We start from the raw sequence: 68,062 nt of genomic DNA on the forward strand, positions 1-68,062 counted from the left end.
CAGGTGCAGTGGGGCTGTGGAGGACTTGCGCAAGGCACTGCGGGGCTGCCCCAAGATTGCTGCCAGGACTACTTTGTCTTTTCAGGCAGCTAGGCCGCTGATGGGGTGACACTGGGGCCACCCCTCACATTAGCCTTAGGGTTAGGGTTAGGGTTAGGGTTAGGGTTAGGAGAGTGGGAAAGGCTGGAGGCGCAGGTGCAGTGGGGCTGTGGAGGACTTGCGCAAGGCATTGCGGGGCTGCCCCAAGATTGCTGCCAGGACTACTTTGTCTTTTCAGGCAGCTAGGCCGCTGATGGGGTGACACTGGGGCCACCCCTCACATTAGCCTTAGCCTTAGGGTTAGGGTTAGGGTTAGGGTTAGGGTTAGGGTTAGGGTTAGGAGAGTGGGAAAGGCTGGAGGCGCAGGTGCAGTGGGGCTGTGGAGGACTTGCGCAAGGCACTGCGGGGCTGCCCCAAGATTGCTGCCAGGACTACTTTGTCTTTTCAGGCAGCTAGGCCGCTGATGGGGTGACACTGAGGCCACCCCTCACATTAGCCTTAGCCTTAGGGTTAGGGTTAGGGTTAGGGTTAGGAGAGTGGGAAAGGCTGGAGGCCCAGGTGCAGTGGGGCTGTGGAGGACTTGCGCAAGGCACTGCGGGGCTGCCCCAAGATTGCTGCCAGGACTACTTTGTCTTTTCAGGCAGCTAGGCCGCTGATGGGGTGACACTGAGGCCACCCCTCACGTTAGCCTTAGGGTTAGGGTTAGGCTTAGAGTTAGGGTTAGTGTTAGGGTTAGGGTTAGGGTTAGGAGAGTGGGAAAGGCTGGAGGCCCAGGTGCAGTGGGGCTGTGGAGGACTTGCGCAAGGCACTGCGGGGCTGCCCCAAGATTGCTGCCAGGACTACTTTGTCTTTTCAGGCAGCTAGGCCGCTGATGGGGTGACACTGAGGCCACCCCTCACATTAGCCTTAGCCTTAGCCTTAGGGTTAGGGTTAGGGTTAGGGTTAGGAGAGTGGGAAAGGCTGGAGGCGCAGGTGCAGTGGGGCTGTGGAGGACTTGCGCAAGGCACTGCGGGGCTGCCCCAAGATTGCTGCCAGGACTACTTTGTCTTTTCAGGCAGCTAGGCTGCTGATGGGGTGACACTGAGGCCACCCCTCCCATTAGCCTTAGCCTTAGGGTTAGGGTTAGGGTTAGGGTTAGGGTTAGGAGAGTGGGAAAGGCTGGAGGCCCAGGTGCAGTGGGGCTGTGGAGGACTTGCGCAAGGCACTGCGGGGCTGCCCCAAGATTGCTGCCAGGACTACTTTGTCTTTTCAGGCAGCTAGGCCGCTGATGGGGTGACACTGAGGCCACCCCTCCCATTAGCCTTAGGGTTAGCCTTAGCCTTAGCCTTAGGGTTAGGGTTAGGGTTAGGAGAGTGGGAAAGGCTGGAGGCGCAGGTGCAGTGGGGCTGTGGAGGACTTGCGCAAGGCACTGCGGGGCTGCCCCAAGATTGCTGCCAGGACTACTTTGTCTTTTCAGGCAGCTAGGCCGCTGATGGGGTGACACTGAGGCCACCCCTCACATTAGCCTTAGCCTTAGCCTTAGCCTTAGCCTTAGGGTTAGGGTTAGGGTTAGGAGAGTGGGAAAGGCTGGAGGCGCAGGTGCAGTGGGGCTGTGGAGGACTTGCGCAAGGCACTGCGGGGCTGCCCCAAGATTGCTGCCAGGACTACTTTGTCTTTTCAGGCAGCTAGGCCGCTGATGGGGTGACACTGGGGCCACCCCTCCCATTAGCCTTAGCCTTAGGGTTAGGGTTAGGGTTAGGGTTAGGGTTAGGGTTAGGAGAGTGGGAAAGGCTGGAGGCGCAGGTGCAGTGGGGCTGTGGAGGACTTGCGCAAGGCATTGCGGGGCTGCCCCAAGATTGCTGCCAGGACTACTTTGTCTTTTCAGGCAGCTAGGCCGCTGATGGGGTGACACTGGGGCCACCCCTCACATTAGCCTTAGGGTTAGGGTTAGGGTTAGGGTTAGGGTTAGGGTTAGGGTTAGGGTTAGGGTTAGGAGAGTGGGAAAGGCTGGAGGCCCAGGTGCAGTGGGGCTGTGGAGGACTTGCGCAAGGCACTGCGGGGCTGCCCCAAGATTGCTGCCAGGACTACTTTGTCTTTTCAGGCAGCTAGGCCGCTGATGGGGTGACACTGAGGCCACCCCTCACATTAGCCTTAGCCTTAGCCTTAGGGTTAGGGTTAGGATTAGGGTTAGGGTTAGGAGAGTGGGAAAGGCTGGAGGCGCAGGTGCAGTGGGGCTGTGGAGGACTTGCGCAAGGCACTGCGGGGCTGCCCCAAGATTGCTGCCAGGGCTACTTTGTCTTTTCAGGCAGCTAGGCCGCTGATGGGGTGACACTGGGGCCACCCCTCACATTAGCCTTAGCCTTAGGGTTAGGGTTAGGGTTAGGGTTAGGGTTAGGAGAGTGGGAAAGGCTGGAGGCCCAGGTGCAGTGGGGCTGTGGAGGACTTGTGCAAGGCACTGCGGGGCTGCCCCAAGATTGCTGCCAGGACTACTTTGTCTTTTCAGGCAGCTAGGCCGCTGATGGGGTGACACTGGGGCCACCCCTCACATTAGCCTTAGCCTTAGCCTTAGGGTTAGGGTTAGGGTTAGGGGAGTGGGAAAGGCTGGAGGCGCAGGTGCAGTGGGGCTGTGGAGGACTTGCGCAAGGCACTGCGGGGCTGCCCCAAGATTGCTGCCAGGACTACTTTGTCTTTTCAGGCAGCTAGGCCGCTGATGGGGTGACACTGGGGCCACCCCTCACATTAGCCTTAGCCTTAGCCTTAGGGTTAGGGTTAGGGTTAGGGTTAGGGTTAGGAGAGTGGGAAAGGCTGGAGGCGCAGGTGCAGTGGGGCTGTGGAGGACTTGCGCAAGGCACTGCGGGGCTGCCCCAAGATTGCTGCCAGGACTACTTTGTCTTTTCAGGCAGCTAGGCCGCTGATGGGGTGACACTGAGGCCACCCCTCACATTAGCCTTAGCCTTAGGGTTAGGGTTAGGGTTAGGGTTAGGAGAGTGGGAAAGGCTGGAGGCGCAGGTGCAGTGGGGCTGTGGAGGACTTGCGCAAGACACTGCGGGGCTGCCCCAAGATTGCTGCCAGGACTACTTTGTCTTTTCAGGCAGCTAGGCCGCTGATGGGGTGACACTGGGGCCACCCCTCACATTAGCCTTAGCCTTAGCCTTAGGGTTAGGGTTAGGGTTAGGGTTAGGAGAGTGGGAAAGGCTGGAGGCGCAGGTGCAGTGGGGCTGTGGAGGACTTGCGCAAGGCACTGCGGGGCTGCCCCAAGATTGCTGCCAGGACTACTTTGTCTTTTCAGGCAGCTAGGCCGCTGATGGGGTGACACTGAGGCCACCCCTCCCATTAGCCTTAGCCTTAGCCTTAGGGTTAGGGTTAGGGTTAGGGTTAGGGTTAGGGTTAGGGTTAGGGTTAGGAGAGTGGGAAAGGCTGGAGGCCCAGGTGCAGTGGGGCTGTGGAGGACTTGCGCAAGGCACTGCGGGGCTGCCCCAAGATTGCTGCCAGGACTACTTTGTCTTTTCAGGCAGCTAGGCCGCTGATGGGGTGACACTGAGGCCACCCCTCACATTAGCCTTAGCCTTAGGGTTAGGGTTAGGGTTAGGGTTAGGGTTAGGAGAGTGGGAAAGGCTGGAGGCGCAGGTGCAGTGGGGCTGTGGAGGACTTGCGCAAGGCACTGCGGGGCTGCCCCAAGATTGCTGCCAGGACTACTTTGTCTTTTCAGGCAGCTAGGCCGCTGATGGGGTGACACTGGGGCCACCCCTCCCATTAGCCTTAGCCTTAGGGTTAGGGTTAGGGTTAGGGTTAGGGTTAGGGTTAGGAGAGTGGGAAAGGCTGGAGGCGCAGGTGCAGTGGGGCTGTGGAGGACTTGCGCAAGGCATTGCGGGGCTGCCCCAAGATTGCTGCCAGGACTACTTTGTCTTTTCAGGCAGCTAGGCCGCTGATGGGTTGACACTGGGGCCACCCCTCACATTAGCCTTAGGGTTAGGGTTAGGGTTAGGGTTAGGGTTAGGGTTAGGGTTAGGGTTAGGGTTAGGAGAGTGGGAAAGGCTGGAGGCCCAGGTGCAGTGGGGCTGTGGAGGACTTGCGCAAGGCACTGCGGGGCTGCCCCAAGATTGCTGCCAGGACTACTTTGTCTTTTCAGGCAGCTAGGCCGCTGATGGGGTGACACTGAGGCCACCCCTCACATTAGCCTTAGCCTTAGCCTTAGGGTTAGGGTTAGGATTAGGGTTAGGGTTAGGAGAGTGGGAAAGGCTGGAGGCGCAGGTGCAGTGGGGCTGTGGAGGACTTGCGCAAGGCACTGCGGGGCTGCCCCAAGATTGCTGCCAGGGCTACTTTGTCTTTTCAGGCAGCTAGGCCGCTGATGGGGTGACACTGGGGCCACCCCTCACGTTAGCCTTAGCCTTAGGGTTAGGGTTAGGGTTAGGGTTAGGGTTAGGAGAGTGGGAAAGGCTGGAGGCCCAGGTGCAGTGGGGCTGTGGAGGACTTGTGCAAGGCACTGCGGGGCTGCCCCAAGATTGCTGCCAGGACTACTTTGTCTTTTCAGGCAGCTAGGCCGCTGATGGGGTGACACTGGGGCCACCCCTCACATTAGCCTTAGCCTTAGCCTTAGGGTTAGGGTTAGGGTTAGGGGAGTGGGAAAGGCTGGAGGCGCAGGTGCAGTGGGGCTGTGGAGGACTTGCGCAAGGCACTGCGGGGCTGCCCCAAGATTGCTGCCAGGACTACTTTGTCTTTTCAGGCAGCTAGGCCGCTGATGGGGTGACACTGGGGCCACCCCTCACATTAGCCTTAGCCTTAGCCTTAGGGTTAGGGTTAGGGTTAGGGTTAGGGTTAGGAGAGTGGGAAAGGCTGGAGGCGCAGGTGCAGTGGGGCTGTGGAGGACTTGCGCAAGGCACTGCGGGGCTGCCCCAAGATTGCTGCCAGGACTACTTTGTCTTTTCAGGCAGCTAGGCCGCTGATGGGGTGACACTGAGGCCACCCCTCACATTAGCCTTAGCCTTAGGGTTAGGGTTAGGGTTAGGGTTAGGAGAGTGGGAAAGGCTGGAGGCGCAGGTGCAGTGGGGCTGTGGAGGACTTGCGCAAGACACTGCGGGGCTGCCCCAAGATTGCTGCCAGGACTACTTTGTCTTTTCAGGCAGCTAGGCCGCTGATGGGGTGACACTGGGGCCACCCCTCACATTAGCCTTAGCCTTAGCCTTAGGGTTAGGGTTAGGGTTAGGGTTAGGAGAGTGGGAAAGGCTGGAGGCGCAGGTGCAGTGGGGCTGTGGAGGACTTGCGCAAGGCACTGCGGGGCTGCCCCAAGATTGCTGCCAGGACTACTTTGTCTTTTCAGGCAGCTAGGCCGCTGATGGGGTGACACTGAGGCCACCCCTCCCATTAGCCTTAGCCTTAGCCTTAGGGTTAGGGTTAGGGTTAGGGTTAGGGTTAGGGTTAGGGTTAGGGTTAGGAGAGTGGGAAAGGCTGGAGGCCCAGGTGCAGTGGGGCTGTGGAGGACTTGCGCAAGGCACTGCGGGGCTGCCCCAAGATTGCTGCCAGGACTACTTTGTCTTTTCAGGCAGCTAGGCCGCTGATGGGGTGACACTGAGGCCACCCCTCACATTAGCCTTAGCCTTAGGGTTAGGGTTAGGGTTAGGGTTAGGGTTAGGAGAGTGGGAAAGGCTGGAGGCGCAGGTGCAGTGGGGCTGTGGAGGACTTGCGCAAGGCACTGCGGGGCTGCCCCAAGATTGCTGCCAGGACTACTTTGTCTTTTCAGGCAGCTAGGCCGCTGATGGGGTGACACTGAGGCCACCCCTCACATTAGCCTTAGCCTTAGCCTTAGCCTAAGCCTTAGGGTTAGGGTTAGGGTTAGGAGAGTGGGAAAGGCTGGAGGCGCAGGTGCAGTGGGGCTGTGGAGGACTTGCGCAAGGCACTGCGGGGCTGCCCCAAGATTGCTGCCAGGACTACTTTGTCTTTTCAGGCAGCTAGGCCGCTGATGGGGTGACACTGAGGCCACCCCTCCCATTAGCCTTAGCCTTAGCCTTAGCCTTAGCCTTAGGGTTAGGGTTAGGGTTAGGGTTAGGAGAGTGGGAAAGGCTGGAGGCGCAGGTGCAGTGGGGCTGTGGAGGACTTGCGCAAGGCACTGCGGGGCTGCCCCAAGATTGCTGCCAGGACTACTTTGTCTTTTCAGGCAGCTAGGCCGCTGATGGGGTGACACTGGGGCCACCCCTCACATTAGCCTTAGGGTTAGGGTTAGGGTTAGGGTTAGGGTTAGGGTTAGGAGAGTGGGAAAGGCTGGAGGCGCAGGTGCAGTGGGGCTGTGGAGGACTTGCGCAAGGCATTGCGGGGCTGCCCCAAGATTGCTGCCAGGACTACTTTGTCTTTTCAGGCAGCTAGGCCGCTGATGGGGTGACACTGGGGCCACCCCTCACATTAGCCTTAGCCTTAGGGTTAGGGTTAGGGTTAGGGTTAGGGTTAGGGTTAGGAGAGTGGGAAAGGCTGGAGGCGCAGGTGCAGTGGGGCTGTGGAGGACTTGCGCAAGGCACTGCGGGGCTGCCCCAAGATTGCTGCCAGGACTACTTTGTCTTTTCAGGCAGCTAGGCCGCTGATGGGGTGACACTGGGGCCACCCCTCACATTAGCCTTAGGGTTAGGGTTAGGGTTAGGGTTAGGGTTAGGAGAGTGGGAAAGGCTGGAGGCCCAGGTGCAGTGGGGCTGTGGAGGACTTGCGCAAGGCACTGCGGGGCTGCCCCAAGATTGCTGCCAGGACTACTTTGTCTTTTCAGGCAGCTAGGCCGCTGATGGGGTGACACTGAGGCCACCCCTCACATTAGCCTTAGGGTTAGGGTTAGGGTTAGGGTTAGGGTTAGGAGAGTGGGAAAGGCTGGAGGCCCAAGTGCAGTGGGGCTGTGGAGGACTTGCGCAAGGCACTGCGGGGCTGCCCCAAGATTGCTGCCAGGACTACTTTGTCTTTTCAGGCAGCTAGGCCGCTGATGGGGTGACACTGGGGCCACCCCTCACATTAGCCTTAGGGTTAGGGTTAGGGTTAGGGTTAGGGTTAGGGTTAGGGTTAGGAGAGTGGGAAAGGCTGGAGGCCCAGGTGCAGTGGGGCTGTGGAGGACTTGCGCAAGGCACTGCGGGGCTGCCCCAAGATTGCTGCCAGGACTACTTTGTCTTTTCAGGCAGCTAGGCCGCTGATGGGGTGACACTGGGGCCACCCCTCACATTAGCCTTAGGGTTAGGGTTAGGCTTAGAATTAGGGTTAGGGTTAGGGTTAGGGTTAGGGTTAGGAGAGTGGGAAAGGCTGGAGGCCCAGGTGCAGTGGGGCTGTGGAGGACTTGCGCAAGGCACTGCGGGGCTGCCCCAAGATTGCTGCCAGGACTACTTTGTCTTTTCAGGCAGCTAGGCCGCTGATGGGGTGACACTGAGGCCACCCCTCACATTAGCCTTAGCCTTAGCCTTAGGGTTAGGGTTAGGGTTAGGGTTAGGAGAGTGGGAAAGGCTGGAGGCCCAGGTGCAGTGGGGCTGTGGAGGACTTGCGCAAGGCACTGCGGGGCTGCCCCAAGATTGCTGCCAGGACTACTTTGTCTTTTCAGGCAGCTAGGCCGCTGATGGGGTGACACTGAGGCCACCCCTCACATTAGCCTTAGCCTTAGCCTTAGGGTTAGGGTTAGGGTTAGGGTTAGGGTTAGGGTTAGGAGAGTGGGAAAAGCTGGAGGCCCAGGTGCAGTGGGGCTGTGGAGGACTTGCGCAAGGCACTGCGGGGCTGCCCCAAGATTGCTGCCAGGACTACTTTGTCTTTTCAGGCAGCTAGGCCGCTGATGGGGTGACACTGAGGCCACCCCTCCCATTAGCCTTAGCCTTAGCCTTAGGGTTAGGGTTAGGGTTAGGGTTAGGGTTAGGGTTAGGAGAGTGGGAAAGGCTGGAGGCCCAGGTGCAGTGGGGCTGTGGAGGACTTGCGCAAGGCACTGCGGGGCTGCCCCAAGATTGCTGCCAGGACTACTTTGTCTTTTCAGGCAGCTAGGCCGCTGATGGGGTGACACTGAGGCCACCCCTCCCATTAGCCTTAGCCTTAGCCTTAGCCTAAGCCTTAGGGTTAGGGTTAGGGTTAGGGTTAGGAGAGTGGGAAAGGCTGGAGGCGCAGGTGCAGTGGGGCTGTGGAGGACTTGCGCAAGGCACTGCGGGGCTGCCCCAAGATTGCTGCCAGGACTACTTTGTCTTTTCAGGCAGCTAGGCCGCTGATGGGGTGACACTGAGGCCACCCCTCCCATTAGCCTTAGCCTTAGCCTTAGGGTTAGGGTTAGGGTTAGGGTTAGGGTTAGGAGAGTGGGAAAGGCTGGAGGCGCAGGTGCAGTGGGGCTGTGGAGGACTTGCTCAAGGCACTGCGGGGCTGCCCCAAGATTGCTGCCAGGACTACTTTGTCTTTTCAGGCAGCTAGGCCGCTGATGGGGTGACACTGGGGCCACCCCTCACATTAGCCTTAGGGTTAGGGTTAGGGTTAGGGTTAGGGTTAGGGTTAGGAGAGTGGGAAAGGCTGGAGGCGCAGGTGCAGTGGGGCTGTGGAGGACTTGCGCAAGGCATTGCGGGGCTGCCCCAAGATTGCTGCCAGGACTACTTTGTCTTTTCAGGCAGCTAGGCCGCTGATGGGGTGACACTGGGGCCACCCCTCACATTAGCCTTAGCCTTAGGGTTAGGGTTAGGGTTAGGGTTAGGGTTAGGGTTAGGAGAGTGGGAAAGGCTGGAGGCGCAGGTGCAGTGGGGCTGTGGAGGACTTGCGCAAGGCACTGCGGGGCTGCCCCAAGATTGCTGCCAGGACTACTTTGTCTTTTCAGGCAGCTAGGCCGCTGATGGGGTGACACTGAGGCCACCCCTCACATTAGCCTTAGCCTTAGCCTTAGGGTTAGGGTTAGGGTTAGGAGAGTGGGAAAGGCTGGAGGCCCAGGTGCAGTGGGGCTGTGGAGGACTTGCGCAAGGCACTGCGGGGCTGCCCCAAGATTGCTGCCAGGACTACTTTGTCTTTTCAGGCAGCTAGGCCGCTGATGGGGTGACACTGAGGCCACCCCTCACATTAGCCTTAGGGTTAGGGTTAGGGTTAGGGTTAGGGTTAGGAGAGTGGGAAAGGCTGGAGGCCCAAGTGCAGTGGGGCTGTGGAGGACTTGCGCAAGGCACTGCGGGGCTGCCCCAAGATTGCTGCCAGGACTACTTTGTCTTTTCAGGCAGCTAGGCCGCTGATGGGGTGACACTGGGGCCACCCCTCACATTAGCCTTAGGGTTAGGGTTAGGGTTAGGGTTAGGGTTAGGGTTAGGAGAGTGGGAAAGGCTGGAGGCCCAGGTGCAGTGGGGCTGTGGAGGACTTGCGCAAGGCACTGCGGGGCTGCCCCAAGATTGCTGCCAGGACTACTTTGTCTTTTCAGGCAGCTAGGCCGCTGATGGGGTGACACTGGGGCCACCCCTCACATTAGCCTTAGGGTTAGGGTTAGGCTTAGAATTAGGGTTAGGGTTAGGGTTAGGGTTAGGGTTAGGAGAGTGGGAAAGGCTGGAGGCCCAGGTGCAGTGGGGCTGTGGAGGACTTGCGCAAGGCACTGCGGGGCTGCCCCAAGATTGCTGCCAGGACTACTTTGTCTTTTCAGGCAGCTAGGCCGCTGATGGGGTGACACTGAGGCCACCCCTCACATTAGCCTTAGCCTTAGCCTTAGGGTTAGGGTTAGGGTTAGGGTTAGGAGAGTGGGAAAGGCTGGAGGCGCAGGTGCAGTGGGGCTGTGGAGGACTTGCGCAAGGCACTGCGGGGCTGCCCCAAGATTGCTGCCAGGACTACTTTGTCTTTTCAGGCAGCTAGGCCGCTGATGGGGTGACACTGAGGCCACCCCTCACATTAGCCTTAGCCTTAGCCTTAGGGTTAGGGTTAGGGTTAGGGTTAGGGTTAGGAGAGTGGGAAAAGCTGGAGGCGCAGGTGCAGTGGGGCTGTGGAGGACTTGCGCAAGGCACTGCGGGGCTGCCCCAAGATTGCTGCCAGGACTACTTTGTCTTTTCAGGCAGCTAGGCCGCTGATGGGGTGACACTGAGGCCACCCCTCACATTAGCCTTAGCCTTAGGGTTAGGGTTAGGGTTAGGGTTAGGGTTAGGAGAGTGGGAAAGGCTGGAGGCGCAGGTGCAGTGGGGCTGTGGAGGACTTGCGCAAGGCACTGCGGGGCTGCCCCAAGATTGCTGCCAGGACTACTTTGTCTTTTCAGGCAGCTAGGCCGCTGATGGGGTGACACTGAGGCCACCCCTCCCATTAGCCTTAGCCTTAGCCTTAGCCTAAACCTTAGGGTTAGGGTTAGGGTTAGGGTTAGGAGAGTGGGAAAGGCTGGAGGCGCAGGTGCAGTGGGGCTGTGGAGGACTTGCGCAAGGCACTGCGGGGCTGCCCCAAGATTGCTGCCAGGACTACTTTGTCTTTTCAGGCAGCTAGGCCGCTGATGGGGTGACACTGAGGCCACCCCTCCCATTAGCCTTAGCCTTAGCCTTAGGGTTAGGGTTAGGGTTAGGGTTAGGGTTAGGAGAGTGGGAAAGGCTGGAGGCGCAGGTGCAGTGGGGCTGTGGAGGACTTGCTCAAGGCACTGCGGGGCTGCCCCAAGATTGCTGCCAGGACTACTTTGTCTTTTCAGGCAGCTAGGCCGCTGATGGGGTGACACTGGGGCCACCCCTCACATTAGCCTTAGGGTTAGGGTTAGGGTTAGGGTTAGGGTTAGGGTTAGGAGAGTGGGAAAGGCTGGAGGCGCAGGTGCAGTGGGGCTGTGGAGGACTTGCGCAAGGCATTGCGGGGCTGCCCCAAGATTGCTGCCAGGACTACTTTGTCTTTTCAGGCAGCTAGGCCGCTGATGGGGTGACACTGGGGCCACCCCTCACATTAGCCTTAGCCTTAGGGTTAGGGTTAGGGTTAGGGTTAGGGTTAGGGTTAGGAGAGTGGGAAAGGCTGGAGGCGCAGGTGCAGTGGGGCTGTGGAGGACTTGCGCAAGGCACTGCGGGGCTGCCCCAAGATTGCTGCCAGGACTACTTTGTCTTTTCAGGCAGCTAGGCCGCTGATGGGGTGACACTGAGGCCACCCCTCACATTAGCCTTAGCCTTAGGGTTAGGGTTAGGGTTAGGGTTAGGAGAGTGGGAAAGGCTGGAGGCCCAGGTGCAGTGGGGCTGTGGAGGACTTGCGCAAGGCACTGCGGGGCTGCCCCAAGATTGCTGCCAGGACTACTTTGTCTTTTCAGGCAGCTAGGCCGCTGATGGGGTGACACTGAGGCCACCCCTCACATTAGCCTTAGGGTTAGGGTTAGGGTTAGGGTTAGGGTTAGGAGAGTGGGAAAGGCTGGAGGCCCAAGTGCAGTGGGGCTGTGGAGGACTTGCGCAAGGCACTGCGGGGCTGCCCCAAGATTGCTGCCAGGACTACTTTGTCTTTTCAGGCAGCTAGGCCGCTGATGGGGTGACACTGGGGCCACCCCTCACATTAGCCTTAGGGTTAGGGTTAGGGTTAGGGTTAGGGTTAGGGTTAGGAGAGTGGGAAAGGCTGGAGGCCCAGGTGCAGTGGGGCTGTGGAGGACTTGCGCAAGGCACTGCGGGGCTGCCCCAAGATTGCTGCCAGGACTACTTTGTCTTTTCAGGCAGCTAGGCCGCTGATGGGGTGACACTGGGGCCACCCCTCACATTAGCCTTAGGGTTAGGGTTAGGCTTAGAATTAGGGTTAGGGTTAGGGTTAGGGTTAGGGTTAGGAGAGTGGGAAAGGCTGGAGGCCCAGGTGCAGTGGGGCTGTGGAGGACTTGCGCAAGGCACTGCGGGGCTGCCCCAAGATTGCTGCCAGGACTACTTTGTCTTTTCAGGCAGCTAGGCCGCTGATGGGGTGACACTGAGGCCACCCCTCACATTAGCCTTAGCCTTAGCCTTAGGGTTAGGGTTAGGGTTAGGGTTAGGAGAGTGGGAAAGGCTGGAGGCGCAGGTGCAGTGGGGCTGTGGAGGACTTGCGCAAGGCACTGCGGGGCTGCCCCAAGATTGCTGCCAGGACTACTTTGTCTTTTCAGGCAGCTAGGCCGCTGATGGGGTGACACTGAGGCCACCCCTCACATTAGCCTTAGCCTTAGCCTTAGGGTTAGGGTTAGGGTTAGGGTTAGGGTTAGGAGAGTGGGAAAAGCTGGAGGCGCAGGTGCAGTGGGGCTGTGGAGGACTTGCGCAAGGCACTGCGGGGCTGCCCCAAGATTGCTGCCAGGACTACTTTGTCTTTTCAGGCAGCTAGGCCGCTGATGGGGTGACACTGAGGCCACCCCTCACATTAGCCTTAGCCTTAGGGTTAGGGTTAGGGTTAGGGTTAGGGTTAGGAGAGTGGGAAAGGCTGGAGGCGCAGGTGCAGTGGGGCTGTGGAGGACTTGCGCAAGGCACTGCGGGGCTGCCCCAAGATTGCTGCCAGGACTACTTTGTCTTTTCAGGCAGCTAGGCCGCTGATGGGGTGACACTGGGGCCACCCCTCACATTAGCCTTAGCCTTAGCCTTAGGGTTAGGGTTAGGATTAGGGTTAGGAGAGTGGGAAAGGCTGGAGGCGCAGGTGCAGTGGGGCTGTGGAGGACTTGCGCAAGGCATTGCGGGGCTGCCCCAAGATTGCTGCCAGGACTACTTTGTCTTTTCAGGCAGCTAGGCCGCTGATGGGGTGACACTGGGGCCACCCCTCACATTAGCCTTAGCCTTAGCCTTAGGGTTAGGGTTAGGGTTAGGGTTAGGGTTAGGGTTAGGAGAGTGGGAAAGGCTGGAGGCCCAGGTGCAGTGGGGCTGTGGAGGACTTGCGCAAGGCACTGCGGGGCTGCCCCAAGATTGCTGCCAGGACTACTTTGTCTTTTCAGGCAGCTAGGCCGCTGATGGGGTGACACTGAGGCCACCCCTCACATTAGCCTTAGCCTTAGCCTTAGGGTTAGGGTTAGGATTAGGGTTAGGGTTAGGAGAGTGGGAAAGGCTGGAGGCCCAGGTGCAGTGGGGCTGTGGAGGACTTGCGCAAGGCACTGCGGGGCTGCCCCAAGATTGCTGCCAGGACTACTTTGTCTTTTCAGGCAGCTAGGCCGCTGATGGGGTGACACTGGGGCCACCCCTCACATTAGCCTTAGCCTTAGCCTTAGGGTTAGGGTTAGGGTTAGGGTTAGGGTTAGGAGAGTGGGAAAGGCTGGAGGCCCAGGTGCAGTGGGGCTGTGGAGGACTTGTGCAAGGCACTGCGGGGCTGCCCCAAGATTGCTGCCAGGACTACTTTGTCTTTTCAGGCAGCTAGGCCGCTGATGGGGTGACACTGGGGCCACCCCTCACATTAGCCTTAGCCTTAGCCTTAGGGTTAGGGTTAGGGTTAGGAGAGTGGGAAAGGCTGGAGGCCCAGGTGCAGTGGGGCTGTGGAGGACTTGCGCAAGGCACTGCGGGGCTGCCCCAAGATTGCTGCCAGGACTACTTTGTCTTTTCAGGCAGCTAGGCCGCTGATGGGGTGACACTGGGGCCACCCCTCACATTAGCCTTAGCCTTAGCCTTAGGGTTAGGGTTAGGGTTAGGAGAGTGGGAAAGGCTGGAGGCCCAGGTGCAGTGGGGCTGTGGAGGACTTGCGCAAGGCACTGCGGGGCTGCCCCAAGATTGCTGCCAGGACTACTTTGTCTTTTCAGGCAGCTAGGCCGCTGATGGGGTGACACTGGGGCCACCCCTCCCATTAGCCTTAGGGTTAGGGTTAGGGTTAGGGTTAGGAGAGTGGGAAAGGCTGGAGGCGCAGGTGCAGTGGGGCTGTGGAGGACTTGCGCAAGGCACTGCGGGGCTGCCCCAAGATTGCTGCCAGGACTACTTTGTCTTTTCAGGCAGCTAGGCCGCTGATGGGGTGACACTGAGGCCACCCCTCCCATTAGCCTTAGCCTTAGCCTTAGGGTTAGGGTTAGGGTTAGGGTTAGGGTTAGGGTTAGGGTTAGGGTTAGGAGAGTGGGAAAGGCTGGAGGCCCAGGTGCAGTGGGGCTGTGGAGGACTTGCGCAAGGCACTGCGGGGCTGCCTCAAGATTGCTGCCAGGACTACTTTGTCTTTTCAGGCAGCTAGGCCGCTGATGGGGTGACACTGAGGCCACCCCTCCCATTAGCCTTAGCCTTAGCCTTAGGGTTAGGGTTAGGGTTAGGGTTAGGGTTAGGGTTAGGGTTAGGAGAGTGGGAAAGGCTGGAGGCCCAGGTGCAGTGGGGCTGTGGAGGACTTGCGCAAGGCACTGCGGGGCTGCCCCAAGATTGCTGCCAGGACTACTTTGTCTTTTCAGGCAGCTAGGCCACTGATGGGGTGACACTGGGGCCACCCCTCCCATTAGCCTTAACCTTAGGGTTAGGGTTAGGGTTAGGGTTAGGAGAGTGGGAAAGGCTGGAGGCGCAGGTGCAGTGGGGCTGTGGAGGACTTGCGCAAGGCACTGCGGGGCTGCCCCAAGATTGCTGCCAGGACTACTTTGTCTTTTCAGGCAGCTAGGCCGCTGATGGGGTGACACTGGGGCCACCCCTCACATTAGCCTTAGGGTTAGCCTTAGCCTTAGGGTTAGGGTTAGGAGAGTGGGAAAGGCTGGAGGCCCAGGTGCAGTGGGGCTGTGGAGGACTTGCGCAAGGCACTGCGGGGCTGCCCCAAGATTGCTGCCAGGACTACTTTGTCTTTTCAGGCAGCTAGGCCGCTGATGGGGTGACACTGGGGCCACCCCTCACATTAGCCTTAGCCTTAGCCTTAGGGTTAGGGTTAGGGTTAGGGTTAGGGTTAGGGTTAGGAGAGTGGGAAAGGCTGGAGGCGCAGGTGCAGTGGGGCTGTGGAGGACTTGCGCAAGGCACTGCGGGGCTGCCCCAAGATTGCTGCCAGGACTACTTTGTCTTTTCAGGCAGCTAGGCCGCTGATGGGGTGACACTGGGGCCACCCCTCCCATTAGCCTTAGCCTTAGCCTTAGGGTTAGGGTTAGGGTTAGGAGAGTGGGAAAGGCTGGAGGCGCAGGTGCAGTGGGGCTGTGGAGGACTTGCGCAAGGCACTGCGGGGCTGCCCCAAGATTGCTGCCAGGACTACTTTGTCTTTTCAGGCAGCTAGGCCGCTGATGGGGTGACACTGAGGCCACCCCTCACATTAGCCTTAGCCTTAGCCTTAGGGTTAGGGTTAGGGTTAGGGTTAGGGTTAGGGTTAGGAGAGTGGGAAAGGCTGGAGGCGCAGGTGCAGTGGGGCTGTGGAGGACTTGCGCAAGGCACTGCGGGGCTGCCCCAAGATTGCTGCCAGGACTACTTTGTCTTTTCAGGCAGCTAGGCCGCTGATGGGGTGACACTGGGGCCACCCCTCACATTAGCCTTAGCCTTAGGGTTAGGGTTAGGGTTAGGGTTAGGAGAGTGGGAAAGGCTGGAGGCCCAGGTGCAGTGGGGCTGTGGAGGACTTGCGCAAGGCACTGCGGGGCTGCCCCAAGATTGCTGCCAGGACTACTTTGTCTTTTCAGGCAGCTAGGCCGCTGATGGGGTGACACTGGGGCCACCCCTCACATTAGCCTTAGCCTTAGCCTTAGGGTTAGGGTTAGGAGAGTGGGAAAGGCTGGAGGCGCAGGTGCAGTGGGGCTGTGGAGGACTTGCGCAAGGCACTGCGGGGCTGCCCCAAGATTGCTGCCAGGACTACTTTGTCTTTTCAGGCAGCTAGGCCGCTGATGGGGTGACACTGGGGCCACCCCTCACATTAGCCTTAGCCTTAGGGTTAGGGTTAGGGTTAGGAGAGTGGGAAAGGCTGGAGGCGCAGGTGCAGTGGGGCTGTGGAGGACTTGCGCAAGGCACTGCGGGGCTGCCCCAAGATTGCTGCCAGGACTACTTTGTCTTTTCAGGCAGCTAGGCCGCTGATGGGGTGACACTGGGGCCACCCCTCACATTAGCCTTAGCCTTAGGGTTAGGGTTAGGGTTAGGGTTAGGGTTAGGAGAGTGGGAAAGGCTGGAGGCGCAGGTGCAGTGGGGCTGTGGAGGACTTGCGCAAGGCACTGCGGGGCTGCCCCAAGATTGCTGCCAGGACTACTTTGTCTTTTCAGGCAGCTAGGCCGCTGATGGGGTGACACTGAGGCCACCCCTCACATTAGCCTTAGCCTTAGGGTTAGGGTTAGGGTTAGGGTTAGGGTTAGGGTTAGGAGAGTGGGAAAGGCTGGAGGCGCAGGTGCAGTGGGGCTGTGGAGGACTTGCGCAAGGCACTGCGGGGCTGCCCCAAGATTGCTGCCAGGACTACTTTGTCTTTTCAGGCAGCTAGGCCGCTGATGGGGTGACACTGGGGCCACCCCTCACGTTAGCCTTAGCCTTAGGGTTAGGGTTAGGGTTAGGGTTAGGAGAGTGGGAAAGGCTGGAGGCCCAGGTGCAGTGGGGCTGTGGAGGACTTGCGCAAGGCACTGCGGGGCTGCCCCAAGATTGCTGCCAGGACTACTTTGTCTTTTCAGGCAGCTAGGCCGCTGATGGGGTGACACTGGGGCCACCCCTCACATTAGCCTTAGCCTTAGCCTTAGGGTTAGGGTTAGGGTTAGGAGAGTGGGAAAGGCTGGAGGCCCAGGTGCAGTGGGGCTGTGGAGGACTTGCGCAAGGCACTGCGGGGCTGCCCCAAGATTGCTGCCAGGACTACTTTGTCTTTTCAGGCAGCTAGGCCGCTGATGGGGTGACACTGGGGCCACCCCTCACATTAGCCTTAGCCTTAGGGTTAGGGTTAGGGTTAGGGTTAGGGTTAGGAGAGTGGGAAAGGCTGGAGGCGCAGGTGCAGTGGGGCTGTGGAGGACTTGCGCAAGGCACTGCGGGGCTGCCCCAAGATTGCTGCCAGGACTACTTTGTCTTTTCAGGCAGCTAGGCCGCTGATGGGGTGACACTGGGGCCACCCCTCACATTAGCCTTAGCCTTAGGGTTAGGGTTAGGGTTAGGGTTAGGGTTAGGGTTAGGGTTAGGAGAGTGGGAAAGGCTGGAGGCGCAGGTGCAGTGGGGCTGTGGAGGACTTGCGCAAGGCACTGCGGGGCTGCCCCAAGATTGCTGCCAGGACTACTTTGTCTTTCCAGGCAGCTAGGCCGCTGATGGGGTGACACTGGGGCCACCCCTCACATATAGCCTTAGCCTTAGGGTTAGGGTTAGGGTTAGGGTTAGGGTTAGGGTTAGGGTTAGGAGAGTGGGAAAGGCTGGAGGCCCAGGTGCAGTGGGGCTGTGGAGGACTTGCGCAAGGCACTGCGGGGCTGCCCCAAGATTGCTGCCAGGACTACTTTGTCTTTTCAGGCAGCTAGGCCGCTGATGGGGTGACACTGGGGCCACCCCTCACATTAGCCTTAGCCTTAGCCTTAGGGTTAGGGTTAGGGTTAGGGTTAGGGTTAGGAGAGTGGGAAAGGCTGGAGGCGCAGGTGCAGTGGGGCTGTGGAGGACTTGCGCAAGGCACTGCGGGGCTGCCCCAAGATTGCTGCCAGGACTACTTTGTCTTTTCAGGCAGCTAGGCCGCTGATGGGGTGACACTGGGGCCACCCCTTCCATTAGCCTTAGCCTTAGCCTTAGCCTTAGGGTTAGGGTTAGGGTTAGGAGAGTGGGAAAGGCTGGAGGCCCAGGTGCAGTGGGGCTGTGGAGGACTTGCGCAAGGCACTGCGGGGCTGCCCCAAGATTGCTGCCAGGACTACTTTGTCTTTTCAGGCAGCTAGGCCGCTGATGGGGTGACACTGAGGCCACCCCTCACATTAGCCTTAGCCTTAGCCTTAGGGTTAGGGTTAGGAGAGTGGGAAAGGCTGGAGGCCCAGGTGCAGTGGGGCTGTGGAGGACTTGCGCAAGGCACTGCGGGGCTGCCCCAAGATTGCTGCCAGGACTACTTTGTCTTTTCAGGCAGCTAGGCCGCTGATGGGGTGACACTGAGACCACCCCTCACATTAGCCTTAGCCTTAGCCTTAGGGTTAGGGTTAGGGTTAGGGTTAGGGTTAGGAGAGTGGGAAAGGCTGGAGGCCCAGGTGCAGTGGGGCTGTGGAGGACTTGCGCAAGGCACTGCGGGGCTGCCCCAAGATTGCTGCCAGGACTACTTTGTCTTTTCAGGCAGCTAGGCCGCTGATGGGGTGACACTGAGGCCACCCCTCACATTAGCCTTAGCCTTAGCCTTAGGGTTAGGGTTAGGGTTAGGAGAGTGGGAAAGGCTGGAGGCGCAGGTGCAGTGGGGCTGTGGAGGACTTGCGCAAGGCACTGCGGGGCTGCCCCAAGATTGCTGCCAGGACTACTTTGTCTTTTCAGGCAGCTAGGCCGCTGATGGGGTGACACTGGGGCCACCCCTCCCATTAGCCTTAGGGTTATCCTTAGCCTTAGGGTTAGGGTTAGGAGAGTGGGAAAGGCTGGCGGCCCAGGTGCAGTGGGGCTGTGGAGGACTTGCGCAAGGCACTGCGGGGCTGCCCCAAGATTGCTGCCAGGACTACTTTGTCTTTTCAGGCAGCTAGGCCGCTGATGGGGTGACACTGGGGCCACCCCTCACATTAGCCTTAGCCTTAGCCTTAGGGTTAGGGTTAGGGTTAGGAGAGTGGGAAAGGCTGGAGGCCCAGGTGCAGTGGGGCTGTGGAGGACTTGCGCAAGGCACTGCGGGGCTGCCCCAAGATTGCTGCCAGGACTACTTTGTCTTTTCAGGCAGCTAGGCCGCTGATGGGGTGACACTGAGGCCACCCCTCACATTAGCCTTAGCCTTAGGGTTAGGGTTAGGGTTAGGGTTAGGGTTAGGGTTAGGAGAGTGGGAAAGGCTGGAGGCCCAGGTGCAGTGGGGCTGTGGAGGACTTGCGCAAGGCACTGCGGGGCTGCCCCAAGATTGCTGCCAGGACTACTTTGTCTTTTCAGGCAGCTAGGCCGCTGATGGGGTGACACTGGGGCCACCCCTCCCATTAGCCTTAGGGTTAGGGTTAGGGTTAGGGTTAGGGTTAGGAGAGTGGGAAAGGCTGGAGGCGCAGGTGCAGTGGGGCTGTGGAGGACTTGCGCAAGGCACTGCGGGGCTGCCCCAAGATTGCTGCCAGGACTACTTTGTCTTTTCAGGCAGCTAGGCCGCTGATGGGGTGACACTGGGGCCACCCCTCACATTAGCCTTAGCCTTAGCCTTAGGGTTAGGGTTAGGGTTAGGGTTAGGGTTAGGAGAGTGGGAAAGGCTGGAGGCGCAGGTGCAGTGGGGCTGTGGAGGACTTGCGCAAGGCACTGCGGGGCTGCCCCAAGATTGCTGCCAGGACTACTTTGTCTTTTCAGGCAGCTAGGCCGCTGATGGGGTGACACTGGGGCCACCCCTTCCATTAGCCTTAGCCTTAGCCTTAGCCTTAGGGTTAGGGTTAGGGTTAGGAGAGTGGGAAAGGCTGGAGGCCCAGGTGCAGTGGGGCTGTGGAGGACTTGCGCAAGGCACTGCGGGGCTGCCCCAAGATTGCTGCCAGGACTACTTTGTCTTTTCAGGCAGCTAGGCCGCTGATGGGGTGACACTGAGGCCACCCCTCACATTAGCCTTAGCCTTAGCCTTAGGGTTAGGGTTAGGAGAGTGGGAAAGGCTGGAGGCCCAGGTGCAGTGGGGCTGTGGAGGACTTGCGCAAGGCACTGCGGGGCTGCCCCAAGATTGCTGCCAGGACTACTTTGTCTTTTCAGGCAGCTAGGCCGCTGATGGGGTGACACTGAGACCACCCCTCACATTAGCCTTAGCCTTAGCCTTAGGGTTAGGGTTAGGGTTAGGGTTAGGGTTAGGAGAGTGGGAAAGGCTGGAGGCCCAGGTGCAGTGGGGCTGTGGAGGACTTGCGCAAGGCACTGCGGGGCTGCCCCAAGATTGCTGCCAGGACTACTTTGTCTTTTCAGGCAGCTAGGCCGCTGATGGGGTGACACTGAGGCCACCCCTCACATTAGCCTTAGCCTTAGCCTTAGGGTTAGGGTTAGGGTTAGGAGAGTGGGAAAGGCTGGAGGCGCAGGTGCAGTGGGGCTGTGGAGGACTTGCGCAAGGCACTGCGGGGCTGCCCCAAGATTGCTGCCAGGACTACTTTGTCTTTTCAGGCAGCTAGGCCGCTGATGGGGTGACACTGGGGCCACCCCTCCCATTAGCCTTAGGGTTATCCTTAGCCTTAGGGTTAGGGTTAGGAGAGTGGGAAAGGCTGGCGGCCCAGGTGCAGTGGGGCTGTGGAGGACTTGCGCAAGGCACTGCGGGGCTGCCCCAAGATTGCTGCCAGGACTACTTTGTCTTTTCAGGCAGCTAGGCCGCTGATGGGGTGACACTGGGGCCACCCCTCACATTAGCCTTAGCCTTAGCCTTAGGGTTAGGGTTAGGGTTAGGAGAGTGGGAAAGGCTGGAGGCCCAGGTGCAGTGGGGCTGTGGAGGACTTGCGCAAGGCACTGCGGGGCTGCCCCAAGATTGCTGCCAGGACTACTTTGTCTTTTCAGGCAGCTAGGCCGCTGATGGGGTGACACTGAGGCCACCCCTCACATTAGCCTTAGCCTTAGCCTTAGGGTTAGGGTTAGGGTTAGGGTTAGGGTTAGGAGAGTGGGAAAGGCTGGAGGCCCAGGTGCAGTGGGGCTGTGGAGGACTTGCGCAAGGCACTGCGGGGCTGCCCCAAGATTGCTGCCAGGACTACTTTGTCTTTTCAGGCAGCTAGGCCGCTGATGGGGTGACACTGGGGCCACCCCTCACATTAGCCTTAGGGTTAGGGTTAGGGTTAGGGTTAGGGTTAGGAGAGTGGGAAAGGCTGGAGGCCCAGGTGCAGTGGGGCTGTGGAGGACTTGCGCAAGGCACTGCGGGGCTGCCCCAAGATTGCTGCCAGGACTACTTTGTCTTTTCAGGCAGCTAGGCCGCTGATGGGGTGACACTGGGGCCACCCCTCACATTAGCCTTAGGGTTAGCCTTAGCCTTAGGGTTAGGGTTAGGAGAGTGGGAAAGGCTGGAGGCGCAGGTGCAGTGGGGCTGTGGAGGACTTGCGCAAGGCACTGCGGGGCTGCCCCAAGATTGCTGCCAGGACTACTTTGTCTTTTCAGGCAGCTAGGCCGCTGATGGGGTGACACTGGGGCCACCCCTCACGTTAGCCTTAGGGTTAGGGTTAGGGTTAGGAGAGTGGGAAAGGCTGGAGGCCCAGGTGCAGTGGGGCTGTGGAGGACTTGCGCAAGGCACTGCGGGGCTGCCCCAAGATTGCTGCCAGGACTACTTTGTCTTTTCAGGCAGCTAGGCCGCTGATGGGGTGACACTGAGGCCACCCCTCACATTAGCCTTAGCCTTAGGGTTAGGGTTAGGGTTAGGGTTAGGGTTAGGAGAGTGGGAAAGGCTGGAGGCGCAGGTGCAGTGGGGCTGTGGAGGACTTGCGCAAGGCACTGCGGGGCTGCCCCAAGATTGCTGCCAGGACTACTTTGTCTTTTCAGGCAGCTAGGCCGCTGATGGGGTGACACTGGGGCCACCCCTCACATTAGCCTTAGCCTTAGGGTTAGGGTTAGGGTTAGGGTTAGGAGAGTGGGAAAGGCTGGAGGCCCAGGTGCAGTGGGGCTGTGGAGGACTTGCGCAAGGCACTGCGGGGCTGCCCCAAGATTGCTGCCAGGACTACTTTGTCTTTTCAGGCAGCTAGGCCGCTGATGGGGTGACACTGGGGCCACCCCTCCCATTAGCCTTAGGGTTAGGGTTAGGGTTAGGGTTAGGGTTAGGAGAGTGGGAAAGGCTGGAGGCCCAGGTGCAGTGGGGCTGTGGAGGACTTGCGCAAGGCACTGCGGGGCTGCCCCAAGATTGCTGCCAGGACTACTTTGTCTTTTCAGGCAGCTAGGCCGCTGATGGGGTGACACTGGGGCCACCCCTCACATTAGCCTTAGCCTTAGCCTTAGCCTTAGGGTTAGGGTTAGGAGAGTGGGAAAGGCTGGAGGCGCAGGTGCAGTGGGGCTGTGGAGGACTTGCGCAAGGCACTGCGGGGCTGCCCCAAGATTGCTGCCAGGACTACTTTGTCTTTTCAGGCAGCTAGGCCGCTGATGGGGTGACACTGGGGCCACCCCTCACATTAGCCTTAGCCTTAGCCTTAGGGTTAGGGTTAGGATTAGGGTTAGGAGAGTGGGAAAGGCTGGAGGCGCAGGTGCAGTGGGGCTGTGGAGGACTTGCGCAAGGCACTGCGGGGCTGCCCCAAGATTGCTGCCAGGACTACTTTGTCTTTTCAGGCAGCTAGACCGCTGATGGGGTGACACTGGGGCCACCCCTCACATTAGCCTTAGCCTTAGGGTTAGGGTTAGGGTTAGGGTTAGGGTTAGGGTTAGGAGAGTGGGAAAGGCTGGCGGCCCAGGTGCAGTGGGGCTGTGGAGGACTTGCGCAAGGCACTGCGGGGCTGCCCCAAGATTGCTGCCAGGACTACTTTGTCTTTTCAGGCAGCTAGGCCGCTGATGGGGTGACACTGAGGCCACCCCTCACATTAGCCTTAGCCTTAGCCTTAGGGTTATGGTTAGGATTAGTGTTAGGGTTAGGAGAGTGGGAAAGGCTGGAGGCCCAGGTGCAGTGGGGCTGTGGAGGACTTGCGCAAGGCACTGCGGGGCTGCCCCAAGATTGCTGCCAGGACTACTTTGTCTTTTCAGGCAGCTAGGCCGCTGATGGGGTGACACTGGGGCCACCCCTCACATTAGCCTTAGCCTTAGCCTTAGGGTTAGAGTTAGGGTTAGGGTTAGGGTTAGGGTTAGGGTTAGGGTTAGGGTTAGGGTTAGGGTTAGGAGAGTGGGAAAGGCTGGAGGCCCAGGTGCAGTGGGGCTGTGGAGGACTTGCGCAAGGCACTGCGGGGCTGCCCCAAGATTGCTGCCAGGACTACTTTGTCTTTTCAGGCAGCTAGGCCGCTGATGGGGTGACACTGAGGCCACCCCTCACATTAGCCTTAGCCTTAGCCTTAGGGTTAGGGTTAGGGTTAGGGTTAGGAGAGTGGGAAAGGCTGGAGGCCCAGGTGCAGTGGGGCTGTGGAGGACTTGCGCAAGGCACTGCGGGGCTGCCCCAAGATTGCTGCCAGGACTACTTTGTCTTTTCAGGCAGCTAGGCCGCTGATGGGGTGACACTGGGGCCACCCCTCACATTAGCCTTAGGGTTAGGGTTAGGGTTAGGGTTAGGGTTAGGAGAGTGGGAAAGGCTGGAGGCCCAGGTGCAGTGGGGCTGTGGAGGACTTGCGCAAGGCACTGCGGGGCTGCCCCAAGATTGCTGCCAGGACTACTTTGTCTTTTCAGGCAGCTAGGCCGCTGATGGGGTGACACTGGGGCCACCCCTCACATTAGCCTTAGCCTTAGCCTTAGGGTTAGGGTTAGGATTAGGGTTAGGGTTAGGAGAGTGGGAAAGGCTGGAGGCCCAGGTGCAGTGGGGCTGTGGAGGACTTGCGCAAGGCACTGCGGGGCTGCCCCAAGATTGCTGCCAGGACTACTTTGTCTTTTCAGGCAGCTAGGCCGCTGATGGGGTGACACTGGGGCCACCCCTCCCATTAGCCTTAGCCTTAGGGTTAGGGTTAGGGTTAGGGTTAGGAGAGTGGGAAAGGCTGGAGGCCCAGGTGCAGTGGGGCTGTGGAGGACTTGCGCAAGGCACTGCGGGGCTGCCCCAAGATTGCTGCCAGGACTACTTTGTCTTTTCAGGCAGCTAGGCCGCTGATGGGGTGACACTGGGGCCACCCCTCACATTAGCCTTAGGGTTAGGGTTAGGGTTAGGGTTAGGGTTAGGGTTAGGAGAGTGGGAAAGGCTGGAGGCGCAGGTGCAGTGGGGCTGTGGAGGACTTGCGCAAGGCACTGCGGGGCTGCCCCAAGATTGCTGCCAGGACTACTTTGTCTTTTCAGGCAGCTAGGCCGCTGATGGGGTGACACTGAGGCCACCCCTCACATTAGCCTTAGCCTTAGCCTTAGGGTTAGGGTTAGGGTTAGGAGAGTGGGAAAGGCTGGAGGCCCAGGTGCAGTGGGGCTGTGGAGGACTTGCGCAAGGCACTGCGGGGCTGCCCCAAGATTGCTGCCAGGACTACTTTGTCTTTTCAGGCAGCTAGGCCGCTGATGGGGTGACACTGGGGCCACCCCTCCCATTAGCCTTAGCCTTAGGGTTAGGGTTAGGAGAGTGGGAAAGGCTGGAGGCGCAGGTGCAGTGGGGCTGTGGAGGACTTGCGCAAGGCACTGCGGGGCTGCCCCAAGATTGCTGCCAGGACTACTTTGTCTTTTCAGGCAGCTAGGCCGCTGATGGGGTGACACTGGGGCCACCCCTCACATTAGCCTTAGGGTTAGGGTTAGGGTTAGGGTTAGGAGAGTGGGAAAGGCTGGAGGCGCAGGTGCAGTGGGGCTGTGGAGGACTTGCGCAAGGCACTGCGGGGCTGCCCCAAGATTGCTGCCAGGACTACTTTGTCTTTTCAGGCAGCTAGGCCGCTGATGGGGTGACACTGGGGCCACCCCTCACATTAGCCTTAGGGTTAGGGTTAGGGTTAGGGTTAGGGTTAGGAGAGTGGGAAAGGCTGGAGGCCCAGGTGCAGTGGGGCTGTGGAGGACTTGCGCAAGGCACTGCGGGGCTGCCCCAAGATTGCTGCCAGGACTACTTTGTCTTTTCAGGCAGCTAGGCCGCTGATGGGGTGACACTGAGGCCACCCCTCACATTAGCCTTAGCCTTAGCCTTAGGGTTAGGGTTAGGGTTAGGAGAGTGGGAAAGGCTGGAGGCGCAGGTGCAGTGGGGCTGTGGAGGACTTGCGCAAGGCACTGCGGGGCTGCCCCAAGATTGCTGCCAGGACTACTTTGTCTTTTCAGGCAGCTAGGCCGCTGATGGGGTGACACTGAGGCCACCCCTCACATTAGCCTTAGCCTTAGCCTTAGGGTTAGGGTTAGGAGAGTGGGAAAGGCTGGAGGCGCAGGTGCAGTGGGGCTGTGGAGGACTTGCGCAAGGCACTGCGGGGCTGCCCCAAGATTGCTGCCAGGACTACTTTGTCTTTTCAGGCAGCTAGGCCGCTGATGGGGTGACACTGGGGCCACCCCTCACATTAGCCTTAGGGTTAGGGTTAGGGTTAGGGTTAGGAGAGTGGGAAAGGCTGGAGGCCCAGGTGCAGTGGGGCTGTGGAGGACTTGCGCAAGGCACTGCGGGGCTGCCCCAAGATTGCTGCCAGGACTACTTTGTCTTTTCAGGCAGCTAGGCCGCTGATGGGGTGACACTGAGGCCACCCCTCCCATTAGCCTTAGCCTTAGGGTTAGGGTTAGGGTTAGGGTTAGGGTTAGGGTTAGGGTTAGGAGAGTGGGAAAGGCTGGAGGCGCAGGTGCAGTGGGGCTGTGGAGGACTTGCGCAAGGCACTGCGGGGCTGCCCCAAGATTGCTGCCAGGACTACTTTGTCTTTTCAGGCAGCTAGGCCACTGATGGGGTGACACTGGGGCCACCCCTCACATTAGCCTTAGCCTTAGCCTTAGGGTTAGGGTTAGGGTTAGGGTTAGGGTTAGGAGAGTGGGAAAGGCTGGAGGCCCAGGTGCAGTGGGGCTGTGGAGGACTTGCGCAAGGCACTGCGGGGCTGCCCCAAGATTGCTGCCAGGACTACTTTGTCTTTTCAGGCAGCTAGGCCGCTGATGGGGTGACACTGGGGCCACCCCTCACATTAGCCTTAGCCTTAGCCTTAGGGTTAGGGTTAGGGTTAGGGTTAGGGTTAGGAGAGTGGGAAAGGCTGGAGGCGCAGGTGCAGTGGGGCTGTGGAGGACTTGCGCAAGGCACTGCGGGGCTGCCCCAAGATTGCTGCCAGGACTACTTTGTCTTTTCAGGCAGCTAGGCCGCTGATGGGGTGACACTGGGGCCACCCCTCACATTAGCCTTAGCCTTAGCCTTAGCCTTAGGGTTAGGGTTAGGAGAGTGGGAAAGGCTGGAGGCGCAGGTGCAGTGGGGCTGTGGAGGACTTGCGCAAGGCACTGCGGGGCTGCCCCAAGATTGCTGCCAGGACTACTTTGTCTTTTCAGGCAGCTAGGCCGCTGATGGGGTGACACTGAGGCCACCCCTCACATTAGCCTTAGCCTTAGGGTTAGGGTTAGGGTTAGGGTTAGGAGAGTGGGAAAGGCTGGAGGCGCAGGTGCAGTGGGGCTGTGGAGGACTTGCGCAAGGCACTGCGGGGCTGCCCCAAGATTGCTGCCAGGACTACTTTGTCTTTTCAGGCAGCTAGGCCGCTGATGGGGTGACACTGAGGCCACCCCTCACATTAGCCTTAGCCTTAGCCTTAGGGTTAGGGTTAGGGTTAGGGTTAGGGTTAGGAGAGTGGGAAAGGCTGGAGGCGCAGGTGCAGTGGGGCTGTGGAGGACTTGCGCAAGGCACTGCGGGGCTGCCCCAAGATTGCTGCCAGGACTACTTTGTCTTTTCAGGCAGCTAGGCCGCTGATGGGGTGACACTGGGGCCACCCCTCACATTAGCCTTAGCCTTAGGGTTAGGGTTAGGGTTAGGGTTAGGAGAGTGGGAAAGGCTGGAGGCCCAGGTGCAGTGGGGCTGTGGAGGACTTGCGCAAGGCACTGCGGGGCTGCCCCAAGATTGCTGCCAGGACTACTTTGTCTTTTCAGGCAGCTAGGCCGCTGATGGGGTGACACTGGGGCCACCCCTCCCATTAGCCTTAGCCTTAGGGTTAGGGTTAGGGTTAGGGTTAGGAGAGTGGGAAAGGCTGGAGGCCCAGGTGCAGTGGGGCTGTGGAGGACTTGCGCAAGGCACTGCGGGGCTGCCCCAAGATTGCTGCCAGGACTACTTTGTCTTTTCAGGCAGCTAGGCCGCTGATGGGGTGACACTGGGGCCACCCCTCACATTAGCCTTAGCCTTAGGGTTAGGGTTAGGGTTAGGGTTAGGAGAGTGGGAAAGGCTGGAGGCGCAGGTGCAGTGGGGCTGTGGAGGACTTGCGCAAGGCACTGCGGGGCTGCCCCAAGATTGCTGCCAGGACTACTTTGTCTTTTCAGGCAGCTAGGCCGCTGATGGGGTGACACTGAGGCCACCCCTCACATTAGCCTTAGCCTTAGCCTTAGGGTTAGGGTTAGGGTTAGGGTTAGGGTTAGGGTTAGGAGAGTGGGAAAGGCTGGAGGCGCAGGTGCAGTGGGGCTGTGGAGGACTTGCGCAAGGCACTGCAGGGCTGCCCCAAGATTGCTGCCAGGACTACTTTGTCTTTTCAGGCAGCTAGGCCGCTGATGGGGTGACACTGGGGCCACCCCTCACATTAGCCTTAGGGTTAGGGTTAGGGTTAGGGTTAGGGTTAGGAGAGTGGGAAAGGCTGGAGGCCCAGGTGCAGTGGGGCTGTGGAGGACTTGCGCAAGGCACTGCGGGGCTGCCCCAAGATTGCTGCCAGGACTACTTTGTCTTTTCAGGCAGCTAGGCCGCTGATGGGGTGACACTGGGGCCACCCCTCACATTAGCCTTAGGGTTAGCCTTAGCCTTAGGGTTAGGGTTAGGAGAGTGGGAAAGGCTGGAGGCGCAGGTGCAGTGGGGCTGTGGAGGACTTGCGCAAGGCACTGCGGGGCTGCCCCAAGATTGCTGCCAGGACTACTTTGTCTTTTCAGGCAGCTAGGCCGCTGATGGGGTGACACTGGGGCCACCCCTCACATTAGCCTTAGCCTTAGCCTTAGGGTTAGGGTTAGGGTTAGGGTTAGGAGAGTGGGAAAGGCTGGAGGCGCAGGTGCAGTGGGGCTGTGGAGGACTTGCGCAAGGCACTGCGGGGCTGCCCCAAGATTGCTGCCAGGACTACTTTGTCTTTTCAGGCAGCTAGGCCGCTGATGGGGTGACACTGGGGCCACCCCTCACATTAGCCTTAGCCTTAGCCTTAGGGTTAGGGTTAGGGTTAGGGTTAGGGTTAGGGTTAGGGTTAGGGTTAGGGTTAGGAGAGTGGGAAAGGCTGGAGGCCCAGGTGCAGTGGGGCTGTGGAGGACTTGCGCAAGGCACTGCGGGGCTGCCCCAAGATTGCTGCCAGGACTACTTTGTCTTTTCAGGCAGCTAGGCCACTGATGGGGTGACACTGGGGCCACCCCTCACATTAGCCTTAGCCTTAGCCTTAGGGTTAGGGTTAGGGTTAGGGTTAGGGTTAGGAGAGTGGGAAAGGCTGGAGGCGCAGGTGCAGTGGGGCTGTGGAGGACTTGCGCAAGGCACTGCGGGGCTGCCCCAAGATTGCTGCCAGGACTACTTTGTCTTTTCAGGCAGCTAGGCCGCTGATGGGGTGACACTGGGGCCACCCCTCACATTAGCCTTAGCCTTAGCCTTAGGGTTAGGGTTAGGGTTAGGGTTAGGGTTAGGAGAGTGGGAAAGGCTGGAGGCGCAGGTGCAGTGGGGCTGTGGAGGACTTGCGCAAGGCACTGCGGGGCTGCCCCAAGATTGCTGCCAGGACTACTTTGTCTTTTCAGGCAGCTAGGCCGCTGATGGGGTGACACTGGGGCCACCCCTCACATTAGCCTTAGCCTTAGCCTTAGGGTTAGGGTTAGGGTTAGGGTTAGGGTTAGGAGAGTGGGAAAGGCTGGAGGCGCAGGTGCAGTGGGGCTGTGGAGGACTTGCGCAAGGCACTGCGGGGCTGCCCCAAGATTGCTGCCAGGACTACTTTGTCTTTTCAGGCAGCTAGGCCGCTGATGGGGTGACACTGGGGCCACCCCTCACATTAGCCTTAGCCTTAGCCTTAGGGTTAGGGTTAGGGTTAGGAGAGTGGGAAAGGCTGGAGGCCCAGGTGCAGTGGGGCTGTGGAGGACTTGCGCAAGGCACTGCGGGGCTGCCCCAAGATTGCTGCCAGGACTACTTTGTCTTTTCAGGCAGCTAGGCCGCTGATGGGGTGACACTGGGGCCACCCCTCACATTAGCCTTAGCCTTAGGGTTAGGGTTAGGGTTAGGGTTAGGAGAGTGGGAAAGGCTGGAGGCCCAGGTGCAGTGGGGCTGTGGAGGACTTGCGCAAGGCACTGCGGGGCTGCCCCAAGATTGCTGCCAGGACTACTTTGTCTTTTCAGGCAGCTAGGCCGCTGATGGGGTGACACTGGGGCCACCCCTCACGTTAGCCTTAGGGTTAGGGTTAGGGTTAGGGTTAGGAGAGTGGGAAAGGCTGGAGGCGCAGGTGCAGTGGGGCTGTGGAGGACTTGCGCAAGGCACTGCGGGGCTGCCCCAAGATTGCTGCCAGGACTACTTTGTCTTTTCAGGCAGCTAGGCCGCTGATGGGGTGACACTGAGGCCACCCCTCACATTAGCCTTAGCCTTAGCCTTAGGGTTAGGGTTAGGGTTAGGGTTAGGGTTAGGAGAGTGGGAAAGGCTGGAGGCCCAGGTGCAGTGGGGCTGTGGAGGACTTGCGCAAGGCACTGCGGGGCTGCCCCAAGATTGCTGCCAGGACTACTTTGTCTTTTCAGGCAGCTAGGCCGCTGATGGGGTGACACTGGGGCCACCCCTCCCATTAGCCTTAGCCTTAGCCTTAGGGTTAGGGTTAGGGTTAGGAGAGTGGGAAAGGCTGGAGGCCCAGGTGCAGTGGGGCTGTGGAGGACTTGCGCAAGGCACTGCGGGGCTGCCCCAAGATTGCTGCCAGGACTACTTTGTCTTTTCAGGCAGCTAGGCCGCTGATGGGGTGACACTGGGGCCACCCCTCACATTAGCCTTAGGGTTAGCCTTAGCCTTAGGGTTAGGGTTAGGAGAGTGGGAAAGGCTGGAGGCGCAGGTGCAGTGGGGCTGTGGAGGACTTGCGCAAGGCACTGCGGGGCTGCCCCAAGATTGCTGCCAGGACTACTTTGTCTTTTCAGGCAGCTAGGCCGCTGATGGGGTGACACTGAGGCCACGCCTCACATTAGCCTTAGGGTTAGGGTTAGGGTTAGGGTTAGGAGAGTGGGAAAGGCTGGAGGCGCAGGTGCAGTGGGGCTGTGGAGGACTTGCGCAAGGCACTGCGGGGCTGCCCCAAGATTGCTGCCAGGACTACTTTGTCTTTTCAGGCAGCTAGGCTGCTGATGGGGTGACACTGAGGCCACCCCTCACATTAGCCTTAGCCTTAGGGTTAGGGTTAGGGTTAGGGTTAGGGTTAGGGTTAGGAGAGTGGGAAAGGCTGGAGGCCCAGGTGCAGTGGGGCTGTGGAGGACTTGCGCAAGGCACTGCGGGGCTGCCCCAAGATTGCTGCCAGGACTACTTTGTCTTTTCAGGCAGCTAGGCCGCTGATGGGGTGACACTGAGGCCACCCCTCACATTAGCCTTAGCCTTAGGGTTAGGGTTAGGGTTAGGGTTAGGAGAGTGGGAAAGGCTGGAGGCGCAGGTGCAGTGGGGCTGTGGAGGACTTGCGCAAGGCACTGCGGGGCTGCCCCAAGATTGCTGCCAGGACTACTTTGTCTTTTCAGGCAGCTAGGCCGCTGATGGGGTGACACTGAGGCCACCCCTCACATTAGCCTTAGCCTTAGCCTTAGGGTTAGGGTTAGGGTTAGGGTTAGGGTTAGGAGAGTGGGAAAGGCTGGAGGCGCAGGTGCAGTGGGGCTGTGGAGGACTTGCGCAAGGCACTGCGGGGCTGCCCCAAGATTGCTGCCAGGACTACTTTGTCTTTTCAGGCAGCTAGGCCGCTGATGGGGTGACACTGGGGCCACCCCTCACATTAGCCTTAGCCTTAGCCTTAGGGTTAGGGTTAGGGTTAGGAGAGTGGGAAAGGCTGGAGGCGCAGGTGCAGTGGGGCTGTGGAGGACTTGCGCAAGGCACTGCGGGGCTGCCCCAAGATTGCTGCCAGGACTACTTTGTCTTTTCAGGCAGCTAGGCCGCTGATGGGGTGACACTGGGGCCACCCCTCACATTAGCCTTAGGGTTAGCCTTAGCCTTAGGGTTAGGGTTAGGAGAGTGGGAAAGGCTGGAGGCCCAGGTGCAGTGGGGCTGTGGAGGACTTGCGCAAGGCACTGCGGGGCTGCCCCAAGATTGCTGCCAGGACTACTTTGTCTTTTCAGGCAGCTAGGCCGCTGATGGGGTGACACTGGGGCCACCCCTCACATTAGCCTTAGCCTTAGGGTTAGGGTTAGGGTTAGGGTTAGGGTTAGGAGAGTGGGAAAGGCTGGAGGCGCAGGTGCAGTGGGGCTGTGGAGGACTTGTGCAAGGCACTGCGGGGCTGCCCCAAGATTGCTGCCAGGACTACTTTGTCTTTTCAGGCAGCTAGGCCGCTGATGGGGTGACACTGAGGCCACCCCTCACATTAGCCTTAGCCTTAGCCTTAGGGTTAGGGTTAGGGTTAGGGTTAGGAGAGTGGGAAAGGCTGGAGGCCCAGGTGCAGTGGGGCTGTGGAGGACTTGCGCAAGGCACTGCGGGGCTGCCCCAAGATTGCTGCCAGGACTACTTTGTCTTTTCAGGCAGCTAGGCCGCTGATGGGGTGACACTGAGGCCACCCCTCACATTAGCCTTAGCCTTAGCCTTAGGGTTATGGTTAGGATTAGTTTTAGGGTTAGGAGAGTGGGAAAGGCTGGAGGCCCAGGTGCAGTGGGGCTGTGGAGGACTTGCGCAAGGCACTGCGGGGCTGCCCCAAGATTGCTGCCAGGACTACTTTGTCTTTTCAGGCAGCTAGGCCGCTGATGGGGTGACACTGGGGCCACCCCTCACATTAGCCTTAGCCTTAGCCTTAGCCTTAGGGTTAGGGTTAGGGTTAGGGTTAGGAGAGTGGGAAAGGCTGGAGGCCCAGGTGCAGTGGGGCTGTGGAGGACTTGCGCAAGGCACTGCGGGGCTGCCCCAAGATTGCTGCCAGGACTACTTTGTCTTTTCAGGCAGCTAGGCCGCTGATGGGGTGACACTGGGGCCACCCCTCACATTAGCCTTAGCCTTAGCCTTAGCCTTAGGGTTAGGGTTAGGGTTAGGAGAGTGGGAAAGGCTGGAGGCGCAGGTGCAGTGGGGCTGTGGAGGACTTGCGCAAGGCACTGCGGGGCTGCCCCAAGATTGCTGCCAGGACTACTTTGTCTTTTCAGGCAGCTAGGCCGCTGATGGGGTGACACTGAGGCCACCCCTCACATTAGCCTTAGCCTTAGCCTTAGGGTTAGGGTTAGGGTTAGGGTTAGGAGAGTGGGAAAGGCTGGAGGCGCAGGTGCAGTGGGGCTGTGGAGGACTTGCGCAAGGCACTGCGGGGCTGCCCCAAGATTGCTGCCAGGACTACTTTGTCTTTTCAGGCAGCTAGGCCGCTGATGGGGTGACACTGGGGCCACCCCTCACATTAGCCTTAGGGTTAGGGTTAGGGTTAGGGTTAGGGTTAGGGTTAGGAGAGTGGGAAAGGCTGGAGGCCCAGGTGCAGTGGGGCTGTGGAGGACTTGCGCAAGGCACTGCGGGGCTGCCCCAAGATTGCTGCCAGGACTACTTTGTCTTTTCAGGCAGCTAGGCCGCTGATGGGGTGACACTGAGGCCACCCCTCACATTAGCCTTAGCCTTAGCCTTAGGGTTAGGGTTAGGGTTAGGGTTAGGGTTAGGAGAGTGGGAAAGGCTGGAGGCGCAGGTGCAGTGGGGCTGTGGAGGACTTGCGCAAGGCACTGCGGGGCTGCCCCAAGATTGCTGCCAGGACTACTTTGTCTTTTCAGGCAGCTAGGCCGCTGATGGGGTGACACTGGGGCCACCCCTCCCATTAGCCTTAGCCTTAGGGTTAGGGTTAGGGTTAGGGTTAGGAGAGTGGGAAAGGCTGGAGGCCCAGGTGCAGTGGGGCTGTGGAGGACTTGCGCAAGGCACTGCGGGGCTGCCCCAAGATTGCTGCCAGGACTACTTTGTCTTTTCAGGCAGCTAGGCCGCTGATGGGGTGACACTGGGGCCACCCCTCACATTAGCCTTAGGGTTAGGGTTAGGCTTAGGGTTAGGGTTAGGAGAGTGGGAAAGGCTGGAGGCCCAGGTGCAGTGGGGCTGTGGAGGACTTGCGCAAGGCACTGCGGGGCTGCCCCAAGATTGCTGCCAGGACTACTTTGTCTTTTCAGGCAGCTAGGCCGCTGATGGGGTGACACTGGGGCCACCCCTCACATTAGCCTTAGCCTTAGGGTTAGGGTTAGGGTTAGGGTTAGGGTTAGGAGAGTGGGAAAGGCTGGAGGCGCAGGTGCAGTGGGGCTGTGGAGGACTTGCGCAAGGCACTGCGGGGCTGCCCCAAGATTGCTGCCAGGACTACTTTGTCTTTTCAGGCAGCTAGGCCGCTGATGGGGTGACACTGAGGCCACCCCTCACATTAGCCTTAGCCTTAGCCTTAGGGTTAGGGTTAGGGTTAGGGTTAGGGTTAGGGTTAGGAGAGTGGGAAAGGCTGGAGGCGCAGGTGCAGTGGGGCTGTGGAGGACTTGCGCAAGGCACTGCGGGGCTGCCCCAAGATTGCTGCCAGGACTACTTTGTCTTTTCAGGCAGCTAGGCCGCTGATGGGGTGACACTGAGGCCACCCCTCCCATTAGCCTTAGCCTTAGCCTTAGGGTTAGGGTTAGGATTAGGGTTAGGGTTAGGAGAGTGGGAAAGGCTGGAGGCGCAGGTGCAGTGGGGCTGTGGAGGACTTGCGCAAGGCACTGCGGGGCTGCCCCAAGATTGCTGCCAGGACTACTTTGTCTTTTCAGGCAGCTAGGCCGCTGATGGGGTGACACTGGGGCCACCCCTCCCATTAGCCTTAGCCTTAGCCTTAGGGTTAGGGTTAGGGTTAGGGTTAGGAGAGTGGGAAAGGCTGGAGGCCCAGGTGCAGTGGGGCTGTGGAGGACTTGCGCAAGGCACTGCGGGGCTGCCCCAAGATTGCTGCCAGGACTACTTTGTCTTTTCAGGCAGCTAGGCCGCTGATGGGGTGACACTGAGGCCACCCCTCACATTAGCCTTAGCCTTAGCCTTAGGGTTAGGGTTAGGGTTAGGGTTAGGGTTATGAGAGTGGGAAAGGCTGGAGGCGCAGGTGCAGTGGGGCTGTGGAGGACTTGCGCAAGGCACTGCGGGGCTGCGCCAAGATTGCTGCCAGGACTACTTTGTCTTTTCAGGCAGCTAGGCCGCTGATGGGGTGACACTGGGGCCACCCCTCACATTAGCCTTAGCCTTAGCCTTAGGGTTAGGGTTAGGGTTAGGAGAGTGGGAAAGGCTGGAGGCCCAGGTGCAGTGGGGCTGTGGAGGACTTGCGCAAGGCACTGCGGGGCTGCCCCAAGATTGCTGCCAGGACTACTTTGTCTTTTCAGGCAGCTAGGCCGCTGATGGGGTGACACTGAGGCCACCCCTCACATTAGCCTTAGCCTTAGGGTTAGGGTTAGGGTTAGGGTTAGGAGAGTGGGAAAGGCTGGAGGCGCAGGTGCAGTGGGGCTGTGGAGGACTTGCGCAAGGCACTGCGGGGCTGCCCCAAGATTGCTGCCAGGACTACTTTGTCTTTTCAGGCAGCTAGGCCGCTGATGGGGTGACACTGGGGCCACCCCTCACATTAGCCTTAGGGTTAGGGTTAGGGTTAGGGTTAGGGTTAGGAGAGTGGGAAAGGCTGGAGGCCCAGGTGCAGTGGGGCTGTGGAGGACTTGCGCAAGGCACTGCGGGGCTGCCCCAAGATTGCTGCCAGGACTACTTTGTCTTTTCAGGCAGCTAGGCCGCTGATGGGGTGACACTGAGGCCACCCCTCACATTAGCCTTAGCCTTAGCCTTAGGGTTAGGGTTAGGGTTAGGGTTAGGAGAGTGGGAAAGGCTGGAGGCGCAGGTGCAGTGGGGCTGTGGAGGACTTGCGCAAGGCACTGCGGGGCTACCCCAAGATTGCTGCCAGGACTACTTTGTCTTTTCAGGCAGCTAGGCCGCTGATGGGGTGACACTGAGGCCACCCCTCACATTAGCCTTAGCCTTAGGGTTAGGGTTAGGGTTAGGGTTAGGGTTAGGGTTAGGGTTAGGGTTAGGGTTAGGGTTAGGAGAGTGGGAAAGGCTGGAGGCCCAGGTGCAGTGGGGCTGTGGAGGACTTGCGCAAGGCACTGCGGGGCTGCCCCAAGATTGCTGCCAGGACTACTTTGTCTTTTCAGGCAGCTAGGCCGCTGATGGGGTGACACTGAGGCCACCCCTCACATTAGCCTTAGCCTTAGCCTTAGGGTTAGGGTTAGGGTTAGGGTTAGGGTTAGGAGAGTGGGAAAGGCTGGAGGCGCAGGTGCAGTGGGGCTGTGGAGGACTTGCGCAAGGCACTGCGGGGCTGCCCCAAGATTGCTGCCAGGACTACTTTGTCTTTTCAGGCAGCTAGGCCGCTGATGGGGTGACACTGGGGCCACCCCTCACCTTAGCCTTAGCCTTAGGGTTAGGGTTAGGGTTAGGGTTAGGGTTAGGAGAGTGGGAAAGGCTGGAGGCGCAGGTGCAGTGGGGCTGTGGAGGACTTGCGCAAGGCACTGCGGGGCTGCCCCAAGATTGCTGCCAGGACTACTTTGTCTTTTCAGGCAGCTAGGCCGCTGATGGGGTGACACTGGGGCCACCCCTCACATTAGCCTTAGCCTTAGGGTTAGGGTTAGGGTTAGGGTTAGGGTTAGGAGAGTGGGAAAGGCTGGAGGCGCAGGTGCAGTGGGGCTGTGGAGGACTTGCGCAAGGCACTGCGGGGCTGCCCCAAGATTGCTGCCAGGACTACTTTGTCTTTTCAGGCAGCTAGGCCGCTGATGGGGTGACACTGGGGCCACCCCTCACATTAGCCTTAGCCTTAGCCTTAGGGTTAGGGTTAGGGTTAGGGTTAGGAGAGTGGGAAAGGCTGGAGGCGCAGGTGCAGTGGGGCTGTGGAGGACTTGTGCAAGGCACTGCGGGGCTGCCCCAAGATTGCTGCCAGGACTACTTTGTCTTTTCAGGCAGCTAGGCCGCTGATGGGGTGACACTGAGGCCACCCCTCACATTAGCCTTAGCCTTAGCCTTAGGGTTAGGGTTAGGGTTAGGGTTAGGGTTAGGAGAGTGGGAAAGGCTGGAGGCCCAGGTGCAGTGGGGCTGTGGAGGACTTGCGCAAGGCACTGCGGGGCTGCCCCAAGATTGCTGCCAGGACTACTTTGTCTTTTCAGGCAGCTAGGCCGCTGATGGGGTGACACTGGGGCCACCCCTCACATTAGCCTTAGCCTTAGCCTTAGGGTTAGGGTTAGGGTTAGGGTTAGGAGAGTGGGAAAGGCTGGAGGCCCAGGTGCAGTGGGGCTGTGGAGGACTTGTGCAAGGCACTGCGGGGCTGCCCCAAGATTGCTGCCAGGACTACTTTGTCTTTTCAGGCAGCTAGGCCGCTGATGGGGTGACACTGAGGCCACCCCTCACATTAGCCTTAGGGTTAGGTTTAGGCTTAGGGTTAGGGTTAGGGTTAGGGTTAGGGTTAGGAGAGTGGGAAAGGCTGGAGGCCCAGGTGCAGTGGGGCTGTGGAGGACTTGCGCAAGGCACTGCGGGGCTGCCCCAAGATTGCTGCCAGGACTACTTTGTCTTTTCAGGCAGCTAGGCCGCTGATGGGGTGACACTGAGGCCACCCCTCCCATTAGCCTTAGCCTTAGCCTTAGGGTTAGGGTTAGGGTTAGGGTTAGGAGAGTGGGAAAGGCTGGAGGCCCAGGTGCAGTGGGGCTGTGGAGGACTTGCGCAAGGCACTGCGGGGCTGCCCCAAGATTGCTGCCAGGACTACTTTGTCTTTTCAGGCAGCTAGGCCGCTGATGGGGTGACACTGAGGCCACCCCTCACATTAGCCTTAGCCTTAGCCTTAGGGTTAGGGTTAGGGTTAGGGTTAGGGTTAGGAGAGTGGGAAAGGCTGGAGGCGCAGGTGCAGTGGGGCTGTGGAGGACTTGCGCAAGGCACTGCGGGGCTGCCCCAAGATTGCTGCCAGGACTACTTTGTCTTTTCAGGCAGCTAGGCCGCTGATGGGGTGACACTGGGGCCACCCCTCACATTAGCCTTAGCCTTAGCCTTAGGGTTAGGGTTAGGGTTAGGGTTAGGGTTAGGAGAGTGGGAAAGGCTGGAGGCGCAGGTGCAGTGGGGCTGTGGAGGACTTGCGCAAGGCACTGTGGGGCTGCCCCAAGATTGCTGCCAGGACTACTTTGTCTTTTCAGGCAGCTAGGCCGCTGATGGGGTGACACTGGGGCCACCCCTCACATTAGCCTTAGGGTTAGGGTTAGGGTTAGGGTTAGGGTTAGGAGAGTGGGAAAGGCTGGAGGCGCAGGTGCAGTGGGGCTGTGGAGGACTTGCGCAAGGCACTGCGGGGCTGCCCCAAGATTGCTGCCAGGACTACTTTGTCTTTTCAGGCAGCTAGGCCGCTGATGGGGTGACACTGAGGCCACCCCTCCCATTAGCCTTAGCCTTAGGGTTAGGGTTAGGGTTAGGGTTAGGGTTAGGAGAGTGGGAAAGGCTGGAGGCGCAGGTGCAGTGGGGCTGTGGAGGACTTGCGCAAGGCACTGCGGGGCTGCCCCAAGATTGCTGCCAGGACTACTTTGTCTTTTCAGGCAGCTAGGCCGCTGATGGGGTGACACTGGGGCCACCCCTCACATTAGCCTTAGGGTTAGGGTTAGGCTTAGGGTTAGGGTTAGGAGAGTGGGAAAGGCTGGAGGCGCAGGTGCAGTGGGGCTGTGGAGGACTTGCGCAAGGCACTGCGGGGCTGCCCCAAGATTGCTGCCAGGACTACTTTGTCTTTTCAGGCAGCTAGGCCGCTGATGGGGTGACACTGAGGCCACCCCTCACATTAGCCTTAGCCTTAGCCTTAGGGTTAGGGTTAGGGTTAGGGTTAGGGTTAGGAGAGTGGGAAAGGCTGGAGGCCCAGGTGCAGTGGGGCTGTGGAGGACTTGCGCAAGGCACTGCGGGGCTGCCCCAAGATTGCTGCCAGGACTACTTTGTCTTTTCAGGCAGCTAGGCCGCTGATGGGGTGACACTGGGGCCACCCCTCACATTAGCCTTAGCCTTAGCCTTAGGGTTAGGGTTAGGGTTAGGGTTAGGAGAGTGGGAAAGGCTGGAGGCGCAGGTGCAGTGGGGCTGTGGAGGACTTGTGCAAGGCACTGCGGGGCTGCCCCAAGACTGCTGCCAGGACTACTTTGTCTTTTCAGGCAGCTAGGCCGCTGATGGGGTGACACTGAGGCCACCCCTCACATTAGCCTTAGGGTTAGGTTTAGGCTTAGGGTTAGGGTTAGGGTTAGGAGAGTGGGAAAGGCTGGAGGCCCAGGTGCAGTGGGGCTGTGGAGGACTTGCGCAAGGCACTGCGGGGCTGCCCCAAGATTGCTGCCAGGACTACTTTGTCTTTTCAGGCAGCTAGGCCGCTGATGGGGTGACACTGGGGCCACCCCTCCCATTAGCCTTAGCCTTAGCCTTAGGGTTAGGGTTAGGGTTAGGGTTAGGAGAGTGGGAAAGGCTGGAGGCGCAGGTGCAGTGGGGCTGTGGAGGACTTGCGCAAGGCACTGCGGGGCTGCCCCAAGATTGCTGCCAGGACTACTTTGTCTTTTCAGGCAGCTAGGCCGCTGATGGGGTGACACTGGGGCCACCCCTCACATTAGCCTTAGGGTTAGCCTTAGCCTTAGGGTTAGGGTTAGGAGAGTGGGAAAGGCTGGAGGCCCAGGTGCAGTGGGGCTGTGGAGGACTTGCGCAAGGCACTGCGGGGCTGCCCCAAGATTGCTGCCAGGACTACTTTGTCTTTTCAGGCAGCTAGGCCGCTGATGGGGTGACACTGGGGCCACCCCTCACATTAGCCTTAGCCTTAGCCTTAGGGTTATGGTTAGGATTAGTTTTAGGGTTAGGAGAGTGGGAAAGGCTGGAGGCCCAGGTGCAGTGGGGCTGTGGAGGACTTGCGCAAGGCACTGCGGGGCTGCCCCAAGATTGCTGCCAGGACTACTTTGTCTTTTCAGGCAGCTAGGCCGCTGATGGGGTGACACTGGGGCCACCCCTCACATTAGCCTTAGCCTTAGCCTTAGCCTTAGGGTTAGGGTTAGGGTTAGGGTTAGGAGAGTGGGAAAGGCTGGAGGCCCAGGTGCAGTGGGGCTGTGGAGGACTTGCGCAAGGCACTGCGGGGCTGCCCCAAGATTGCTGCCAGGACTACTTTGTCTTTTCAGGCAGCTAGGCCGCTGATGGGGTGACACTGGGGCCACCCCTCACATTAGCCTTAGCCTTAGCCTTAGCCTTAGGGTTAGGGTTAGGGTTAGGAGAGTGGGAAAGGCTGGAGGCGCAGGTGCAGTGGGGCTGTGGAGGACTTGCGCAAGGCACTGCGGGGCTGCCCCAAGATTGCTGCCAGGACTACTTTGTCTTTTCAGGCAGCTAGGCCGCTGATGGGGTGACACTGAGGCCACCCCTCACATTAGCCTTAGCCTTAGCCTTAGGGTTAGGGTTAGGGTTAGGGTTAGGAGAGTGGGAAAGGCTGGAGGCGCAGGTGCAGTGGGGCTGTGGAGGACTTGCGCAAGGCACTGCGGGGCTGCCCCAAGATTGCTGCCAGGACTACTTTGTCTTTTCAGGCAGCTAGGCCGCTGATGGGGTGACACTGGGGCCACCCCTCACATTAGCCTTAGGGTTAGGGTTAGGGTTAGGGTTAGGGTTAGGGTTAGGAGAGTGGGAAAGGCTGGAGGCCCAGGTGCAGTGGGGCTGTGGAGGACTTGCGCAAGGCACTGCGGGGCTGCCCCAAGATTGCTGCCAGGACTACTTTGTCTTTTCAGGCAGCTAGGCCGCTGATGGGGTGACACTGAGGCCACCCCTCACATTAGCCATAGCCTTAGCCTTAGGGTTAGGGTTAGGGTTAGGGTTAGGGTTAGGAGAGTGGGAAAGGCTGGAGGCGCAGGTGCAGTGGGGCTGTGGAGGACTTGCGCAAGGCACTGCGGGGCTGCCCCAAGATTGCTGCCAGGACTACTTTGTCTTTTCAGGCAGCTAGGCCGCTGATGGGGTGACACTGGGGCCACCCCTCCCATTAGCCTTAGCCTTAGGGTTAGGGTTAGGGTTAGGGTTAGGAGAGTGGGAAAGGCTGGAGGCCCAGGTGCAGTGGGGCTGTGGAGGACTTGCGCAAGGCACTGCGGGGCTGCCCCAAGATTGCTGCCAGGACTACTTTGTCTTTTCAGGCAGCTAGGCCGCTGATGGGGTGACACTGGGGCCACCCCTCACATTAGCCTTAGGGTTAGGGTTAGGCTTAGGGTTAGGGTTAGGAGAGTGGGAAAGGCTGGAGGCCCAGGTGCAGTGGGGCTGTGGAGGACTTGCGCAAGGCACTGCGGGGCTGCCCCAAGATTGCTGCCAGGACTACTTTGTCTTTTCAGGCAGCTAGGCCGCTGATGGGGTGACACTGGGGCCACCCCTCACATTAGCCTTAGCCTTAGGGTTAGGGTTAGGGTTAGGGTTAGGGTTAGGAGAGTGGGAAAGGCTGGAGGCGCAGGTGCAGTGGGGCTGTGGAGGACTTGCGCAAGGCACTGCGGGGCTGCCCCAAGATTGCTGCCAGGACTACTTTGTCTTTTCAGGCAGCTAGGCCGCTGATGGGGTGACACTGAGGCCACCCCTCACATTAGCCTTAGCCTTAGCCTTAGGGTTAGGGTTAGGGTTAGGGTTAGGGTTAGGGTTAGGAGAGTGGGAAAGGCTGGAGGCGCAGGTGCAGTGGGGCTGTGGAGGACTTGCGCAAGGCACTGCGGGGCTGCCCCAAGATTGCTGCCAGGACTACTTTGTCTTTTCAGGCAGCTAGGCCGCTGATGGGGTGACACTGAGGCCACCCCTCCCATTAGCCTTAGCCTTAGCCTTAGGGTTAGGGTTAGGATTAGGGTTAGGGTTAGGAGAGTGGGAAAGGCTGGAGGCGCAGGTGCAGTGGGGCTGTGGAGGACTTGCGCAAGGCACTGCGGGGCTGCCCCAAGATTGCTGCCAGGACTACTTTGTCTTTTCAGGCAGCTAGGCCGCTGATGGGGTGACACTGGGGCCACCCCTCCCATTAGCCTTAGCCTTAGGGTTAGGGTTAGGGTTAGGGTTAGGGTTAGGAGAGTGGGAAAGGCTGGAGGCCCAGGTGCAGTGGGGCTGTGGAGGACTTGCGCAAGGCACTGCGGGGCTGCCCCAAGATTGCTGCCAGGACTACTTTGTCTTTTCAGGCAGCTAGGCCGCTGATGGGGTGACACTGAGGCCACCCCTCACATTAGCCTTAGCCTTAGCCTTAGGGTTAGGGTTAGGGTTAGGGTTAGGGTTATGAGAGTGGGAAAGGCTGGAGGCGCAGGTGCAGTGGGGCTGTGGAGGACTTGCGCAAGGCACTGCGGGGCTGCGCCAAGATTGCTGCCAGGACTACTTTGTCTTTTCAGGCAGCTAGGCCGCTGATGGGGTGACACTGGGGCCACCCCTCACATTAGCCTTAGCCTTAGCCTTAGGGTTAGGGTTAGGGTTAGGAGAGTGGGAAAGGCTGGAGGCCCAGGTGCAGTGGGGCTGTGGAGGACTTGCGCAAGGCACTGCGGGGCTGCCCCAAGATTGCTGCCAGGACTACTTTGTCTTTTCAGGCAGCTAGGCCGCTGATGGGGTGACACTGAGGCCACCCCTCACATTAGCCTTAGCCTTAGGGTTAGGGTTAGGGTTAGGGTTAGGAGAGTGGGAAAGGCTGGAGGCGCAGGTGCAGTGGGGCTGTGGAGGACTTGCGCAAGGCACTGCGGGGCTGCCCCAAGATTGCTGCCAGGACTACTTTGTCTTTTCAGGCAGCTAGGCCGCTGATGGGGTGACACTGGGGCCACCCCTCACATTAGCCTTAGGGTTAGGGTTAGGGTTAGGGTTAGGGTTAGGAGAGTGGGAAAGGCTGGAGGCCCAGGTGCAGTGGGGCTGTGGAGGACTTGCGCAAGGCACTGCGGGGCTGCCCCAAGATTGCTGCCAGGACTACTTTGTCTTTTCAGGCAGCTAGGCCGCTGATGGGGTGACACTGAGGCCACCCCTCACATTAGCCTTAGCCTTAGCCTTAGCGTTAGGGTTAGGGTTAGGGTTAGGAGAGTGGGAAAGGCTGGAGGCGCAGGTGCAGTGGGGCTGTGGAGGACTTGCGCAAGGCACTGCGGGGCTACCCCAAGATTGCTGCCAGGACTACTTTGTCTTTTCAGGCAGCTAGGCCGCTGATGGGGTGACACTGAGGCCACCCCTCACATTAGCCTTAGCCTTAGGGTTAGGGTTAGGGTTAGGGTTAGGGTTAGGGTTAGGGTTAGGGTTAGGGTTAGGGTTAGGAGAGTGGGAAAGGCTGGAGGCCCAGGTGCAGTGGGGCTGTGGAGGACTTGCGCAAGGCACTGCGGGGCTGCCCCAAGATTGCTGCCAGGACTACTTTGTCTTTTCAGGCAGCTAGGCCGCTGATGGGGTGACACTGAGGCCACCCCTCACATTAGCCTTAGCCTTAGCCTTAGGGTTAGGGTTAGGGTTAGGGTTAGGGTTAGGAGAGTGGGAAAGGCTGGAGGCGCAGGTGCAGTGGGGCTGTGGAGGACTTGCGCAAGGCACTGCGGGGCTGCCCCAAGATTGCTGCCAGGACTACTTTGTCTTTTCAGGCAGCTAGGCCGCTGATGGGGTGACACTGGGGCCACCCCTCACCTTAGCCTTAGCCTTAGGGTTAGGGTTAGGGTTAGGGTTAGGGTTAGGAGAGTGGGAAAGGCTGGAGGCGCAGGTGCAGTGGGGCTGTGGAGGACTTGCGCAAGGCACTGCGGGGCTGCCCCAAGATTGCTGCCAGGACTACTTTGTCTTTTCAGGCAGCTAGGCCGCTGATGGGGTGACACTGAGGCCACCCCTCACATTAGCCTTAGCCTTAGCCTTAGGGTTAGGGTTAGGGTTAGGGTTAGGGTTAGGAGAGTGGGAAAGGCTGGAGGCGCAGGTGCAGTGGGGCTGTGGAGGACTTGCGCAAGGCACTGCGGGGCTGCCCCAAGATTGCTGCCAGGACTACTTTGTCTTTTCAGGCAGCTAGGCCGCTGATGGGGTGACACTGGGGCCACCCCTCACCTTAGCCTTAGCCTTAGGGTTAGGGTTAGGGTTAGGGTTAGGGTTAGGAGAGTGGGAAAGGCTGGAGGCGCAGGTGCAGTGGGGCTGTGGAGGACTTGCGCAAGGCACTGCGGGGCTGCCCCAAGATTGCTGCCAGGACTACTTTGTCTTTTCAGGCAGCTAGGCCGCTGATGGGGTGACACTGGGGCCACCCCTCACATTAGCCTTAGCCTTAGGGTTAGGGTTAGGGTTAGGGTTAGGGTTAGGAGAGTGGGAAAGGCTGGAGGCCCAGGTGCAGTGGGGCTGTGGAGGACTTGCGCAAGGCACTGCGGGGCTGCCCCAAGATTGCTGCCAGGACTACTTTGTCTTTTCAGGCAGCTAGGCCGCTGATGGGGTGACACTGGGGCCACCCCTCACATTAGCCTTAGCCTTAGCCTTAGGGTTAGGGTTAGGGTTAGGGTTAGGAGAGTGGGAAAGGCTGGAGGCGCAGGTGCAGTGGGGCTGTGGAGGACTTGTGCAAGGCACTGCGGGGCTGCCCCAAGATTGCTGCCAGGACTACTTTGTCTTTTCAGGCAGCTAGGCCGCTGATGGGGTGACACTGAGGCCACCCCTCACATTAGCCTTAGCCTTAGCCTTAGGGTTAGGGTTAGGGTTAGGGTTAGGGTTAGGAGAGTGGGAAAGGCTGGAGGCCCAGGTGCAGTGGGGCTGTGGAGGACTTGCGCAAGGCACTGCGGGGCTGCCCCAAGATTGCTGCCAGGACTACTTTGTCTTTTCAGGCAGCTAGGCCGCTGATGGGGTGACACTGGGGCCACCCCTCACATTAGCCTTAGCCTTAGCCTTAGGGTTAGGGTTAGGGTTAGGGTTAGGAGAGTGGGAAAGGCTGGAGGCCCAGGTGCAGTGGGGCTGTGGAGGACTTGTGCAAGGCACTGCGGGGCTGCCCCAAGATTGCTGCCAGGACTACTTTGTCTTTTCAGGCAGCTAGGCCGCTGATGGGGTGACACTGAGGCCACCCCTCACATTAGCCTTAGGGTTAGGTTTAGGCTTAGGGTTAGGGTTAGGGTTAGGGTTAGGGTTAGGAGAGTGGGAAAGGCTGGAGGCCCAGGTGCAGTGGGGCTGTGGAGGACTTGCGCAAGGCACTGCGGGGCTGCCCCAAGATTGCTGCCAGGACTACTTTGTCTTTTCAGGCAGCTAGGCCGCTGATGGGGTGACACTGAGGCCACCCCTCCCATTAGCCTTAGCCTTAGCCTTAGGGTTAGGGTTAGGGTTAGGGTTAGGAGAGTGGGAAAGGCTGGAGGCCCAGGTGCAGTGGGGCTGTGGAGGACTTGCGCAAGGCACTGCGGGGCTGCCCCAAGATTGCTGCCAGGACTACTTTGTCTTTTCAGGCAGCTAGGCCGCTGATGGGGTGACACTGAGGCCACCCCTCACATTAGCCTTAGCCTTAGCCTTAGGGTTAGGGTTAGGGTTAGGGTTAGGGTTAGGAGAGTGGGAAAGGCTGGAGGCGCAGGTGCAGTGGGGCTGTGGAGGACTTGCGCAAGGCACTGCGGGGCTGCCCCAAGATTGCTGCCAGGACTACTTTGTCTTTTCAGGCAGCTAGGCCGCTGATGGGGTGACACTGGGGCCACCCCTCACATTAGCCTTAGCCTTAGCCTTAGGGTTAGGGTTAGGGTTAGGGTTAGGGTTAGGAGAGTGGGAAAGGCTGGAGGCGCAGGTGCAGTGGGGCTGTGGAGGACTTGCGCAAGGCACTGTGGGGCTGCCCCAAGATTGCTGCCAGGACTACTTTGTCTTTTCAGGCAGCTAGGCCGCTGATGGGGTGACACTGGGGCCACCCCTCACATTAGCCTTAGCCTTAGGGTTAGGGTTAGGGTTAGGGTTAGGAGAGTGGGAAAGGCTGGAGGCGCAGGTGCAGTGGGGCTGTGGAGGACTTGCGCAAGGCACTGCGGGGCTGCCCCAAGATTGCTGCCAGGACTACTTTGTCTTTTCAGGCAGCTAGGCCGCTGATGGGGTGACACTGAGGCCACCCCTCCCATTAGCCTTAGCCTTAGGGTTAGGGTTAGGGTTAGGGTTAGGGTTAGGAGAGTGGGAAAGGCTGGAGGCGCAGGTGCAGTGGGGCTGTGGAGGACTTGCGCAAGGCACTGCGGGGCTGCCCCAAGATTGCTGCCAGGACTACTTTGTCTTTTCAGGCAGCTAGGCCGCTGATGGGGTGACACTGGGGCCACCCCTCACATTAGCCTTAGGGTTAGGGTTAGGCTTAGGGTTAGGGTTAGGAGAGTGGGAAAGGCTGGAGGCGCAGGTGCAGTGGGGCTGTGGAGGACTTGCGCAAGGCACTGCGGGGCTGCCCCAAGATTGCTGCCAGGACTACTTTGTCTTTTCAGGCAGCTAGGCCGCTGATGGGGTGACACTGAGGCCACCCCTCACATTAGCCTTAGCCTTAGCCTTAGGGTTAGGGTTAGGGTTAGGGTTAGGGTTAGGAGAGTGGGAAAGGCTGGAGGCCCAGGTGCAGTGGGGCTGTGGAGGACTTGCGCAAGGCACTGCGGGGCTGCCCCAAGATTGCTGCCAGGACTACTTTGTCTTTTCAGGCAGCTAGGCCGCTGATGGGGTGACACTGGGGCCACCCCTCACATTAGCCTTAGCCTTAGCCTTAGGGTTAGGGTTAGGGTTAGGGTTAGGAGAGTGGGAAAGGCTGGAGGCGCAGGTGCAGTGGGGCTGTGGAGGACTTGTGCAAGGCACTGCGGGGCTGCCCCAAGATTGCTGCCAGGACTACTTTGTCTTTTCAGGCAGCTAGGCCGCTGATGGGGTGACACTGAGGCCACCCCTCACATTAGCCTTAGGGTTAGGTTTAGGCTTAGGGTTAGGGTTAGGGTTAGGGTTAGGGTTAGGAGAGTGGGAAAGGCTGGAGGCCCAGGTGCAGTGGGGCTGTGGAGGACTTGCGCAAGGCACTGCGGGGCTGCCCCAAGATTGCTGCCAGGACTACTTTGTCTTTTCAGGCAGCTAGGCCGCTGATGGGGTGACACTGGGGCCACCCCTCACATTAGCCTTAGCCTTAGCCTTAGGGTTAGGGTTAGGGTTAGGGTTAGGAGAGTGGGAAAGGCTGGAGGCGCAGGTGCAGTGGGGCTGTGGAGGACTTGCGCAAGGCACTGCGGGGCTGCCCCAAGATTGCTGCCAGGACTACTTTGTCTTTTCAGGCAGCTAGGCCGCTGATGGGGTGACACTGAGGCCACCCCTCAAATTAGCCTTAGCCTTAGCCTTAGGGTTAGGGTTAGGGTTAGGGTTAGGGTTAGGAGAGTGGGAAAGGCTGGAGGCGCAGGTGCAGTGGGGCTGTGGAGGACTTGCGCAAGGCACTGCGGGGCTGCCCCAAGATTGCTGCCAGGACTACTTTGTCTTTTCAGGCAGCTAGGCCGCTGATGGGGTGACACTGGGGCCACCCCTCACATTAGCCTTTCCTTAGCCTTAGGGTTAGGGTTAGGGTTAGGGTTAGGAGAGTGGGAAAGGCTGGAGGCGCAGGTGCAGTGGGGCTGTGGAGGACTTGCGCAAGGCACTGCGGGGCTGCCCCAAGATTGCTGCCAGGACTACTTTGTCTTTTCAGGCAGCTAGGCCGCTGATGGGGTGACACTGGGGCCACCCCTCACATTAGCCTTAGCCTTAGGGTTAGGGTTAGGGTTAGGGTTAGGAGAGTGGGAAAGGCTGGAGGCCCAAGTGAAGTGGGGCTGTGGAGGACTTGCGCAAGGCACTGCGGGGCTGCCCCAAGATTGCTGCCAGGACTACTTTGTCTTTTCAGGCAGCTAGGCCGCTGATGGGGTGACACTGGGGCCACCCCTCCCATTAGCCTTAGCCTTAGCCTTAGGGTTAGGGTTAGGGTTAGGGTTAGGAGAGTGGGAAAGGCTGGAGGCCCAGGTGCAGTGGGGCTGTGGAGGACTTGCGCAAGGCACTGCGGGGCTGCCCCAAGATTGCTGCCAGGACTACTTTGTCTTTTCAGGCAGCTAGGCCGCTGATGGGGTGACACTGAGGCCACCCCTCCCATTAGCCTTAGCCTTAGGGTTAGGGTTAGGGTTAGGGTTAGGAGAGTGGGAAAGGCTGGAGGCCCAAGTGAAGTGGGGCTGTGGAGGACTTGCGCAAGGCACTGCGGGGCTGCCCCAAGATTGCTGCCAGGACTACTTTGTCTTTTCAGGCAGCTAGGCCGCTGATGGGGTGACACTGGGGCCACCCCTCCCATTAGCCTTAGCCTTAGCCTTAGGGTTAGGGTTAGGGTTAGGGTTAGGAGAGTGGGAAAGGCTGGAGGCCCAGGTGCAGTGGGGCTGTGGAGGACTTGCGCAAGGCACTGCGGGGCTGCCCCAAGATTGCTGCCAGGACTACTTTGTCTTTTCAGGCAGCTAGGCCGCTGATGGGGTGACACTGGGGCCACCCCTCACATTAGCCTTAGGGTTAGGGTTAGGCTTAGGGTTAGGGTTAGGAGAGTGGGAAAGGCTGGAGGCGCAGGTGCAGTGGGGCTGTGGAGGACTTGCGCAAGGCACTGCGGGGCTGCCCCAAGATTGCTGCCAGGACTACTTTGTCTTTTCAGGCAGCTAGGCCGCTGATGGGGTGACACTGGGGCCACCCCTCACATTAGCCTTAGCCTTAGGGTTAGGCTTAGGGTTAGGGTTAGGAGAGTGGGAAAGGCTGGAGGCCCAAGTGCAGTGGGGCTGTGGAGGACTTGCGCAAGGCACTGCGGGGCTGCCCCAAGATTGCTGCCAGGACTACTTTGTCTTTTCAGGCAGCTAGGCCGCTGATGGGGTGACACTGGGGCCACCCCTCCCATTAGCCTTAGGGTTAGGGTTAGGGTTAGGGTTAGGGTTAGGAGAGTGGGAAAGGCTGGAGGCGCAGGTGCAGTGGGGCTGTGGAGGACTTGCGCAAGGCACTGCGGGGCTGCCCCAAGATTGCTGCCAGGACTACTTTGTCTTTTCAGGCAGCTAGGCCGCTGATGGGGTGACACTGAGGCCACCCCTCCCATTAGCCTTAGCCTTAGCCTTAGGGTTAGGGTTAGGGTTAGGGTTATGAGAGTGGGAAAGGCTGGAGGCGCAGGTGCAGTGGGGCTGTGGAGGACTTGCGCAAGGCACTGCGGGGCTGCCCCAAGATTGCTGCCAGGACTACTTTGTCTTTTCAGGCAGCTAGGCCGCTGATGGGGTGACACTGAGGTCACCCCTCACATTAGCCTTAGGGATAGGGTTAGGGTTAGGGTTAGGGTTAGGGTTAGGGTTAGGGTTAGGAGAGTGGGAAAGGCTGGAGGCCCAAGTGCAGTGGGGCTGTGGAGGACTTGCGCAAGGCACTGCGGGGCTGCCCCAAGATTGCTGCCAGGACTACTTTGTCTTTTCAGGCAGCTAGGCCGCTGATGGGGTGACACTGGGGCCACCCCTCCCATTAGCCTTAGGGTTAGGGTTAGGGTTAGGGTTAGGGTTAGGAGAGTGGGAAAGGCTGGAGGCGCAGGTGCAGTGGGGCTGTGGAGGACTTGCGCAAGGCACTGCGGGGCTGCCCCAAGATTGCTGCCAGGACTACTTTGTCTTTTCAGGCAGCTAGGCCGCTGATGGGGTGACACTGAGGCCACCCCTCCCATTAGCCTTAGCCTTAGCCTTAGGGTTAGGGTTAGGGTTAGGGTTATGAGAGTGGGAAAGGCTGGAGGCGCAGGTGCAGTGGGGCTGTGGAGGACTTGCGCAAGGCACTGCGGGGCTGCCCCAAGATTGCTGCCAGGACTACTTTGTCTTTTCAGGCAGCTAGGCCGCTGATGGGGTGACACTGAGGTCACCCCTCACATTAGCCTTAGGGATAGGGTTAGGGTTAGGGTTAGGGTTAGGGTTAGGAGAGTGGGAAAGGCTGGAGGCCCAGGTGCAGTGGGGCTGTGGAGGACTTGCGCAAGGCACTGCGGGGCTGCCCCAAGATTGCTGCCAGGACTACTTTGTCTTTTCAGGCAGCTAGGCCGCTGATGGGGTGACACTGAGGCCACCCCTCACATTAGCCTTAGCCTTAGCCTTAGCCTTAGGGTTAGGGTTAGGGTTAGGAGAGTGGGAAAGGCTGGAGGCGCAGGTGCAGTGGGGCTGTGGAGGACTTGCGCAAGGCACTGCGGGGCTGCCCCAAGATTGCTGCCAGGACTACTTTGTCTTTTCAGGCAGCTAGGCTGCTGATGGGGTGACACTGAGGCCACCCCTCAAATTAGCCTTAGCCTTAGCCTTAGGGTTAGGGTTAGGGTTAGGGTTAGGGTTAGGAGAGTGGGAAAGGCTGGAGGCGCAGGTGCAGTGGGGCTGTGGAGGACTTGCGCAAGGCACTGCGGGGCTGCCCCAAGATTGCTGCCAGGACTACTTTGTCTTTTCAGGCAGCTAGGCCGCTGATGGGGTGACACTGGGGCCACCCCTCACATTAGCCTTAGCCTTAGCCTTAGGGTTAGGGTTAGGGTTAGGGTTAGGGTTAGGAGAGTGGGAAAGGCTGGAGGCGCAGGTGCAGTGGGGCTGTGGAGGACTTGCGCAAGGCACTGCGGGGCTGCCCCAAGATTGCTGCCAGGACTACTTTGTCTTTTCAGGCAGCTAGGCCGCTGATGGGGTGACACTGGGGCCACCCCTCACATTAGCCTTAGCCTTAGCCTTAGGGTTAGGGTTAGGGTTAGGGTTAGGGTTAGGAGAGTGGGAAAGGCTGGAGGCGCAGGTGCAGTGGGGCTGTGGAGGACTTGCGCAAGGCACTGCGGGGCTGCCCCAAGATTGCTGCCAGGACTACTTTGTCTTTTCAGGCAGCTAGGCCGCTGATGGGGTGACACTGGGGCCACCCCTCACATTAGCCTTAGCCTTAGCCTTAGCCTTAGGGTTAGGGTTAGGAGAGTGGGAAAGGCTGGAGGCCCAGGTGCAGTGGGGCTGTGGAGGACTTGCGCAAGGCACTGCGGGGCTGCCCCAAGATTGCTGCCAGGACTACTTTGTCTTTTCAGGCAGCTAGGCCGCTGATGGGGTGACACTGGGGCCACCCCTCACATTAGCCTTAGGGTTAGCCTTAGCCTTAGGGTTAGGGTTAGGAGAGTGGGAAAGGCTGGAGGCCCAGGTGCAGTGGGGCTGTGGAGGACTTGCGCAAGGCACTGCGGGGCTGCCCCAAGATTGCTGCCAGGACTACTTTGTCTTTTCAGGCAGCTAGGCCGCTGATGGGGTGACACTGGGGCCACCCCTCACCTTAGCCTTAGCCTTAGCCTTAGGGTTAGGGTTAGGGTTAGGGTTAGGAGAGTGGGAAAGGCTGGAGGCGCAGGTGCAGTGGGGCTGTGGAGGACTTGCGCAAGGCACTGCGGGGCTGCCCCAAGATTGCTGCCAGGACTACTTTGTCTTTTCAGGCAGCTAGGCCGCTGATGGGGTGACACTGAGGCCACCCCTCACATTAGCCTTAGCCTTAGCCTTAGGGTTAGGGTTAGGGTTAGGGTTAGGAGAGTGGGAAAGGCTGGAGGCCCAGGTGCAGTGGGGCTGTGGAGGACTTGCGCAAGGCACTGCGGGGCTGCCCCAAGATTGCTGCCAGGACTACTTTGTCTTTTCAGGCAGCTAGGCCGCTGATGGGGTGACACTGAGGCCACCCCTCACATTAGCCTTAGCCTTAGCCTTAGGGTTAGGGTTAGGGTTAGGGTTAGGAGAGTGGGAAAGGCTGGAGGCCCAGGTGCAGTGGGGCTGTGGAGGACTTGCGCAAGGCACTGCGGGGCTGCCCCAAGATTGCTGCCAGGACTACTTTGTCTTTTCAGGCAGCTAGGCCGCTGATGGGGTGACACTGGGGCCACCCCTCACATTAGCCTTAGCCTTAGCCTTAGGGTTAGGGTTAGGGTTAGGGTTAGGGTTAGGGTTAGGGTTAGGGTTAGGGTTAGGAAAGTGGGAAAGGCTGGAGGCCCAGGTGCAGTGGGGCTGTGGAGGACTTGCGCAAGGCACTGCGGGGCTGCCCCAAGATTGCTGCCAGGACTACTTTGTCTTTTCAGGCAGCTAGGCCGCTGATGGGGTGACACTGGGGCCACCCCTCACATTAGCCTTAGCCTTAGCCTTAGGGTTAGGGTTAGGGTTAGGGTTAGGAGAGTGGGAAAGGCTGGAGGCGCAGGTGCAGTGGGGCTGTGGAGGACTTGCGCAAGGCACTGCGGGGCTGCCCCAAGATTGCTGCCAGGACTACTTTGTCTTTTCAGGCAGCTAGGCCGCTGATGGGGTGACACTGAGGCCACCCCTCACATTAGCCTTAGCCTTAGCCTTAGGGTTAGGGTTAGGGTTAGGGTTAGGAGAGTGGGAAAGGCTGGAGGCGCAGGTGCAGTGGGGCTGTGGAGGACTTGCGCAAGGCACTGCGGGGCTGCCCCAAGATTGCTGCCAGGACTACTTTGTCTTTTCAGGCAGCTAGGCCGCTGATGGGGTGACACTGAGGCCACCCCTCACATTAGCCTTAGCCTTAGCCTTAGGGTTATGGTTAGGATTAGTTTTAGGGTTAGGAGAGTGGGAAAGGCTGGAGGCGCAGGTGCAGTGGGGCTGTGGAGGACTTGCGCAAGGCACTGCGGGGCTGCCCCAAGATTGCTGCCAGGACTACTTTGTCTTTTCAGGCAGCTAGGCCGCTGATGGGGTGACACTGGGGCCACCCCTCACATTAGCCTTAGCCTTAGCCTTAGGGTTAGGGTTAGGGTTAGGGTTAGGGTTAGGGTTAGGGTTAGGGTTAGGAAAGTGGGAAAGGCTGGAGGCCCAGGTGCAGTGGGGCTGTGGAGGACTTGCGCAAGGCACTGCGGGGCTGCCCCAAGATTGCTGCCAGGACTACTTTGTCTTTTCAGGCAGCTAGGCCGCTGATGGGGTGACACTGGGGCCACCCCTCCCATTAGCCTTAGCCTTAGGATTAGGGTTAGGGTTAGGGTTAGGGTTAGGGTTAGGAGAGTGGGAAAGGCTGGAGGCGCAGGTGCAGTGGGGCTGTGGAGGACTTGCGCAAGGCACTGCGGGGCTGCCCCAAGATTGCTGCCAGGACTACTTTGTCTTTTCAGGCAGCTAGGCCGCTGATGGGGTGACACTGGGGCCACCCCTCACATTAGCCTTAGCCTTAGGGTTAGGGTTAGGGTTAGGGTTAGGAGAGTGGGAAAGGCTGGAGGCCCAGGTGCAGTGGGGCTGTGGAGGACTTGCGCAAGGCACTGCGGGGCTGCCCCAAGATTGCTGCCAGGACTACTTTGTCTTTTCAGGCAGCTAGGCCGCTGATGGGGTGACACTGGGGCCACCCCTCACATTAGCCTTAGGGTTAGGGTTAGGCTTAGGGTTAGGGTTAGGAGAGTGGGAAAGGCTGGAGGCCCAGGTGCAGTGGGGCTGTGGAGGACTTGCGCAAGGCACTGCGGGGCTGCCCCAAGATTGCTGCCAGGACTACTTTGTCTTTTCAGGCAGCTAGGCCGCTGATGGGGTGACACTGGGGCCACCCCTCACATTAGCCTTAGCCTTAGCCTTAGGGTTAGGGTTAGGGTTAGGGTTAGGAGAGTGGGAAAGGCTGGAGGCCCAGGTGCAGTGGGGCTGTGGAGGACTTGCGCAAGGCACTGCGGGGCTGCCCCAAGATTGCTGCCAGGACTACTTTGTCTTTTCAGGCAGCTAGGCCGCTGATGGGGTGACACTGGGGCCACCCCTCCCATTAGCCTTAGCCTTAGCCTTAGGGTTAGGGTTAGGGTTAGGGTTAGGGTTAGGGTTAGGAGAGTGGGAAAGGCTGGAGGCGCAGGTGCAGTGGGGCTGTGGAGGACTTGCGCAAGGCACTGCGGGGCTGCCCCAAGATTGCTGCCAGGACTACTTTGTCTTTTCAGGCAGCTAGGCCGCTGATGGGGTGACACTGGGGCCACCCCTCACATTAGCCTTAGCCTTAGCCTTAGGGTTAGGGTTAGGATTAGGGTTAGGGTTAGGAGAGTGGGAAAGGCTGGAGGCGCAGGTGCAGTGGGGCTGTGGAGGACTTGCGCAAGGCACTGCGGGGCTGCCCCAAGATTGCTGCCAGGACTACTTTGTCTTTTCAGGCAGCTAGGCCGCTGATGGGGTGACACTGGGGCCACCCCTCACATTAGCCTTAGCCTTAGCCTTAGGGTTAGGGTTAGGGTTAGGGTTAGGAGAGTGGGAAAGGCTGGAGGCCCAGGTGCAGTGGGGCTGTGGAGGACTTGCGCAAGGCACTGCGGGGCTGCCCCAAGATTGCTGCCAGGACTACTTTGTCTTTTCAGGCAGCTAGGCCGCTGATGGGGTGACACTGGGGCCACCCCTCACATTAGCCTTAGCCTTAGCCTTAGCCTTAGGGTTAGGGTTAGGGTTAGGAGAGTGGGAAAGGCTGGAGGCCCAGGTGCAGTGGGGCTGTGGAGGACTTGCGCAAGGCACTGCGGGGCTGCCCCAAGATTGCTGCCAGGACTACTTTGTCTTTTCAGGCAGCTAGGCCGCTGATGGGGTGACACTGAGGCCACCCCTCCCATTAGCCTTAGCCTTAGCCTTAGGGTTAGGGTTAGGGTTAGGGTTAGGGTTAGGAGAGTGGGAAAGGCTGGAGGCGCAGGTGCAGTGGGGCTGTGGAGGACTTGCGCAAGGCACTGCGGGGCTGCCCCAAGATTGCTGCCAGGACTACTTTGTCTTTTCAGGCAGCTAGGCCGCTGATGGGGTGACACTGAGGCCACCCCTCACATTAGCCTTAGCCTTAGCCTTAGGGTTAGGGTTAGGGTTAGGGTTAGGGTTAGGGTTAGGAGAGTGGGAAAGGCTGGAGGCCCAGGTGCAGTGGGGCTGTGGAGGACTTGCGCAAGGCACTGCGGGGCTGCCCCAAGATTGCTGCCAGGACTACTTTGTCTTTTCAGGCAGCTAGGCCGCTGATGGGGTGACACTGAGGCCACCCCTCCCATTAGCCTTAGGGTTAGGGTTAGGGTTAGGGTTAGGGTTAGGAGAGTGGGAAAGGCTGGAGGCCCAGGTGCAGTGGGGCTGTGGAGGACTTGCGCAAGGCACTGCGGGGCTGCCCCAAGATTGCTGCCAGGACTACTTTGTCTTTTCAGGCAGCTAGGCCGCTGATGGGGTGACACTGAGGCCACCCCTCCCATTAGCCTTAGCCTTAGGGTTAGGGTTAGGGTTAGGGTTAGGAGAGTGGGAAAGGCTGGAGGCCCAAGTGCAGTGGGGCTGTGGAGGACTTGCGCAAGGCACTGCGGGGCTGCCCCAAGATTGCTGCCAGGACTACTTTGTCTTTTCAGGCAGCTAGGCCGCTGATGGGGTGACACTGGGGCCACCCCTCCCATTAGCCTTAGCCTTAGCCTTAGGGTTAGGGTTAGGGTTAGGGTTAGGAGAGTGGGAAAGGCTGGAGGCCCAGGTGCAGTGGGGCTGTGGAGGACTTGCGCAAGGCACTGCGGGGCTGCCCCAAGATTGCTGCCAGGACTACTTTGTCTTTTCAGGCAGCTAGGCCGCTGATGGGGTGACACTGGGGCCACCCCTCACATTAGCCTTAGGGTTAGGGTTAGGCTTAGGGTTAGGGTTAGGAGAGTGGGAAAGGCTGGAGGCGCAGGTGCAGTGGGGCTGTGGAGGACTTGCGCAAGGCACTGCGGGGCTGCCCCAAGATTGCTGCCAGGACTACTTTGTCTTTTCAGGCAGCTAGGCCGCTGATGGGGTGACACTGGGGCCACCCCTCACATTAGCCTTAGCCTTAGGGTTAGGCTTAGGGTTAGGGTTAGGAGAGTGGGAAAGGCTGGAGGCCCAAGTGCAGTGGGGCTGTGGAGGACTTGCGCAAGGCACTGCGGGGCTGCCCCAAGATTGCTGCCAGGACTACTTTGTCTTTTCAGGCAGCTAGGCCGCTGATGGGGTGACACTGGGGCCACCCCTCCCATTAGCCTTAGGGTTAGGGTTAGGGTTAGGGTTAGGGTTAGGAGAGTGGGAAAGGCTGGAGGCGCAGGTGCAGTGGGGCTGTGGAGGACTTGCGCAAGGCACTGCGGGGCTGCCCCAAGATTGCTGCCAGGACTACTTTGTCTTTTCAGGCAGCTAGGCCGCTGATGGGGTGACACTGAGGCCACCCCTCCCATTAGCCTTAGCCTTAGCCTTAGGGTTAGGGTTAGGGTTAGGGTTATGAGAGTGGGAAAGGCTGGAGGCGCAGGTGCAGTGGGGCTGTGGAGGACTTGCGCAAGGCACTGCGGGGCTGCCCCAAGATTGCTGCCAGGACTACTTTGTCTTTTCAGGCAGCTAGGCCGCTGATGGGGTGACACTGAGGTCACCCCTCACATTAGCCTTAGGGATAGGGTTAGGGTTAGGGTTAGGGTTAGGGTTAGGGTTAGGGTTAGGAGAGTGGGAAAGGCTGGAGGCCCAGGTGCAGTGGGGCTGTGGAGGACTTGCGCAAGGCACTGCGGGGCTGCCCCAAGATTGCTGCCAGGACTACTTTGTCTTTTCAGGCAGCTAGGCCGCTGATGGGGTGACACTGAGGCCACCCCTCACATTAGCCTTAGCCTTAGCCTTAGCCTTAGGGTTAGGGTTAGGGTTAGGAGAGTGGGAAAGGCTGGAGGCGCAGGTGCAGTGGGGCTGTGGAGGACTTGCGCAAGGCACTGCGGGGCTGCCCCAAGATTGCTGCCAGGACTACTTTGTCTTTTCAGGCAGCTAGGCTGCTGATGGGGTGACACTGAGGCCACCCCTCAAATTAGCCTTAGCCTTAGCCTTAGGGTTAGGGTTAGGGTTAGGGTTAGGGTTAGGAGAGTGGGAAAGGCTGGAGGCGCAGGTGCAGTGGGGCTGTGGAGGACTTGCGCAAGGCACTGCGGGGCTGCCCCAAGATTGCTGCCAGGACTACTTTGTCTTTTCAGGCAGCTAGGCCGCTGATGGGGTGACACTGGGGCCACCCCTCACATTAGCCTTAGCCTTAGCCTTAGGGTTAGGGTTAGGGTTAGGGTTAGGGTTAGGAGAGTGGGAAAGGCTGGAGGCGCAGGTGCAGTGGGGCTGTGGAGGACTTGCGCAAGGCACTGCGGGGCTGCCCCAAGATTGCTGCCAGGACTACTTTGTCTTTTCAGGCAGCTAGGCCGCTGATGGGGTGACACTGGGGCCACCCCTCACATTAGCCTTAGCCTTAGCCTTAGGGTTAGGGTTAGGGTTAGGGTTAGGGTTAGGAGAGTGGGAAAGGCTGGAGGCGCAGGTGCAGTGGGGCTGTGGAGGACTTGCGCAAGGCACTGCGGGGCTGCCCCAAGATTGCTGCCAGGACTACTTTGTCTTTTCAGGCAGCTAGGCCGCTGATGGGGTGACACTGGGGCCACCCCTCCCATTAGCCTTAGCCTTAGCCTTAGCCTTAGGGTTAGGGTTAGGAGAGTGGGAAAGGCTGGAGGCCCAGGTGCAGTGGGGCTGTGGAGGACTTGCGCAAGGCACTGCGGGGCTGCCCCAAGATTGCTGCCAGGACTACTTTGTCTTTTCAGGCAGCTAGGCCGCTGATGGGGTGACACTGGGGCCACCCCTCACATTAGCCTTAGGGTTAGCCTTAGCCTTAGGGTTAGGGTTAGGAGAGTGGGAAAGGCTGGAGGCCCAGGTGCAGTGGGGCTGTGGAGGACTTGCGCAAGGCACTGCGGGGCTGCCCCAAGATTGCTGCCAGGACTACTTTGTCTTTTCAGGCAGCTAGGCCGCTGATGGGGTGACACTGGGGCCACCCCTCACCTTAGCCTTAGCCTTAGCCTTAGGGTTAGGGTTAGGGTTAGGGTTAGGAGAGTGGGAAAGGCTGGAGGCCCAGGTGCAGTGGGGCTGTGGAGGACTTGCGCAAGGCACTGCGGGGCTGCCCCAAGATTGCTGCCAGGACTACTTTGTCTTTTCAGGCAGCTAGGCCGCTGATGGGGTGACACTGAGGCCACCCCTCACATTAGCCTTAGCCTTAGCCTTAGGGTTAGGGTTAGGGTTAGGGTTAGGAGAGTGGGAAAGGCTGGAGGCGCAGGTGCAGTGGGGCTGTGGAGGACTTGCGCAAGGCACTGCGGGGCTGCCCCAAGATTGCTGCCAGGACTACTTTGTCTTTTCAGGCAGCTAGGCCGCTGATGGGGTGACACTGAGGCCACCCCTCACATTAGCCTTAGCCTTAGCCTTAGGGTTAGGGTTAGGGTTAGGGTTAGGAGAGTGGGAAAGGCTGGAGGCCCAGGTGCAGTGGGGCTGTGGAGGACTTGCGCAAGGCACTGCGGGGCTGCCCCAAGATTGCTGCCAGGACTACTTTGTCTTTTCAGGCAGCTAGGCCGCTGATGGGGTGACACTGGGGCCACCCCTCACATTAGCCTTAGCCTTAGCCTTAGGGTTAGGGTTAGGGTTAGGGTTAGGGTTAGGGTTAGGGTTAGGGTTAGGGTTAGGAAAGTGGGAAAGGCTGGAGGCCCAGGTGCAGTGGGGCTGTGGAGGACTTGCGCAAGGCACTGCGGGGCTGCCCCAAGATTGCTGCCAGGACTACTTTGTCTTTTCAGGCAGCTAGGCCGCTGATGGGGTGACACTGGGGCCACCCCTCACATTAGCCTTAGCCTTAGCCTTAGGGTTAGGGTTAGGGTTAGGGTTAGGAGAGTGGGAAAGGCTGGAGGCGCAGGTGCAGTGGGGCTGTGGAGGACTTGCGCAAGGCACTGCGGGGCTGCCCCAAGATTGCTGCCAGGACTACTTTGTCTTTTCAGGCAGCTAGGCCGCTGATGGGGTGACACTGAGGCCACCCCTCACATTAGCCTTAGCCTTAGCCTTAGGGTTAGGGTTAGGGTTAGGGTTAGGAGAGTGGGAAAGGCTGGAGGCGCAGGTGCAGTGGGGCTGTGGAGGACTTGCGCAAGGCACTGCGGGGCTGCCCCAAGATTGCTGCCAGGACTACTTTGTCTTTTCAGGCAGCTAGGCCGCTGATGGGGTGACACTGAGGCCACCCCTCACATTAGCCTTAGCCTTAGCCTTAGGGTTATGGTTAGGATTAGTTTTAGGGTTAGGAGAGTGGGAAAGGCTGGAGGCGCAGGTGCAGTGGGGCTGTGGAGGACTTGCGCAAGGCACTGCGGGGCTGCCCCAAGATTGCTGCCAGGACTACTTTGTCTTTTCAGGCAGCTAGGCCGCTGATGGGGTGACACTGGGGCCACCCCTCACATTAGCCTTAGCCTTAGCCTTAGGGTTAGGGTTAGGGTTAGGGTTAGGGTTAGGGTTAGGGTTAGGGTTAGGAAAGTGGGAAAGGCTGGAGGCCCAGGTGCAGTGGGGCTGTGGAGGACTTGCGCAAGGCACTGCGGGGCTGCCCCAAGATTGCTGCCAGGACTACTTTGTCTTTTCAGGCAGCTAGGCCGCTGATGGGGTGACACTGGGGCCACCCCTCCCATTAGCCTTAGCCTTAGGATTAGGGTTAGGGTTAGGGTTAGGGTTAGGGTTAGGAGAGTGGGAAAGGCTGGAGGCGCAGGTGCAGTGGGGCTGTGGAGGACTTGCGCAAGGCACTGCGGGGCTGCCCCAAGATTGCTGCCAGGACTACTTTGTCTTTTCAGGCAGCTAGGCCGCTGATGGGGTGACACTGGGGCCACCCCTCACATTAGCCTTAGCCTTAGGGTTAGGGTTAGGGTTAGGGTTAGGAGAGTGGGAAAGGCTGGAGGCCCAGGTGCAGTGGGGCTGTGGAGGACTTGCGCAAGGCACTGCGGGGCTGCCCCAAGATTGCTGCCAGGACTACTTTGTCTTTTCAGGCAGCTAGGCCGCTGATGGGGTGACACTGGGGCCACCCCTCACATTAGCCTTAGGGTTAGGGTTAGGCTTAGGGTTAGGGTTAGGAGAGTGGGAAAGGCTGGAGGCCCAGGTGCAGTGGGGCTGTGGAGGACTTGCGCAAGGCACTGCGGGGCTGCCCCAAGATTGCTGCCAGGACTACTTTGTCTTTTCAGGCAGCTAGGCCGCTGATGGGGTGACACTGGGGCCACCCCTCACATTAGCCTTAGCCTTAGCCTTAGGGTTAGGGTTAGGGTTAGGGTTAGGAGAGTGGGAAAGGCTGGAGGCCCAGGTGCAGTGGGGCTGTGGAGGACTTGCGCAAGGCACTGCGGGGCTGCCCCAAGATTGCTGCCAGGACTACTTTGTCTTTTCAGGCAGCTAGGCCGCTGATGGGGTGACACTGGGGCCACCCCTCCCATTAGCCTTAGCCTTAGCCTTAGGGTTAGGGTTAGGGTTAGGGTTAGGGTTAGGGTTAGGAGAGTGGGAAAGGCTGGAGGCGCAGGTGCAGTGGGGCTGTGGAGGACTTGCGCAAGGCACTGCGGGGCTGCCCCAAGATTGCTGCCAGGACTACTTTGTCTTTTCAGGCAGCTAGGCCGCTGATGGGGTGACACTGGGGCCACCCCTCACATTAGCCTTAGCCTTAGCCTTAGGGTTAGGGTTAGGATTAGGGTTAGGGTTAGGAGAGTGGGAAAGGCTGGAGGCGCAGGTGCAGTGGGGCTGTGGAGGACTTGCGCAAGGCACTGCGGGGCTGCCCCAAGATTGCTGCCAGGACTACTTTGTCTTTTCAGGCAGCTAGGCCGCTGATGGGGTGACACTGGGGCCACCCCTCACATTAGCCTTAGCCTTAGCCTTAGGGTTAGGGTTAGGGTTAGGGTTAGGAGAGTGGGAAAGGCTGGAGGCCCAGGTGCAGTGGGGCTGTGGAGGACTTGCGCAAGGCACTGCGGGGCTGCCCCAAGATTGCTGCCAGGACTACTTTGTCTTTTCAGGCAGCTAGGCCGCTGATGGGGTGACACTGGGGCCACCCCTCACATTAGCCTTAGCCTTAGCCTTAGCCTTAGGGTTAGGGTTAGGGTTAGGAGAGTGGGAAAGGCTGGAGGCGCAGGTGCAGTGGGGCTGTGGAGGACTTGCGCAAGGCACTGCGGGGCTGCCCCAAGATTGCTGCCAGGACTACTTTGTCTTTTCAGGCAGCTAGGCCGCTGATGGGGTGACACTGAGGCCACCCCTCACATTAGCCTTAGCCTTAGGGTTAGGGTTAGGGTTAGGGTTAGGGTTAGGGGAGTGGGAAAGGCTTGAGGACCAAGTGCAGTGGGGCTGTGGAGGACTTGCGCAAGGCACTGCGGGGCTGCCCCAAGATTGCTGCCAGGACTACTTTGTCTTTTCAGGCAGCTAGGCCGCTGATGGGGTGACACTGAGGCCACCCCTCACATTAGCCTTAGCCTTAGCCTTAGGGTTAGGGTTAGGGTTAGGGTTAGGGTTAGGGTTAGGAGAGTGGGAAAGGCTGGAGGCGCAGGTGCAGTGGGGCTGTGGAGGACTTGCGCAAGGCACTGCGGGGCTGCCCCAAGATTGCTGCCAGGACTACTTTGTCTTTTCAGGCAGCTAGGCCGCTGATGGGGTGACACTGGGGCCACCCCTCACATTAGCCTTAGCCTTAGCCTTAGGGTTAGGGTTAGGGTTAGGAGAGTGGGAAAGGCTGGAGGCCCAGGTGCAGTGGGGCTGTGGAGGACTTGCGCAAGGCACTGCGGGGCTGCCCCAAGATTGCTGCCAGGACTACTTTGTCTTTTCAGGCAGCTAGGCCGCTGATGGGGTGACACTGAGGCCACCCCTCACATTAGCCTTAGCCTTAGGGTTAGGGTTAGGGTTAGGGTTAGGAGAGTGGGAAAGGCTGGAGGCCCAAGTGCAGTGGGGCTGTGGAGGACTTGCGCAAGGCACTGCGGGGCTGCCCCAAGATTGCTGCCAGGACTACTTTGTCTTTTCAGGCAGCTAGGCCGCTGATGGGGTGACACTGGGGCCACCCCTCACATTAGCCTTAGGGTTAGGGTTAGGGTTAGGGTTAGGGTTAGGAGAGTGGGAAAGGCTGGAGGCGCAGGTGCAGTGGGGCTGTGGAGGACTTGCGCAAGGCACTGCGGGGCTGCCCCAAGATTGCTGCCAGGACTACTTTGTCTTTTCAGGCAGCTAGGCCGCTGATGGGGTGACACTGGGGCCACCCCTCACGTTAGCCTTAGCCTTAGGGTTAGGGTTAGGGTTAGGGTTAGGGTTAGGAGAGTGGGAAAGGCTGGAGGCGCAGGTGCAGTGGGGCTGTGGAGGACTTGCGCAAGGCACTGCGGGGCTACCCCAAGATTGCTGCCAGGACTACTTTGTCTTTTCAGGCAGCTAGGCCGCTGATGGGGTGACACTGAGGCCACCCCTCACATTAGCCTTAGGGTTAGGGTTAGGGTTAGGGTTAGGGTTAGGGTTAGGGTTAGGGTTAGGGTTAGGGTTAGGAGAGTGGGAAAGGCTGGAGGCGCAGGTGCAGTGGGGCTGTGGAGGACTTGCGCAAGGCACTGCGGGGCTGCCCCAAGATTGCTGCCAGGACTACTTTGTCTTTTCAGGCAGCTAGGCCGCTGATGGGGTGACACTGAGGCCACCCCTCACATTAGCCTTAGCCTTAGCCTTAGGGTTAGGGTTAGGGTTAGGGTTAGGGTTAGGAGAGTGGGAAAGGCTGGAGGCGCAGGTGCAGTGGGGCTGTGGAGGACTTGCGCAAGGCACTGCGGGGCTGCCCCAAGATTGCTGCCAGGACTACTTTGTCTTTTCAGGCAGCTAGGCCGCTGATGGGGTGACACTGGGGCCACCCCTCACATTAGCCTTAGCCTTAGGGTTAGGGTTAGGGTTAGGGTTAGGGTTAGGAGAATGGGAAAGGCTGGAGGCCCAGGTGCAGTGGGGCTGTGGAGGACTTGCGCAAGGCACTGCGGGGCTGCCCCAAGATTGCTGCCAGGACTACTTTGTCTTTTCAGGCAGCTAGGCCGCTGATGGGGTGACACTGAGGCCACCCCTCACATTAGCCTTAGGGTTAGGGTTAGGGTTAGGGTTAGGAGAGTGGGAAAGGCTGGAGGCCCAGGTGCAGTGGGGCTGTGGAGGACTTGCGCAAGGCACTGCGGGGCTGCCCCAAGATTGCTGCCAGGACTACTTTGTCTTTTCAGGCAGCTAGGCCGCTGATGGGGTGACACTGAGGCCACCCCTCACATTAGCCTTAGCCTTAGGGTTAGGGTTAGGGTTAGGGTTAGGGTTAGGGTTAGGGTTAGGAGAGTGGGAAAGGCTGGAGGCGCAGGTGCAGTGGGGCTGTGGAGGACTTGCGCAAGGCACTGCGGGGCTGCCCCAAGATTGCTGCCAGGACTACTTTGTCTTTTCAGGCAGCTAGGCCGCTGATGGGGTGACACTTGGGCCACCCCTCACGTTAGCCTTAGCCTTAGCCTTAGGGTTAGGGTTAGGGTTAGGGTTAGGAGAGTGGGAAAGGCTGGAGGCGCAGGTGCAGTGGGGCTGTGGAGGACTTGCGCAAGGCACTGCGGGGCTGCCCCAAGATTGCTGCCAGGACTACTTTGTCTTTTCAGGCAGCTAGGCCGCTGATGGGGTGACACTGGGGCCACCCCTCCCATTAGCCTTAGCCTTAGGATTAGGGTTAGGGTTAGGGTTAGGGTTAGGAGAGTGGGAAAGGCTGGAGGCGCAGGTGCAGTGGGGCTGTGGAGGACTTGCGCAAGGCACTGCGGGGCTGCCCCAAGATTGCTGCCAGGACTACTTTGTCTTTTCAGGCAGCTAGGCCGCTGATGGGGTGACACTGAGGCCACCCCTCACATTAGCCTTAGGGTTAGGGTTAGGGTTAGGGTTAGGGTTAGGAGAGTGGGAAAGGCTGGAGGCGCAGGTGCAGTGGGGCTGTGGAGGACTTGCGCAAGGCACTGCGGGGCTGCCCCAAGATTGCTGCCAGGACTACTTTGTCTTTTCAGGCAGCTAGGCCGCTGATGGGGTGACACTGAGGCCACCCCTCACATTAGCCTTAGCCTTAGGGTTAGGGTTAGGGTTAGGGTTAGGGTTAGGGTTAGGAGAGTGGGAAAGGCTGGAGGCGCAGGTGCAGTGGGGCTGTGGAGGACTTGCGCAAGGCACTGCGGGGCTGCCCCAAGATTGCTGCCAGGACTACTTTGTCTTTTCAGGCAGCTAGGCCGCTGATGGGGTGACACTGGGGCCACCCCTCACATTAGCCTTAGCCTTAGGGTTAGGGTTAGGGTTAGGGTTAGGAGAGTGGGAAAGGCTGGAGGCCCAGGTGCAGTGGGGCTGTGGAGGACTTGCGCAAGGCACTGCGGGGCTGCCCCAAGATTGCTGCCAGGACTACTTTGTCTTTTCAGGCAGCTAGGCCGCTGATGGGGTGACACTGGGGCCACCCCTCACATTAGCCTTAGGGTTAGGGTTAGGCTTAGGGTTAGGGTTAGGAGAGTGGGAAAGGCTGGAGGCCCAGGTGCAGTGGGGCTGTGGAGGACTTGCGCAAGGCACTGCGGGGCTGCCCCAAGATTGCTGCCAGGACTACTTTGTCTTTTCAGGCAGCTAGGCCGCTGATGGGGTGACACTGGGGCCACCCCTCACATTAGCCTTAGCCTTAGCCTTAGCCTTAGGGTTAGGGTTAGGGTTAGGAGAGTGGGAAAGGCTGGAGGCCCAGGTGCAGTGGGGCTGTGGAGGACTTGCGCAAGGCACTGCGGGGCTGCCCCAAGATTGCTGCCAGGACTACTTTGTCTTTTCAGGCAGCTAGGCCGCTGATGGGGTGACACTGGGGCCACCCCTCACATTAGCCTTAGCCTTAGCCTTAGGGTTAGGGTTAGGGTTAGGGTTAGGGTTAGGGTTAGGAGAGTGGGAAAGGCTGGAGGCGCAGGTGCAGTGGGGCTGTGGAGGACTTGCGCAAGGCACTGCGGGGCTGCCCCAAGATTGCTGCCAGGACTACTTTGTCTTTTCAGGCAGCTAGGCCGCTGATGGGGTGACACTGAGGCCACCCCTCACATTAGCCTTAGGGTTAGGTTTAGGCTTAGGGTTAGGGTTAGGGTTAGGGTTAGGAGAGTGGGAAAGGCTGGAGGCGCAGGTGCAGTGGGGCTGTGGAGGACTTGCGCAAGGCACTGCGGGGCTGCCCCAAGATTGCTGCCAGGACTACTTTGTCTTTTCAGGCAGCTAGGCCGCTGATGGGGTGACACTGGGGCCACCCCTCACATTAGCCTTAGCCTTAGCCTTAGGGTTAGGGTTAGGGTTAGGGTTAGGAGAGTGGGAAAGGCTGGAGGCCCAGGTGCAGTGGGGCTGTGGAGGACTTGCGCAAGGCACTGCGGGGCTGCCCCAAGATTGCTGCCAGGACTACTTTGTCTTTTCAGGCAGCTAGGCCGCTGATGGGGTGACACTGGGGCCACCCCTCACATTAGCCTTAGCCTTAGCCTTAGGGTTAGGGTTAGGGTTAGGAGAGTGGGAAAGGCTGGAGGCGCAGGTGCAGTGGGGCTGTGGAGGACTTGCGCAAGGCACTGCGGGGCTGCCCCAAGATTGCTGCCAGGACTACTTTGTCTTTTCAGGCAGCTAGGCCGCTGATGGGGTGACACTGAGGCCACCCCTCACATTAGCCTTAGCCTTAGGGTTAGGGTTAGGGTTAGGGTTAGGGTTAGGGGAGTGGGAAAGGCTTGAGGACCAAGTGCAGTGGGGCTGTGGAGGACTTGCGCAAGGCACTGCGGGGCTGCCCCAAGATTGCTGCCAGGACTACTTTGTCTTTTCAGGCAGCTAGGCCGCTGATGGGGTGACACTGAGGCCACCCCTCACATTAGCCTTAGCCTTAGCCTTAGGGTTAGGGTTAGGGTTAGGGTTAGGGTTAGGGTTAGGGTTAGGAGAGTGGGAAAGGCTGGAGGCGCAGGTGCAGTGGGGCTGTGGAGGACTTGCGCAAGGCACTGCGGGGCTGCCCCAAGATTGCTGCCAGGACTACTTTGTCTTTTCAGGCAGCTAGGCCGCTGATGGGGTGACACTGGGGCCACCCCTCACATTAGCCTTAGCCTTAGCCTTAGGGTTAGGGTTAGGGTTAGGAGAGTGGGAAAGGCTGGAGGCGCAGGTGCAGTGGGGCTGTGGAGGACTTGCGCAAGGCACTGCGGGGCTGCCCCAAGATTGCTGCCAGGACTACTTTGTCTTTTCAGGCAGCTAGGCCGCTGATGGGGTGACACTGAGGCCACCCCTCACATTAGCCTTAGCCTTAGGGTTAGGGTTAGGGTTAGGGTTAGGAGAGTGGGAAAGGCTGGAGGCCCAAGTGCAGTGGGGCTGTGGAGGACTTGCGCAAGGCACTGCGGGGCTGCCCCAAGATTGCTGCCAGGACTACTTTGTCTTTTCAGGCAGCTAGGCCGCTGATGGGGTGACACTGGGGCCACCCCTCACATTAGCCTTAGGGTTAGGGTTAGGGTTAGGGTTAGGGTTAGGAGAGTGGGAAAGGCTGGAGGCCCAGGTGCAGTGGGGCTGTGGAGGACTTGCGCAAGGCACTGCGGGGCTGCCCCAAGATTGCTGCCAGGACTACTTTGTCTTTTCAGGCAGCTAGGCCGCTGATGGGGTGACACTGGGGCCACCCCTCACATTAGCCTTAGCCTTAGCCTTAGGGTTAGGGTTAGGGTTAGGGTTAGGAGAGTGGGAAAGGCTGGAGGCGCAGGTGCAGTGGGGCTGTGGAGGACTTGCGCAAGGCACTGCGGGGCTACCCCAAGATTGCTGCCAGGACTACTTTGTCTTTTCAGGCAGCTAGGCCGCTGATGGGGTGACACTGAGGCCACCCCTCACATTAGCCTTAGGGTTAGGGTTAGGGTTAGGGTTAGCGTTAGGGTTAGGGTTAGGGTTAGGGTTAGGAGAGTGGGAAAGGCTGGAGGCCCAGGTGCAGTGGGGCTGTGGAGGACTTGCGCAAGGCACTGCGGGGCTGCCCCAAGATTGCTGCCAGGACTACTTTGTCTTTTCAGGCAGCTAGGCCGCTGATGGGGTGACACTGAGGCCACCCCTCACATTAGCCTTAGCCTTAGCCTTAGGGTTAGGGTTAGGGTTAGGGTTAGGAGAGTGGGAAAGGCTGGAGGCCCAGGTGCAGTGGGGCTGTGGAGGACTTGCGCAAGGCACTGCGGGGCTGCCCCAAGATTGCTGCCAGGACTACTTTGTCTTTTCAGGCAGCTAGGCCGCTGATGGGGTGACACTGGGGCCACCCCTCACATTAGCCTTAGCCTTAGGGTTAGGGTTAGGGTTAGGGTTAGGGTTAGGAGAGTGGGAAAGGCTGGAGGCCCAGGTGCAGTGGGGCTGTGGAGGACTTGCGCAAGGCACTGCGGGGCTGCCCCAAGATTGCTGCCAGGACTACTTTGTCTTTTCAGGCAGCTAGGCCGCTGATGGGGTGACACTGAGGCCACCCCTCACATTAGCCTTAGGGTTAGGGTTAGGGTTAGGGTTAGGAGAGTGGGAAAGGCTGGAGGCGCAGGTGCAGTGGGGCTGTGGAGGACTTGCGCAAGGCACTGCGGGGCTGCCCCAAGATTGCTGCCAGGACTACTTTGTCTTTTCAGGCAGCTAGGCCGCTGATGGGGTGACACTGAGGCCACCCCTCACATTAGCCTTAGCCTTAGCCTTAGGGTTAGGGTTAGGGTTAGGGTTAGGGTTAGGGTTAGGAGAGTGGGAAAGGCTGGAGGCCCAGGTGCAGTGGGGCTGTGGAGGACTTGCGCAAGGCACTGCGGGGCTGCCCCAAGATTGCTGCCAGGACTACTTTGTCTTTTCAGGCAGCTAGGCCGCTGATGGGGTGACACTGAGGCCACCCCTCACATTAGCCTTAGGGTTAGGGTTAGGGTTAGGGTTAGGGTTAGGAGAGTGGGAAAGGCTGGAGGCCCAAGTGAAGTGGGGCTGTGGAGGACTTGCGCAAGGCACTGCGGGGCTGCCCCAAGATTGCTGCCAGGACTACTTTGTCTTTTCAGGCAGCTAGGCCGCTGATGGGGTGACACTGAGGCCACCCCTCCCATTAGCCTTAGCCTTAGCCTTAGGGTTAGGGTTAGGGTTAGGGTTAGGGTTAGGAGAGTGGGAAAGGCTGGAGGCCCAGGTGCAGTGGGGCTGTGGAGGACTTGCGCAAGGCACTGCGGGGCTGCCCCAAGATTGCTGCCAGGACTACTTTGTCTTTTCAGGCAGCTAGGCCGCTGATGGGGTGACACTGGGGCCACCCCTCACATTAGCCTTAGCCTTAGCCTTAGGGTTAGGGTTAGGGTTAGGGTTAGGAGAGTGGGAAAGGCTGGAGGCCCAGGTGCAGTGGGGCTGTGGAGGACTTGTGCAAGGCACTGCGGGGCTGCCCCAAGATTGCTGCCAGGACTACTTTGTCTTTTCAGGCAGCTAGGCCGCTGATGGGGTGACACTGAGGCCACCCCTCACATTAGCCTTAGGGTTAGGTTTAGGCTTAGGGTTAGGGTTAGGGTTAGGGTTAGGGTTAGGAGAGTGGGAAAGGCTGGAGGCGCAGGTGCAGTGGGGCTGTGGAGGACTTGCGCAAGGCACTGCGGGGCTGCCCCAAGATTGCTGCCAGGACTACTTTGTCTTTTCAGGCAGCTAGGCCGCTGATGGGGTGACACTGAGGCCACCCCTCCCATTAGCCTTAGCCTTAGCCTTAGGGTTAGGGTTAGGGTTAGGGTTAGGAGAGTGGGAAAGGCTGGAGGCGCAGGTGCAGTGGGGCTGTGGAGGACTTGCGCAAGGCACTGCGGGGCTGCCCCAAGATTGCTGCCAGGACTACTTTGTCTTTTCAGGCAGCTAGGCTGCTGATGGGGTGACACTGAGGCCACCCCTCAAATTAGCCTTAGCCTTAGGGTTAGGGTTAGGGTTAGGGTTAGGGTTAGGGTTAGGAGAGTGGGAAAGGCTGGAGGCCCAGGTGCAGTGGGGCTGTGGAGGACTTGCGCAAGGCACTGCGGGGCTGCCCCAAGATTGCTGCCAGGACTACTTTGTCTTTTCAGGCAGCTAGGCCGCTGATGGGGTGACACTGGGGCCACCCCTCCCATTAGCCTTAGCCTTAGCCTTAGGGTTAGGGTTAGGGTTAGGGTTAGGAGAGTGGGAAAGGCTGGAGGCGCAGGTGCAGTGGGGCTGTGGAGGACTTGCGCAAGGCACTGCGGGGCTGCCCCAAGATTGCTGCCAGGACTACTTTGTCTTTTCAGGCAGCTAGGCCGCTGATGGGGTGACACTGGGGCCACCCCTCACATTAGCCTTAGGGTTAGGGTTAGGGTTAGGGTTAGGGTTAGGAGAGTGGGAAAGGCTGGAGGCCCAAGTGAAGTGGGGCTGTGGAGGACTTGCGCAAGGCACTGCGGGGCTGCCCCAAGATTGCTGCCAGGACTACTTTGTCTTTTCAGGCAGCTAGGCCGCTGATGGGGTGACACTGAGGCCACCCCTCCCATTAGCCTTAGCCTTAGGGTTAGGGTTAGGGTTAGGGTTAGGGTTAGGAGAGTGGGAAAGGCTGGAGGCGCAGGTGCAGTGGGGCTGTGGAGGACTTGCGCAAGGCACTGCGGGGCTGCCCCAAGATTGCTGCCAGGACTACTTTGTCTTTTCAGGCAGCTAGGCCGCTGATGGGGTGACACTGGGGCCACCCCTCACATTAGCCTTAGGGTTAGGGTTAGGGTTAGGGTTAGGGTTAGGAGAGTGGGAAAGGCTGGAGGCGCAGGTGCAGTGGGGCTGTGGAGGACTTGCGCAAGGCACTGCGGGGCTGCCCCAAGATTGCTGCCAGGACTACTTTGTCTTTTCAGGCAGCTAGGCCGCTGATGGGGTGACACTGGGGCCACCCCTCACATTAGCCTTAGCCTTAGGCTTAGGGTTAGGGTTAGGGTTAGGAGAGTGGGAAAGGCTGGAGGCGCAGGTGCAGTGGGGCT

The sequence above is a fragment of the Struthio camelus genome, chromosome 7, assembly GCF_040807025.1.
Source record: "Struthio camelus isolate bStrCam1 chromosome 7, bStrCam1.hap1, whole genome shotgun sequence".
In the NCBI taxonomy this organism is placed as follows: Eukaryota; Metazoa; Chordata; class Aves; order Struthioniformes; family Struthionidae; genus Struthio; species Struthio camelus.